This window comes from Coffea arabica, chromosome 3c (genome assembly GCF_036785885.1).
Source record: "Coffea arabica cultivar ET-39 chromosome 3c, Coffea Arabica ET-39 HiFi, whole genome shotgun sequence".
Lineage (NCBI taxonomy): Eukaryota > Viridiplantae > Streptophyta > Magnoliopsida > Gentianales > Rubiaceae > Coffea > Coffea arabica.
The window spans coordinates 15,461,152-15,533,240 of NC_092314.1; the positions used below are offsets into that span (position 1 = coordinate 15,461,152).

The following is a 72,089-nucleotide window of genomic DNA, read 5'->3' on the forward strand; positions in this document are numbered from 1 at the left end:
AATCTACTCAGTAAGTTAACTAGACAACTTAAAGCAAGTATTTTACTCAAAGAGGGGAGGAAAACTTGAGCATCAAAATTGTAAACAAGGCATTAACTGGACAACTATCTTGTAATTTAAACGAGAAATTCATTCACATTTGAGTGCAAAGTAGTCAGTCATATCAGCAGCTTATATTGATCATCCTAATTTTGTAGATGGCACAGTTAAAATTTGGACAGCCCACCAATAAATAACTAAAAAAAATACATACAGAGCAGGAAAAGAACTAAATGGCCTTAAAATAAGTAGATTAAGTTTGCAAATATATGTTCATGGACATATGCACGTTCTCAGAGTTTGCAAATAGATTTTGAACAAATGCAACTGGAAATGACTGTGATTCTTTTTAAGCAATTTACACAAAATTGACTAGAAAACAAACTGAAAAAAATGATTAAAAAAAGTCACTGAAAAAAAAACTATGCTAGCAGAATATATAAACTGATTAAGCAAAGCCGAGGGAAATAAGCAGCAACCGAGGGTTTATGATTTAGTTCCTGATTATTAAGTGTTGTAGTATGTTGTACTGTAACCTATTGAAAGAATAAAACATAATGCAGACTGGATTTTCAACAGAATCACGAAAGTATGGGTCCGAGAGAGAGAGAGAGAGAGAGAGAATTTAACACTTAATTAACTAAAAAGCAATAATTTGAGCTCAAAAATGTTATTTCAGCATCTATTCCAACTAAAATATCAGTTAAATTAACTAGAGGGAAGCAACAAACTTCAGACAAGAGAAAGGAAGACGGAGGGGAAGGAACGCCGAACAGCCCAACACCAACCTTAAATTGGAAATCAAATTGAGGGCTTTAAGACGCGCCGTGGAGGAAGACGGATGGTTAGCAGTCGTTAAGATGCGCCGTGGAGGAAGTCGTTGATGGGTCCGAATACAGCTGAGCCAACGACGAAGTTGAATTGCTTCGAGAGGAAGAAGGTTTCTCTCGAATGAAGTCGAATTGCAGTCGAATGAGGCCTGAAGGGTAGCAGTGGCGGTGGTGGCTGTGGTCAGCATGGTGCAGTCGTGGGTCATGGCGGTGATGGCTAGGGCTTGAGAAAGTGTGAAGGAAAGAGTGAAAGACCAAACAGAGATGCGGGAGAGGAGAAGTAATTACAAATGGAATTCAATTTGGGGAAAGTAATTTTTGCTCGCCTTGTCTGATACTCTGATTACTCGAATTCAATGTATTACAACTTAGTAATTAGCTATATAAATGGCGGTATTTTTATAATTTCACAAAGCTCGTCGAGCGGCTCGACGAGCTAACGAGTTTAATATAGGATGGCTCGACTTCGACTCGATTTATAAACGAGCCGCTCGAGCTCGACTCCAGCTCGAGTTTTACCGAATTCGAGTCGAGCTTTGACTCGAGCGGCTCGCGAGCGACTCGAATCATTTGCAGCCCTATTTACAAGCCTTTTTTTGAACTCATTTTAATACTCAATACAATCACACATTATCATCTAAGATAACCTCTTCTCCCAAACATGAACCCATGACCTTTAACTCATGAACCTAACAAATCTCTCATTTCATAAGTAACCCCTCACATTAAACCCAAATTTACAAATCCTTCTTCGAACTCACTTTAATACTCAATATAATCGCACCTTATCATCTAAGATCACCTCTTCTCCCAAACATGGACCTATGACCCTTTACTCATGAACCTAACAAATCTCTCCTTTCGTGAGTAACCCCTCACATTAAATCCAAATTTACAAACCCTTCTTCGAACTCACTTTAATAGTCAATACAATCGCATCTTATCATCTAAGGTTACCTCTTCTCACAAATATGGACCCACTCTTTTTCAATATCCAAACTGCATTCTGGATCCCTGCCAACTGGCAATCCTTGGCTCCTTGGTTAACACTAATTGACCCCTAGAAGAATTTTTACCATCAAGAAGGTCCTTGGTTTAACACTAATTGACCCCTAGAAGAATTTTCACCATCAAGAAGAGAATTTTCACCGGTCCAACTCTTAAAAGAATCTACTTGCCCATGAGTATCCCAGTCTCGCAATCTGAAGTTTTGATACCAATTTGATATGGAGAAACAGCTCGAGAGATTCCACCAAAGAGTCTAATATGTAAGTTAGGAATCTAACTCTGATCCAAAAGTTTAAGTCATTAGGTCTTAAACCCTTATTTACATATTAACCGCTCTTTCTCCATCTCTTGGACTAATGTGGGATGTAACCCTTTACTCATGAATCTAATAGAGGAAGAGGGAGTGTTCTGAAAAATAGGATTTTCTGGGTGGTTTGCATAAACACCAACAGTTTCTGAAAATAACAATAATAAAATTTTAGATAAACACCCAACAATAACATATCGAAATGGATCCAAATCTAAACACAACTGAAAACAGTGTATTTAACTTAAAAGGAAAAGGCAGGTGAACATGTTTAAAATGTTTGACAAACATATTTTGTTAAAACTTACCATCAAACACACACTCTAGAATACCATCGACTTGTAGCATAAAAAATGAACAAGAGTAAAGTATAACTGAGTGGAAATTTATACATGACTCAATCTAATTGGCCTTTTCCAATTCACGTCAAAAAGGACGAAGGAGAAAAGTTGGCATCGGCGAGATAGTTAGGAGTGCAATTCTGAATTCTAAAGGGGTCCTTCCCATCGCTATCTTCACAGCCAACTTTTGAAAGTGCAAAAAGGACAAAGTAACTGCGTTGTCTCGTCGTGAATCATATGCTTCTTTTGATTGGTTTATGTTGCTTGTCGTATTAGGAAACATGTCACTTAGTATTACTCCCTCTGTTCCATCAAATTTGTTGTTTTTGAGCCCACTTTTGAAAGTGTAAAAAGGACAGGATAACTAGGTGGTTTATTCGTGAATTATATGTTTCCTTTCATTGGTTTATGCTGCTTGTCGTATTAGGAAACATGGCATTTAGTATTACTCCCTTCATCCTATAAAATTTATCTTTTTTGAGGGAACGTGCAATTTATATATAGTGATGTTAGTAGTAAAGATAATTTTTACTTTCCTCTCATATCCTTAGTGGTTAGTCATCTTTTATTTATGTATCAATAATTATAGGAAATAAGTGGTGCGCTATAAAAAGGATAAAAATAATATTTCATTGAAAAGGTAAGTTGACTTTGTTGGAAAAATGGCTATATTCATTGTAGAGTGAATGAGAAAATTGTTCTCATAATGACACTCTTGAAAGAATCAAAGGATAATTACCTATTCATGTACATAGGATTCATGTATATTATTCATGATAGGATACATGTACTTGATACATGATTTTATCGTTATCTTATTGAGATACGTGTATGTACATGAATATGGTACTTTGATAAACGTAAAGATAATTATCTGGAATTTAACTCTTGTTGCCAATTTCGAACAGTCACCCTAGGCTAGCATCTATAAATATCTCCTTTTGTTTCAAAAGCAAGCGCGCTCTCTCTCTCTTTTTCCTTCTTGCATCTTCATATTTTATAGTGTTCCAGATTGCTCTAGTTCGAGTTCGCTCCGTTGTATCCTGGGAGACAGACGCCTACTCAACCTCGAGCACTCTACCTGGAGGGGGCGAATCTGTTTTAAGGAAATTGTGCTCACAAGTCTCGGATTGTTACTATTGTTATTTTTCTATCTTTACTTTCTTTCTAGGTTGTATTTATTCTTCTCTTAAATATCAGCCTACTTTATTATTTCACTAACAATCTTAAAACATAACCGTTCTCAATGGCTGACAATACAGGAAGAGAAACCAACACATCTACTGTTGATGCCTCTGCCTCTGGCACAATTGTGAAACAACCTGAAGGGAAGATTACTCCTATGGTTTCTACCAACCATAGTGAGAAACCTGAGAAGTTCCATGGCCTAAACTTCAAGACATGGCAACAAAAGATGTTGTTCTATTTGACAACATTGAATCTCTCGAGATTCTTAAGTGAGGATGCTCCAAAGCTGCCTGAAGGCTTAACTGATGCACAAGCTGTTAGTGCTATTGATGCTTGGAAGCACTCCGATTTTCTTTGTCGAAATTATGTTATGAACTGCTTGCATGACTCGCTGTATAACGTGTATCAAATACACAAGACGACGAAGGCATTGTGGGAATCCTTAGATCGGAAATATAAAACCGAAGATGCTGGAGCAAAGAAATTTGTCGTTGGAAAATTTCTAGACTATAAAATGGTGGATTCCAAAACTGTTATCAGTCAAGTGCAAGAAATTCAGATTATCTTGCATGAGATTCTAGCTGAAGGTATGACTTTGAGTGAAACCTTTCAAGTGGCTGCTGTTATTGAGAAGCTACCTCCTGGGTGGAAGGATTTCAAGAACTATCTCAAGCACAAGCGCAAAGAGATGAGTATGGAGGACCTTATCGTTAGACTTCGAATTGAAGAAGACAACAGGGGTTCTGATTGCAAGGCAACAACTTATGTTGATGCTAAAGCAAATTTTGTGGAGTATAAGCAAGGGCAAAACTCCAAAGGCAAAAAGCCAACTCGAAATCTTGGGGCAAAAGGGAAAATCTCTAAGCAGAAATTCCAAGGGAAGTGCTTCAACTGTGACAAAAAAGGTCACAAGTCCACTGAATGTAAGCTTCCAAAGAAGAAGAAGCATGAAGCAAATTTGCTTGATAGAATCGAGGGAGACATGGAAAACATGAACCTGACTGCTATGGTTTCTGAAGTAAATTTGATAGGGTCAAATCGAAAGAATGGTGGATTGACACTGGAGCTACAAGACATGTTTGCACAAACAAAGACTTGTTCACTACCTTCGAAAAGGTTGAAGGTGAAAAAATGTTCATGGGGAACTCTGCCTCATCTGCTATTGAAGGTCAAGGGAAGGTGTTACTAAAGATGACTTCTGGCAAAACATTGACTTTGAACGATGTTCTGTATGTGCCAGAAATCCGCAAGAACCTTGTTTCTGGATCGTTGCTGAACAAGCATGGCTTTCGCATGGTTTTTGAATCGGATAAAGTTATATTATCCAAATCTGGGATGTATGTAGGGAAAGGATATACAACCGATGGGTTGTTCAAATTGAATGTAATGACTATTGTGAATAATAAGAATAAGTCTTCTGCTTATTTGCTTGAGTCTTCCAATTTATGGCATGGTAGACTAGGTCATGTTAATTATGATACTTTGCGTAGACTAATTAACTTGGATCATATTCCTTCCTTTCACATCAATTCAAACCATAAATGCGAGATTTGCGTAGAAGCAAAATTAACAAGGTCATCTTTTCAATCAATTGAAAGAAACACCGAACCCCTGAATTGATTCACACAGATGTCTGTGATTTGAAATTTGTTCAAACAAGAGGTGGTAATAAATATTTTATCACTTTCATTGATGATTGCACAAAATACTGTTATGTGTATTTGCTCAAAAGTAAAGATGAAGCCTTGGAAAAATTCATTCTCTACAAGAATGAAGTTGAAAATCAACTTAACCGGAGAATTAAAAGGTTAAGAAGTGATAGAGGTGGTAAATATGAAACACCTATTGGTGGTTACTGTGCAAAATATGGAATTGTTCATGAAGTAACTGCACCTTACTCACCACAATCGAATGGTGTTGCTGAACGGAAAAATCGCACACTAAAGGAAATGATGAATGCGATGTTACTAAGTTCAGGATTGCCTCAAAATATGTGGGGCGAAACTATTTTGTCAAGCAATTACCTTTTAAATAGGGTACCCCGGAAAAAACAAGATAAAACTCCTTATGAGTTATGGAAAGGTAGGAGACCATCCTACAAATACTTGAAAGTGTGGGGGTGTCTTGCAAAAGTGGCTATTCCAGCACCAAAAAGAACAAAGATAGGTCCTAGAACTGTGGACTGTATCTTTATAGGCTATGCACATAATAGTGTTGCTTATCGGTTTCTTGTGTATAATTCAGAAATTTCGGATATACACAAAAATACGATAATGGAATCAAGGAATGCTTCATTCTTTGAAGATGTGTTTCCTTGTAAATCGAATGGTGCATCAAGTTCTTCAAAACGAACACATGAAGTTGTGAATCAAGAAAAACATAATCATGACTTGATTCAACAAGATGAACCGAGATGTAGCAAAAGGGCTAGAGTGGAAAAATCATTTGGAGATGATTTTACAACTTTTCTATTAGAAAAGGAACCACAAACCTATACAGAAGCTGTAAGTTCTTCTGAAGGATTTTTGTGGAAAGAAGCAATAAAAAGTGAGGTTGATTCTATTTTACAGAATCATACATGGGAGTTAGTGGATCTTCCTCCTGGTTGTAGACCTTTAGGGTCCAAATGGATCTTTAAAAGGAAAATGAAACCTGATGGCTCTGTCGATAAGTACAAAGCCAGACTTGTAATCAAAGGATACAAGCAACAAGAAGGTTTGGATTATTTTGATACTTATTCTCCTGTTACGAGAATAAATTCTATCAGAATGATTCTTGCTATCGCTGCATTGAGAAATCTGGAGATACATCAAATGGATGTAAAGACAGCTTTCTTAAATGGTGATTTAGATGAAGAAATCTACATGGAGCAACCTGAGGGCTTCATAACTCCGGGAAAAGGAAATAAAGTTTGTAAATTAATGAAATCATTGTATGGACTAAAACAAGCGCCAAAGAAATGGCATGAAAAGTTTGACAATGCAATGATAACTAATGGATACAGAATAAATGAGTGTGACAAATGTGTCTACACTAAAGAAACAGACAATGGCTATGTCATCTTATGTCTTTATGTAGATGACATACTTATTGTTGGTAGTAATGACAAAATGGTCAAATCTACCAAGGACATGTTGAATTCAAAATTTGACATGAAAGATATGGGGCTTGCTGATGTAATTTTAGGAGTTAAAATTACAAGAATATCAGACGGGTTGGTCTTGAGCCAAACTCATTATGTGGACAAGATTCTGGAAAAATTCAATAAGAATGATTCTGGAATTGCAAGAACTCCATTAGACAATAGTTTCCATCTATCTAAGAATAGAGGAGAGAGTATTTCTCAAGTAGAATACTCAAGAATCATTGGAAGTCTAATGTATTTAATGAGTTGTACTAGACCTGACATTGCATATGCCATGAGCAAATTGAGCAGGTTTACAAGCAACCCGAGTGCTGATCATTGGAAAGCAATTTTAAGGGTGCTTAAATACCTACGGTACACTCGGAACTATGGACTGCATTACACTAGATACCCTGCTGTTTTAGAAGGGTATGCTGATGCAAATTGGATATCTGATATAAAAGATTCAAAATCCACAAGTGGATATGTGTTCACACTTGCCAGTGGGGCAGTATCTTGGAAGTCTTCTAAACAAACTATTGTAGCTAGATCTACAATGGAATCTGAGTTCATTGCCTTGGACAAATGTGGAGAAGAAGCTGAATGGCTCCACCATTTCCTTGAAGACATTCCAAAATGGGAAAAACCTGTGCCACCAATATGTATTCACTGTGATAGTCAATCAGCAATTGGAAGAGCACAGAATAACATATATAATGGTAAGTCTAGACATATATGTCGTAGGCATAATACCATTAGACAACTACTCTCAACAGGAGTTATCTCTATTGATTATGTGAAATCAAAGGATAACATAGCGGAACCGCTAACCAAATGATTGAATCGAGAGTTGGTTGCAAAAATGGCAAAGGGAATGGGACTAAAGCCCATGGAAGGCTAAGTGTTATAAAGGAAACCCAACCTAGTTGACTGGAGATCCCAAGATCTAGGTTCAAAGGGACAACCTAATTATAAGGACTTAGCATAGTCATTGTGGGGGGATACCCCTAGACCCATTCCATAATGAAACAATGACGCAAAGGAGAATTAAGGATAGCACAATGGTGTGCTTTAATGATTCTTAAGTGAAGTAATTAATTACTGAAGACTTAAGTAAATCACCTATGTGAGAGTGAAGTGGGGCCGCTTCGAAAGAGAATTGTTTAGGGCTCAATTCTTAAAAAACTCTTGCTGAACCAGGTTGATGTTCATGGCCAAAACGAACATAACTATGAGAACTGAACAAATGGAGCATGATTCCTGTGTGAAATATATGGTTCATTTACACTAAAAAGCGGGACAGTTCAAAGACATCATGTCTACTGGATTGCTAGTAAAGTAAGTGTATTTCACAAGAGAAGGTTCAATGGGTAACACCAACCTATCTTATGCAGGTTTCAGTCGTGGAACACTACTGTCGAGTCAAATCAAAACAATTTTTCATTCATGTGGGGGATTGTTGGAAAAATGGCTATATTCATTGTAGAGTGAATGAGAAAATTGTTCTCATAATGACACTCTTGAAAGAATCAAAGGATAATTATCTATTCATGTACATAGGATTCATGTATATTATTCATGATAGGATACATGTACTTGATACATGATTTTATCGTTATCTTATTGAGATACGTGTATGTACATGAATATGGTACTTTGATAAACGTAAAGATAATTATCTGGAATTTAACTCTTGTTGCCAATTTCGAACAGTCACCCTAGGCTAGCATCTATAAATATCTCCTTTTGTTTCAAAAGCAAGCGCGCTCTCTCTCTCTCTTTTTCCTTCTTGCATCTTCATATTTTATAGTGTTCCAGATTGCTCTAGTTCGAGTTCGCTCCGTTGTATCCTGGGAGACAGACGCCTACTCAACCTCGAGCACTCTACCTGGAGGGGGCGAATCTGTTTTAAGGAAATTGTGCTCACAAGCCTCGGATTGTTACTATTGTTATTTTTCTATCTTTACTTTCTTTCTAGGTTGTATTTATTCTTCTCTTAAATATCAGCCTACTTTATTATTTCACTAACAGACTTTTCTAAGATAACAATTAATTTGGGACAGAAGAGTGACAAGTATGACAAATTTTACGGATGGAGGGAGCAATGATTTGTAGCATGGGATATAATACAAAGCACCCACCTCAATTAGATTGATTAATTATGTTCGTGAATGAACAAGACATGTGTGTGTGTACATATTAATTTTGTATATATTGATAATGTATATATTATCACTTTTAGATGTATGATAACTAATCTCAATTTGAATTTAAAATTTAAAATTTGTACGTATGTCATGCATTCAATTGTGATATTGTATACTCTATGAGTGTATATAAAATTAATTATATACATATATACATACGTATACATACATACATATATATATATATATATAAGCTTTTACTCTTTCAGAAGACTCCAAATGGTATGTTCTTGAATTGAAAAGATCAAAGTTTTATTATGTTCTTGAAGTCCCCACCCTCATTTCTACAATATGATGCGGATTCTTTTTTCCAATTACCATGGAGTCCAAGTTATAAAAAAAAATAAACAACATCTACCAAATATAGCCCATTCTTAAATATCCATCCAAATTTTCCCAAAAACCCCATTTAAAAAGAAAAAAAACACTGTTCCAGCTAGAACCAGGTAGTCTTACATCTTGAGGGTGCTCTTCTTTTTTCTACTGTAACTAGCTTTTCAATTTTTTTTTTTCAACTTTCAAACTCTCGAAATCTTCCGTGGCTGTTCCTTAGTCCGTCAAAGGTTTCAGTATAATTTTCACCCGAAGAGGATATATATTACCCGAAGTTGAGTATATGGACTAGAGTATCGTAAATGGGTGTGGTGTTACTAGTTCTTCAGATATTTCTCCTATTCTAGAATTTGAATTCTGGAATCCTATCATTTTTTTATTTTATCTCATTATGGTTTTGTCAATCTCACCATGTTACTTAGTTTTTGGAATTGTTTTCTTATATGCATATACATATATATATATATATATATATGTATATGTATATATGTATGTAAAATCACACATAATGTTTGGATCCTAGTTTGAAAATCAGAAGGCGGTCAAGTTTTTTTAGAAGCTTTCTTAGATAAACAATGATATGTCATTGGGCGACTAATGACAATAGCAGAGGTATTCCTTTTTTTTAACCGTCCTACTTCTCTTCACGCCCTTCTGATCCTTCAATGTCCCTGTACCTGAGAATGGGGAGCAGAGGTATTCTTTAGGAAGTATCTCCTACTCACAAACTAGTCGATCGTCAGCGATCTCTCTCTCCTCTGCCGCTAGTTGCCTGGTTCCATCTTCTTCTTCTCCGAAGCTCCACTCTCCCATTCTCCGATACTCAACTTCAGTGTAAGATCGATGAAACTGAGTGCGGATTAATTCTTCAATTACTTGCCAGATTGTACCAGATTTCTGGGGCACATCAATGTACCACTCGAAAGCTAATCAAGTCAGAATACGCGATGTGAACCTTTGCACTTGTTCTCTATGGTCGATTGATCATAATTCCTCAAGAATTTTGTGAAGTCGGGCACACAAAACACGTTAGGAAAAGGATGATCCTCATGGATATGTACAAGATATAGCCACTAATAGATGTATGCCCTAAAATCAATTACATGATGCTGCCTTTGGGATGTTATTTGATAAATGCATTTGGGCTATATCTATCATTAGCGTGTGCATGTGTGTATATACGTGTGTGTAATTATTTATATGGTAAGTCCATAGTATTAGAGTATATGTTCTCGAGAGCTAGGAATATGAGATCTATACTCTTGATACCTTATTCTAAAATGTTCCTAATAAGAGGATTATTAAAATTTTGTGTTTATTTTTGATTGGTGATTATTATTGTAAGACACCAAAAATTTAAAAAAAATGGAGCAACATGATACTCTAATAACAGGATGGAACGAGTAACGTTATGGCGAACTAGTGAAGCAATGGAATCACAAAATAATGGATGCCTTCTATCTTAGCTAGGCAGAATCGTTGAAGGATCTTCATCATAGTTTGAATGAGAGGCTGTATTTTGTCATTGTGGGTGCCACTTCTAGACTTAGAGCTTCATTTGGGGTGAACTTTAGAACTGCAGATAAGGCCTGGCTTATTTTAAAAACCAGATTTTTCTTGATTGAAAATTTGGCAGGAATACTTTATACCAAAGGACGCGGATACAGCATTTATTATTGGTCTGTGGTAGAAAACTTACCATCCGCTAGGACATGGCTAGTTGCAATCATTGGAGTAGAAAATCAACGGTCTACCAAGTAATTTTTTTTTTTTTTTTTTTTGGGTATGAAAGTGTTTCAATTCAGAGGTTCTCGTACATGGAGGGGAGAAGAGATGGCTGAGTTGGGTGGTAAAGTAAGAGGGATTATAAGTATGAGCTTTTGGGGTTCAAAAGCTTACACTTAAAAAACAAATTCAGAGGCAGGTCAGTAGCAGAACTAGAAAATTTAGTTTGAGGGAGTGAAATATATACACATCTAAAATTTGGAGTCAATGTAAAATTTTTTTGAAAAGTTCCAAGAAACAAATGCTTAATTATATAGGAAATTTTGAAAATCCTCAAACTTTTAAGAGGAAAGAACATGACTTTCTAGAACTTGGAGGGGACAAATGGCTAAATATATATAACAAAAAATTTAAAAAATTTCAAAATCTTTATAAAGGACAAAGTATGAATTTCTAGAATTTGGGGACAGTAGCCCCCCCCAACCCTTTGTCCCCTCTTTTTTCCGCCCTTGGTTTGGTGGTAACTTCAAAGGTTTAATCTATTGATTCTATTCATCTTTTATTATTATTATTTTTTGGGTGTGTGCATATATGGTGTCCTAAGAACACCAAATTATATACAAAAGAAAACCTCATTTTACATGGGAATTTCCATTTCTTTCCTCAAGTAAATGTGAATTTCAGTTTATGTTAATTTGGGCGTTGGTTATCCACCATCAGTCACGTTTGAAGTTTTGTTAATTTGGACTTTTGTTATCCCTCAGTTCTGTAAGCGGGTAACTGTGAGGGTACCTACTGTTGACTACTACAACAGTACTGTTGGGTTTGATTCCTGACTACTGCTACAAGAGTTGGTAACTGTAGGAATTGAAGATAAATCAATCCATTTTCGTGATCCGCATTTACAAAAAGCAGATTTTGTTTGGATGGTTCTATTTGGTCGTGTTTTTAAATGGTCTGATTAGCACCCCTTCTTTTGTAATGTTTTCGAAAGACAATTTTGGTAAAAATACCATCTAATTTTTTCTTCGTCCTCTCTAGAACTCGTTTAGTCAAAATCTCCTTCATTTCTTCCATAGAAGAGAGACTAGACGACTTTGGCCTTTTCTTATGAGAGGAAGCTCTCTTTACTTTGACTGGTTTATGTTTGTTTGTCGGGTTAGGAAGCATGTCACTTAGTATTAATGATTTGTGTGTGTGTGTGTGTATAGATATATATTAAAGAAACTTTTACTCTTTCAGAAGTCACTGATTGGTAGTCAGTGATTTCTTATGCTCGTGAATAAACAAGAATTGAAAAGATCAAAGTTTGAGTATGTTCTTGGAGTCCCCGCCATCATTTCAAGTCTTCCACTGTATGATGCGGATTCTTTTTCCGATTGCCATGAAGTCCAAGTTACAGTCAAAAAAGGAAAAATAACATCTACCAAATATAGCCCATCCTTTATAATATCCATGCAATTTTTTTTCCGAAAACCATAATTCGAAAAAGAGAAACACTAGTCCGGCTTAGGGATGGCAACGGGATGGAGTTGGGTCGGGGATCCCTCCCCAATCCCCCGCCCCGCTGCCTACAAACGGCCCCCATCCCCGCCCCATCCCCCGTCCCCCGCTCCCCCGCCTTGCCCCGCTTCCTCGCAGGTGTCCCCGCAGGACTAATAAAAATTTGTTATATAATTTTATTATGATTAAATTTTAGCAAATAATCAAGTACTAAAATATCAACACATCATCAAATTATTATTTATTGTAATTTTACAATTGAAACTTATAAAAACAATCAACTAAAAATTATTTGAATACAATCCAACATGACGAAATAAATATAACTAAAGTAGTCAAATTTTCACTTTTGGCACAATCACTAATTCAATTATTAGTCAGTTACGAAGGAAAAAAATGGCAAGTATACTTGGGGCAAAAATACAGTATGGTTTAGTGAATATTCAATAGATTAATTCTAAGTATAACTAGTCCATCTTTTGTGGACTTTTATGGTTATTAAACTTTAAAACCCAACCTAAGATAGTTTTGGGTATTAAAGATTTAGTTATTCAGACTTATGCATAATTAATTAAGTAGAAGTCTAAGACTTTTTAACCTAACATTATTAGGTTAATTTATAAAGAGTGAGATAAGTCTTAGATTTTTAAGTGAAGACTTAAAAAAATAATAATATAAATAAAGATGAAATAAATTAAGGATATAAATGAAAATAAAAAATATATATAAATACAAGTGAAATAAACTAAAATAATAATTATAATAATAAATATATATATATATATAAATAATAATGATACATACATATGTGCAAAAATGAAAATAAAACAAAAGTTTATAATAACTAATTAACAAATATATATATGAATGAAAATAAAATAAAATAGTGATGATAAAGATAATAACAATAATAATGAATATAGTAAACTAATAAAAAATATACATATATATATAGTAAAATAATACCCAAGATAATAAATATGATTATGAATAATTATTTCTAAACTAGGAAACTTTACATAAAAAAGGAACTTTCCAAATTAAGAAAATTTTCAAAAATAGAAACTTTTCATTTTAGGAAATTCTCTAAATCTAGAAACTTCCAATTTAGGAAAGTTTTCAAAATTTTAAGTAGAAGATCCAAACATGAATCCTGAAATTTCATGGAATGTCAACTGATCAGAATGTTCATGCACTTGATATAGGTACAGAACAAGTCTAAGTAGCCTAAGCCTATTTCATCGAGCAATCAGTCAAAGGTAGGTGGTACTTATCCTTCTGGAATTTCAAAAGTTCAAAGTAAAATTTTTATTGCTAATTCTATTTTGATGAGTCAATTTAAAATTTACTTGATTAAATTATTTACTTGAAAATTTATGCAAGTTCTATTTTTGTTATATAAAGATGGACCATATGAATTATTTGAAACATTTTGATATGTTATTATATACAAATTGAGTGGTATCTTTTGTGAAATCAAAAAACTATGCATGTGACGTGTGAAATGAATTTATATCAAGTAAAACTCAAAACAGTCATGGAATAGATGGTAGGTGCTACAGTCTTATCTAATGGTCATGGTAGCTCGATATAGACTTAGACCAATAGACAAGGTCATGGTAGTTCGATATAGAATCCGACCGATTGACGGTCATGGTAATTCGGTGCAGAGGCTGATATATTGACTGTCATGATAGTTCGGTGTAGAATCTGTGACGACCCCACTACATCCTACAGCAAACCAAAGGGTTAAGTGGACCGCTTGCCTGACTCTCGTCAGGACTCACTCACTTAATCATATTAACTTTAGAGATAATATTTCACTAACTAAAGCCATTAGCAGTTCATCATACTTAGATACATACCAAAACAAAAGAAAAGTTGTCTCATCCTAGAGCATTTAATATGTACAACCCTTAAAGATAACAAAGTTGGCAAAACCATAACATTATACACAAATGGATTTATCCAAGTATAATTCAAGTCTCGAGCTTAAATTTCTGACTAATCTCCATACCGGTCATTCACTTCTTTAACGAAAACAAACTAATGGGTTGAGTGAAATCCAGTGAGATTACACACAAGCAACAATCAATTAAACATTTAAACAAGTTACAAAATTAAACAAATAAGGAAACACTTCACTAAGTGATCACTGTTGAAAGGATACAATGCTCATATTAGGCCATTTCAATGCACTACACACTCCATTGAACTCCTCCTTATAACCTCCAAAACAGTAAACACTTCTCTCACTTAATTAGATGGCCATATCAATAATCTGCTACTCCGTGGTAATACTCGAACATACCAATACACTTACCCAAAGCTACCGTCCTATCCGACCAAACCCTTTTGTTAGCTCGAATAGTCTGTTGAACAAAGGGTTCCGGGGCCTAGTTCAGACGGTACGATAAAATATGTACACGGCTTATAGTCATGCACACTTACAATAATACTTGGTCAATTATCAACCTTCAACCTCAAATTAAGTCAAGTGCGACAAAGTACACTCTCGACTTAGAAGGCGAGGGACAATTGAAAACACTTTACAATAAAACACTAGCATAATCACATAAACATCACTTAGCTAACACATAGGCAATTCAAACACACAAATATGGAAACACTCACCTAAAATATTTTTGAGTTCACACTTCGGTTCTTGGATTCTCTGCCGAATCTCCCTGAATTCCTGAGACATTTATAAACTTATTAGTTTACTAATTATTTTCCCAAGTGGTGAGGTTAAGGTTTACATGGGTTTCAAGGTGATTTTAGTACATCAAAGGTTTAAAGCAATGTTTTAAAAACTGGACCGTTAATTGAACCGGTGAAGTGAAAGGGTCGAGGTTCAACCGGTCGGACCGGTTCAACCCCGGTTCAATAAATTTTTTAAAAAATAATTTATATAAATATATATATGCATAAAATAAGACATGTAATGGACTAATTTAATACTTTATATGATGAAAAGTTTACTATTTTTTAATAACTTGGATTTTTAAAAATAAAAATTTTAAATTATAAGTTAAAATAAATAAATTTCATTTCAATTTCAATTATATCTAAATCCAACCCAAAAATATCACAATATTTTGAAATTATGTAAAATTCACTTCTATGAGAATTTAGACATTGTGAACTTAAATTTTAATTTATGCTTTGGGATTTAGAGATTGCAATTTAAAAAAGAAAGTTTGGAGTTCGAAGGAAGTCAAGAGAATCGAAAATAGAAAGGTAAACTTAATAAGAAACAAAAAATGAGATAAAAGTGAGTGGTTGTGACATTAAATAATTTGGGTTAAAGAAAAATAATTCTTTTTTAACTTTTTTCAATTTAATGGATAAAAAAATTAAAAGATGGAAGAAAACATCAATAAATTAAAAATAAAGAGGTTTGATTAAAAAGGGAGTGACAAAAGAAAAGAGGATAGCGAGAGAGAGAGAGAGTTGAAAATTAAAAAGAAAGAGCCATGAGAGGATGAGATTTTGTAAGAAAAATGAAAAAAAGAAATATGAGTATTTGAAATATGATGAAAAAATTTTTTAAAAAAAAATCAAGATGTGAACTGGAGAAGCCGAGAGTGAGAAACGGAGGAAGTGAAATTGAAATGAAATATGCCATCTGCACTTTCTTAATGCTAGGGTTTTTTTTATTTAATCTGATTTTATTTTTTAGTTAAGTATAATTCTACACACCAATACCTCATCCTTGGGCTGTGGTGTAGTGGCAATGTACCTTATTGTTGGCTTAGAGACCCGAGTTCGAATCTGGTAGTCTCCATTCTTGCTATTATTTTGAATTTGAGGTTATATTGTTTGAAAATTTGAGAACCGCCGGTTCGCGGTTCATACGGGATTTAGCGGTTCGTCCGGTTCACGCGGTTCGTAGCGGGTTTCCATTACCATCCGGGTTTGATATTGGACCGGACCGGTAGCATGACCGGTTCGCGGTCGGACCGGTCGAACTGGCCCGACCGGTCCAGTTCTGAAAACATTGGTTTAAAGTCTAGGTAGCGCCAACTTTTTAAACCTTAAAGTTCCATGTTTTATCAAAATAACGTGAGGTAAGGTGGCTAAGTGGTAGTTTACATTTTAATAATGAAGGTTGGGGTTTTAGGTTCTAAGGATCATTTTACAAGTAAACCTTCTTGTAAGATAGCATAAAAGCGGTGTTTCATTAGGTTTGGTTAATTTTTTATCCTAGAGCTCAAAGTTAGAACCCAAAATCCAAGTATTAGTAGAATGACTCAAAACCGAGTATTCAGCATAGTGTGCTTATGTTTTCTGACGTGCGCAGGGTATACATATCAATTTAACCTCATTCTAATCAAGTTTTACATTTATAAATTCCTAAACACCCCACACGCGATTTATCGCAAGTATACGAATCGTGAGCGAGTATAGGGTATTAAGGGTCGATCCCACAAGGAAGATTGCAATTACCGGTACTACTAAAGCTTCTCTATTATTTAGACTATCAATGAATTATAACAAATTTTACCTACTCAAATTATACAAAATAACAAACAAAAGCTCCTTAGGTTGTGGTATCCCTAACTACTCATGCAAGTGCTATATTTGGATCATTGAATACTACATCTAGGCTAATTATGGTGTAATTTCCTTAAACATGTGAAACCTACTTTCGTAGTGAATCAACTATACTCATAACTAATCCATACCTATTTTCATGGTTATGAAATTAGCTACAAGTTCATTTCTTCAATGAAATTACATGAAACGAATCACTAAAAACCACATAAGTGCACCTCTACTTTCGTGAGTGTACTCCCTATGTTTAGCACTTCTTGAACTAGTGTTAAATCTCAATTTTCATTGCAGAAACAATACCTTAGATAATCACAATCAATGGTACCAGATTAATCATGATTTAAGAGTCAAAGTGCTAAATAACTTGCTCAAATCATAGCAATCAAATAACCAAATAATAAACACTAACAATCATAGAAAGTTCAACCAAACCCAAGGCATAAACTTTAGAGACACATAAATAACACAAAATCCAGAACTTGTATATTAACTAAACTTGGAATCAAATACAAAAGATAAAGAGTTTGGAAGGAATACAACCCTTGTCACATGAGCTTTCTTCCTTGCCTTCTTCATCCTCCATCTTCATCCTAATCTAGATAATAAACAAGAATGGAAAAGCTACACTACTCTATACTAAGCTAAACTAACACTAGGGAGATGAAAGAGCTACATTTCTGCAGTTTCAAGCTTTCTCCCGTAGCTCACTCTCTATTTTTCTGCTATGGACTCCCCTGCTTTTGCTCTATCTCCTCTCTCTCCTCTGCAATGAATTTGGCTATTTAATGATGAAAATGGTCAAGGAATGAAGCTTTACACTTTCTCCTTACAGCTGGTAATGTTTCTCACATGTCTAGCATCCCATGTGAGTTGGTGGAGGTGAAATTGAGTTTTCCGCGTAAAAAGCAGACTTCTCTTACCACAATCCGGCCAGGAATCCGGCCACAAATCCGGCCAAATTCCGGCCGGATTGCTACAGTAAATCTGGGCTGCTACAGTGATCCGAGCTGCTACAGTGCCTCGGATCCGTATGGATCCGAGCTCGGTTCCACTAACCCAGAAACAACCGAGGGTTCGGATGAATAGTGGATCCGAGTGTGGATCACTTGCTCTGTTTTTGGCCCAATTTCAACCGATCTTTTCTTGATGTTAGAGGCTGAACCAGCTCATGTCTAAAACATGAAAGTTGTAGCCTTTTGAGTTATCTTTCCAATGCATGAAGAATCACCTCATTTGGATCTGTGTAGGCTGAGATATGACTGAAATACCCTTGCCTGCTCCATGCTTTGTTTCAGTTTCGACCAATAGCAATTGACTCTGTACTTCGGCCTTTTGACCTAGAAAACCTTCAAACTGGATTCAGATGTCTTCACCAAAGTTGTAGATCTATCTCTTATCTTCAAATGGGTTCAAGAATCATCTCAATCCGATCATTGTAGCTCAAGTTATAGCCGAAATACGAAAATGTGTCAAAACTGTCAAAACACACAAAATCCCACTAAAAAGTGATAAAAACCTCATTTAATCACTTAAAAGCATTTTTCACCAATTATAGCCAAAATGATTCATATTCTTCCAATAATATAACTAAAGTGACTAAAAATAATATAAAATATTATACAATTATTACGTAAATTAGTCACTTATCATTTTCCATCTAAAGTTCATTACTTCTTCGCTTAAATCTACTTAAATTCAACATGTATTTTACCATCACACTTATAGGTTGTTCTAAGCTCAAAGTTTGGTCAAAATTTCCAGGAAAAGTTTATAAAATAGTTTGACATCCTCACCCATTCCAATTAGTCTAAACAGATTCAAGTACCTAACCAACTCTAGTTTCTTTCCCTAAAAATCACGGTTTCTTGCTCTAGACAGGGTAAGCATATAATACAGGGAAAAATGGAAGATTATAGGGTATTGTTGACCAATATTTGCACAAGTTCAATTCACAACACAGTAATCAATTGGAAAAGGGAAAAGAGTCCCAATGGCCCTCTAACTCTTACTCAGGTAAAGTTTTGGCCCTCCAACAATTAAAGAAACGGTTTTGGCCCTCGATCTAACAAAATGGCATATTCGTGACCCTTCTGTCAAATCCAGCAGTTAACTATGACGGGAAGCTTCATCTCGTGAGATGCGCGCACAAATATGAAGGGCACTATAGTCTCTTAAGGATGGTTGACCAAACAAAGAGAGAGTAAAAAGGTAGCTTCTTCTCTTACCTTAAGTTAGAGCAACAAAGTCTGCAGCAATTCAAAGTTGGAGCTGAAAATGCGAAGAATGAGCAGTTCCCCTCTACCGGTGTGCAGATGTGAGAAAGAGACTAGAGTGATTACTTCATGGACTTCAAAAAATCCTGGACGAAGGTTTGCTGTGTGCGTTGAAGGTTGCTGCGGATATTGGGCATGGATCGATGAGGAGATGTGCCGATGGGATACAGAAATTATACCTGGCCTTCTTCGAAAGATTAATGCAACTGAAAAGGACAGAGATGAATATGAAGAAATAGCAAGAAGAAATGAAAGAAAGGTAACAAAATTGAAGGAAAAAGTTAAAGAATTGTAGAAAGACATTCGCAGCAAAAAATGGGTTAATAAGTTGCTAGTGAAATTGCTTTTTTTAACATGGATATTGATTTTTTTAATTTTGATGAGTTGGGGCCAAAAAATGGGAAACCTTGTCAGTTTTCGACAAATACAAGGTGCTTGCAAACACCTGGCCCTTACCAAGTTGAAGTTTGCAGGGGAAGAAGATGATCCAAATTGTTCCTTTTAATGTAAATTTTTGATTTGTAGTTGTATGATGTATCCGGAAACCTTGTAATCAAATCTGTGTTTGTGCTGGTTCTAATGAAATATCTGCTCATCTCTTTTTATTAAATAAAAGTGCTGAAGTTCATTTGTTCGACTCAATGAATTGGTTTGGTATTGTGCTTAGAAAGAAGGCATAATAATGGTGTAAGAAGGAGTACATAAAGCCATGATGTATACATCATATTAATCACTTGTCAATGAGTATCAAAAGGAACTGCTATAATACAAAGCAGAATCAGCATGTTACCAACAAACAACTGCTAGACAAAAAAAACAGAGAAGAACTGCTAGACACAAAATGAATTGTCATAATCAGTTTACACAGGATAAGACAAAAAGAGTTTGTCAAACAGAAATAAGGCTATCATGGCTGAGTTCCTCTTCCAGTGACTGTTCCTCTCATTTCTCTTTCACCTTGTCTTCCTCTTCCTCTTCCTCTTGCTCTGCCTCTGCCTCTTCCACTCCATCTCCCCCTCCAGTTTCCAACTGTGAATGGGGGTTCTTTACCCAAATAAGCATAGTTCGCATTGATAGCTCCTTTTTCGGCATCAGTAAGTAGTTTTGTAGCTGAGTTTTTTCTTCGCTGCGAATGATGATGTTGTTGGCTCTGTTGTGGATGTTGCTGTCCAGTTTCATCGTTAGCCTGTTGCATTTGTTGTTGCACATTTTGAGAAGACTGACATGGTTCCTTATTCTTATCAAAATTGTAAATGACACAAATAAGTACATGACGGATGTAAAATAGTGAAAAATTAATAGCAATTGCATGCACTTACTGTCCTATCTTTTTCTACTGATTGCTGCCTCTGCTGATTATTCGGTTGAGCTTCGGATGACTGGTTAGAACCTTGTTGTGCTTCTTCATTGGAAGGCTTCTTGCACGTAGCTGCGTTATGACCAACCTCACCGCATTTTCTACAATGAATGACAACTCTCCTCCTCAACATTCTACCATGATCTCTCCCCTCAGTCACATCCCTTCTCCTAGCCTTTTTAGGCCTACCAGGTTGAGTAACTGGTATTGGTGGATCCAACACAGGCATGGTGGATGAGGGCCAATGATCCTCGCCACTAATTGGTTGCAAAACATTCTCATAAATCTGGAAGAAGAGGCCTCTGCTATAACAACGATCCATATAAGAGTAAGGATCCTCTTCTCGCATGAAGATAGCAGCAATTGCATGACAGCAGGGAATTCCACTAACCTCCCATAATCTGCAAGTACAATATTTTTTTTGCATATCTACTGCAAATTGGGCCCCTCTTGGACCTTTGACTTGATAGCCATGCAGTGCATTCCAAATGGGCATCCACTGACTTGAATGCTTGACTCTAGTCTGAACAATCTCATTAATTAAAGGTCCAGTAGAGCCCTTGCATTTCTCCATTGCAGCGCGTCTTCTTTGGATCCTCTCCATAAGATATTCCCTTATAATTTCCAACATTGTGATGATAGGTTGGTCCCTTGCATCTTTAATATGGGCATTGAAGGACTCGCATAGGTTATTCACTATCATATCACTTTTGACGTGAGTTGGAAAATATGCTTTGCACCAATGTCGAGGATAAGGAGCTTTCTTGACCCATTCATATGCATCCTTATCAAAAGTTTGAAGTTCTTCCATAGCTTTGCCGTACATTTCCACTGTTGTGCAACATGCTATGTTCCATATCCTGTCTTTAAGAGCCAAACCAGGATGTTTTTTCTTGAAATTGCGATACATATGTTGGACACAGTACCTGTTTTTACAAAGTTATTTAAGTCATTGTTAAACAATTGCAAAACTTCAGTGGAAAAAAAACTTGATAAAAATTTCTTAGTTTTAAAGGATAACAAAATACCTGTGCTCACATCCAGGCAGAACTTCACTAAGTGCCCTGTCTAGCCCCTAAAATGAAATCATGATATAGACTGTTAGTTTCTACCATCATTTGAATCAAATTTTGAATTTCAAAGTTTTATATCATACCTTTTGCTGATCTGATATAAAGGTATAGTGGCACTGATTTTCGATTTCCAAGTCCTCACTTAAATATTTGAGAAACCAAGTCCACTGCTCAGTTGCTTCTCTCTCCACAACAGCCCAGGCAATAGGCCACCATCCATTATTCGGGTCTGCAGCAATGGCAGTTAGTAACTGTCCTCTATAAACCCCCTTTAGATGGCAACCATCTAGGCCTATTATTGGCCTACAGCCATTCTTGAATCCCTTCTTCAATGGGGCTAAACAGCAGTATAACCTCATGAATTTAGGATTACCCCCTGATTCTCTAAATGGAGTAAACATTATCTCCATTGTACTCCCTTCATGTGTCTTCTTTATCTCAACACAATACTCCCAAAGTTTCTTATATTGTGCTTCGGCCGACCCCTGTATCATTTTCAGAGCCAATTTTCTCGCATTAGAAGCCATCCATTTAGAAATTTGGGTTTGGTACTCCTCATGCACTGTTTGCCTAATCTCCCGAGTTGGCATGCGAATATTAGATCTAATTCTCTCCATATATCTATTTGACAACCAATTGGCCTTCAAATTTTTTTTTTCTAGGCATGATTACAGTTTTCATGCTTGTCATACATTGTCTTCACCACCAAATCTGTTGTGCCAAGTGCCTTTTCAACTGATGCAAACACATACCATGGACATGGATCTTTACAACTGGCTCTCACCCTCTTTGGTTCATTCTTCTTTGTGTACACTGGTTTTCCCATCTTAATTCCATATTCTTGGATAGCAGCTTTGAATTGGGCTCTTGATTCGAATTTCAAACCCAACTCGAACCTTGTATCAATCCTAAATTTTTTCCAAGAAAAATCTTTATACCTACCAGCATACTGCTCAGGTTCTTCATCTTCCTCTGATGAACCAACATCACTTCTTAGATGATCTGGGATTGTATCTTCTGCCAATGCATCTGCTTCAGGTGTAGAATCTCTGGTCTGCTGCTGCTGTTTTGTTTTTCTTCTTCACCTTACTTGTTTTTTTTTTCTGTTGTGCTTGCTGTTGTTCTGAGGACTGTTGTGTTTCAGGTTGTTGAGTAGTAGCCTACTCAGTTGCTTCTTCTTCATGCTGTGAAGGTCCTCCACTTTGCACCTCTTCTAATGTGCTTCTACACTGAGTTGGCTGCAATGTCAAATCACCAAGAAGATCCTCATCTCTACAGTATTCTACATCACCACTGAATTTGTCACATTCATTTTCTGATCCAGAATCTTCATCATCTCCTCCATTTCCTTTATCTTCATTAGGCTGTTCACACCTCAATCCTTCTTGTGCTGCATCTCCTCCCTGCTGTGAAGGTCCTCCAATTGAAGAACCTACATGCTACAGCTCAGGTTGTTGCTCATGTTGCTGCTCAAGTTGCTGCTCACTTAAGGACCCTTCATGTTGCTCAGTTTGCTGCTCCTGTTGCTGCTCACTTGAGGACCCTTCATGTTCCTGTTGTGCATCACCACTTTGCTCACCAATGTGCTGGCTCTTTGCTGTTCTTCTACTTCGACTCTGTCCTCCAGTTGACCCTCTAATGAACAGCCTCCTCTTAGGAACTAGGTGAGAAAAAGATTCTTCTACTACACTACCCTCCTCATCCAACTCTTCTATCAAAACACCACTTTTCTTCTTCTCTGCTGGTTGGATCACTATGGGAGACTTGCAACTATTAATTTCTTCAGCTGTTAGATGGTTGCAATAGACTTCCATTACCTTGTACTTATAAGTCCAACCACAAAACTTGATAACGTCATCATCGGTACATAACTCTCTTAAACCATTTGTTAGATCCTTATTTGGTTCAAGGTAGTAGTACATTATAGCAGCGTTACGATGTCCCATTCTCCCCACCATTTTATTTAGTTCAATGATTAACATTCTTTCGGCATTACAAACATCTACATAGTCCACCTCTCCATTAGCATACCAGACATACTGTTCCCACATAATTCTACCCCCATGATGCATCCTAATAGTAAACCATTCAGAATCGGTCTCTACAATAGCAATTAGGATAAAATAGTCAACAAAAAACAAACAGAGGCTGACAAATGAAATACTGAATTGGTTAGTATTCGGCAAAAAAAAAAAAGATCCTAAACAAATAAAGTGTCCCTTTTCAGCCATTAAAATACATCACTTTCAAAATAACCTCCTTTGTCCGACATTATCAATTTACAACAAACAAAGTAGGACCACAAACTGGACCACTTAGCCTCCCAACATCACCATTACCCAAACATATACACAAATAAGTCCCATTACACATGCATATACTAAACAAATAAGTTCCAGTACACATTGCCCAAACATATAAACAAATATTAAACCCAAAAGGGTTAGTAAACAACAATTTCAATTACCGTAAACAAGGTACGGATCAAAGTAGTCATCCTTCCTCCTTATTCGCCACTCCATTTCTGCCTTTACAACCCCTCCCACGCCGGCAATTACCACTTTTGCTTCAGCGTCCGAATTGAACACTCTGATTTAAGTCGCACTAGGGTTTTACAGCAAAGGGGGTGAAATTGTTGGAGGGAAAATGGTTGGTGAAACTGTTTTTACTCTGTCTTGGCCAAGAGACTATAGTGCCCTTCATATTTGTGCGTGCATCTCACGAGATGAAGCTTCCCATCATAGTTAACTGCTGGATTTGACAGAAGGGCCACGAATATGCCATTTTGTTAGATCGAGGGCCAAAATCGTTTCTTTAATTGTTGGAGGGCCAAAACTTTACCTGAGTAAGAGTTAGAGGGCCATTGGGACTCTTTTCCCATTGGAAAATAAGCAGAGTCACCCTCACGGCTTTAAATCAGCAATTTCAGCATATTTTCTCTCAAAGTTTTCATTCAAACTTCCAAGTTATCAACCAAATCCAACATGCAATCATATGAACATTGGAGTGAGGGCATGCAGCTTTGAAACTAACAAAAATTTTTAAGAAATTTCACCAAGGCAAACTAGCATACAGCCATGAGTACAGCATACACAAAGTACATAACATAGTCTTCCAGCCAATTTCCACCAAAATACCCATTCAAAACCAAAGAATGCATCATCGGTTAAGCTGGAAATTTTCCAGCAGCTATGCAGTCTTCCAAATAAGAATTCCAGCCACAAAGGTTAAGGTTTTCACCGTAAAACTTCACATGCATCAGCCTATAAATGTTACACAGGCCTAAAACATGAATTCCGATCCAGTTACAATCTACCAAAGTTTTCAAAGAACAAGACCAAAGTTGCAGCGTTTCTTTCTCCAAATTTGCTGTCTTGGTATTCTAGTTTTGGTGTTACTTTAGAAGTTCATCTTTTCTTGCTTTTAACACTCCAAATCTCATGTGCATGATCAGATTAAGACGACGGATGTTGCTAAAAATAAATCTTAACTAGGTTCAAACAAAACCTCTTAACAAACCTATAACAAGAACTCCAGCCAACAGTTCATCATAATCTCATCTTAACAGGCCTTATTTGACAGTGTAAATTGCGTGCATGTCAAGATATGTGTCCAGAAAAAGTATATAAGACATGCACTAGAAGACACAACTGGAAAATTACTGATTAGCTCATCAAGTATCACATAACAGCTTCAAACGAACATTTCCAGCTTTGACAACCTTTGTTTTCCAGAAAGTTTTCTTTTTTTACTTGGTTCTAACTCAATCTAAAAGACTACTAGCTAAACGTAAAAGAAATGGAAGAGGAAGATAGTAGTTTACCTCTGGTTCTTATGGCTTTAAGTTAGGAAAATAAAATTCTGATTTCTCTCTCCAATTCTTAGCTCGATAGACTGCATTCCTTCTTGCTTTGTGGCTGGTTCTCACGGTTGAAGGAGGCCAAAAATGAGTTCCTGGTTGTTGTTTTTGTTTCTCTCTCTCTCTTTTTTTTAGGTCTTTCCCTCCTTTTTCCTCTTAATGTCTCTCGGGTGGCTGAACTAAGGAAAAGAGCTTGTACTTATTGCCTCTTGACCGATCAAAACTACACTTGCATGTTACTTGGCTAGCTAATGAGGACAAGTGCCTCCACATTGCACGTTGTCTTGTTTACTGTTGTTTGTTGTTTTTTTTTTTTTTACAACAACAAATTCTAACTAAAACTAATGTTTAATGGTATAAGTGATACAATTTCCTAAGGTATTACCGGTTTATTTGTTAATGAATAGAAGTAATTAAAAATGTAAATCAATAATAAAAGAAAATGAAATATGCATTAAATTTTAAATAGGACATGAAAATTTTGGGGCTCTCACAGAGTCCGGCCGATTGACCTATATATGTAATGAAACTAATCGATAGTCATAAAACTTATTGATCACCTACCTAGAAGGGATTTAACTTCTAGGTTGAGTACTCAAAAACCAGTCATTGCATGTACTTGTTATGAGCCAATATGAAATGATTTATGACTATACGACTTTCATGTATGGTTATATCTATAAGATGTTTACAAGTTGTTGTGTCACTCATTATTATTAACTGTCTTAAGAAAAATGTATTTTCAATAATTATATATGTGAATTGTGTGCAAATAATTTGATATATATATATATATGTATGTATGTATATGTAAGCTATAGTTGCATGGTCCAATAGAAGGGTAGACGCAACCTATTGAGCGATTTATTGTTTAACCCATTTTTTACCACTTTTGCAGATTTTGAAGAGTATGAGTTGGTTTACATTGAAAACCCTAAGGATGATTTTTATTAGCCCTAAGTCGACAGAAATTAGCAATCTAGCTTCTTTTGACTATTAGTCTTATTTAATGTTTTCCACGTTGTTTCGTCTAGAAAATAAATGTATGAATTTATTACATATACCTCCCATTTGAGATTTATACTGCACTATATTTAGTTATTCTATTCAGCACTTTCTAAGTTTTATTCTAATTCAATGTGATCTTGCATTCTTGAGCGGGACTTGAGGATATGGCGGATGTCGCGTAATTGGCACGTGCGGGCTAGGGATGTGACACCTTTCCTACTGAAGCAAAAAAATTTTAAAAAAATATGGCAGTTTGCTCTAAATTTATCTTCAAATCATACTTACAGTATTTTTTTTTTACGAGCAGTTCATGAATTTTACATTTATTCATGATATTTTGACATACTTGTTTTAGTCGTTTGAGGTGAAAATGTAAGGAAAGCTAAGTTTTGGTATGAAAATGGTGCATTTTTTATATGCACAGGACCAAATTCATTGTTTTAAAAACTAGGAGGCTGGTAAACCGTGCTACGCGTGGTTTTATGCTTATTATAGTGTCCTTGATTATGTGCGATTATGTTAATATTTTGTTATTAAATAGTAAGGAAATATTTTGAAGATTAATTAACATGAAGATCAATATTTTTTTTAATATATGAGATTGGGCACTATTTTTTGTATTTGTATATATTTGTGTTGATTCAGTGTATTGCATAGAACGCTATAGTAATTGTGACAGATTGGTTTTTCTACTGATAGGAGTTCCAATTGTGAGAATTATTAGCCGATACATTAGGCAAATTTATTTATAGAATATTGGTTAATTGCTGTTGTGAAAAGAAAGGGCTATACAAATTAGTCTTTTGTGGTTGATTATTTACTTTATCATACGAGGATATTTGCGTATTATAGATTGCTGAAAAAATTTCTTCTGTTGAATTTTCCTTAGTGGTACTATTTTCAAATTTTCTTCAATATGTGTTTAAAAGAAGCATGAAAGGAGCAAAGAATTCTGTGTTTAATAAAATTGTCTGGAAAAAAATGATTCCTGTATTGTCCATATAACTGTTTTGGCAGAAAAGCCATATGAAAATAATTTCAGCAAGTGACCCGTGGCGGACTGGAAAAGGAGGTGGATTTGGACGTCAACAAATGTGACATTTTTGTGAGTTTAAGTTGAAAGACCATCAGTAATGGCTGTATTGGCTAAATTCGGTCATAAAAAGAAAAAGGTAAGAAAAGGATTTGTTGTCGATCTTTCTTTAATTTCTGTGGGCAATTGGATTTAAATCTGAATAATAAAGAATTTAATTCAGAAAATATAGTTATAGTCTATAATGTATTTGCAAAAGGAGGCTTATAAAGAGAAGCTTTTTCCACAACGTGGAATTCTTTTGTTATAATATTTGTTTATTCATGTAACTTAATATTAGAGCTTTTTTCTTCATTTCCTCCATCACCTGATTGCGAGTGTTTATTTATTTATTGTGTGAGTGAGAGGGTACGAATCCAAAAGTTCTCGCTTATATTCCTTCTTCCAAAATCATCCGATCCATCACTGCCCCCATGGTGTTTATTCTGTTTAGTGTAGAGTTAGTAGGCAATTGCAGAATTTAAAATTTGATCAAGTTTATGGCCTTAGGCTAGAAGATTGAGACAACTCTAATAATCCGGCAAAGAAAATCCTTCCAAATAACAATGGAAAGGAGCCAAATTAAGCATCCTAATAGTCACTTAAATTCAATTACCATAAACAATTTCAGCATCACCTTTTTATACTTTCTATCATTTGACATTTCAGGAAACTACGTGAGACTTTAAATGGGGGTTGATATACTTGAATTTTCGGAATAATGGTGAGAAAATAGTGATAGATTCGAGAGATTAAACAAATAGTTTAATCATTTTAAAATACATTGAATAGTTGGGAAATGTCTATAATTCTCAAAATGACAATTTTTATAACTACCCTATTTTTCAATTAAAAACTAGGTTTTTTTTTTGCGTTAGGAATGATGTTAATAAATTCAAAGTCAAAAATATGGAACTCTAGCAGAGAATCATTTCTATAATCACACAATCATACAAAAACTATAAATCCATTGATCCATTGATACAAAGCTATAATCCAAGTCACAATCTCAGTTAACTTTCATCATCTTCATGGAATAATTTCTTGAGCAGGGCAGCACCAAAATTTACTGACCCATAAAATGGCAAGCTTGTAGCTTTTCCTCCTATTCCTTGACATGCTTACCTATGTTGAGGATACATAGAGCTTTAACTTTTTCATGGGGCAGCAACTGGAGTCATTTCTGTTGCTTGAGATGGATTCTTCTGATCACTTTTCTCTTCCTTCGATCTGTTTTTCTTAATGTCGCCATAGAAATACGAAATAAATCCCCAGAGAGAAAGGAAAAGAGCAACACCCTTTTCTGCTTGGAATTTTTCGTTGAAGAAAATGACAGCTAAGAGTTCTGTGACTGGAAGCGAAACGGCTATTATAATGCCAGATACCAATGATGAAGCACAAAAGATGACTCCAATGGCACCCAAGAAGAAGCATTGCGAAACAATGGCACCAGAAACAAGCACAACGTAGTATTTCATTTCTCCAAGTTCATATGCTTTTGCCTCCCTAGAAATGGCCTGGAAATTGCTACAGCATTCATATTAGCAAGGTCCGGTTTTAGAAAGAAATTGAATAGGGCTGAGTTCAAATTGACCAACAAAAAAAAAAAAACGCAAAAGCATAAGGGCCAAAACGGTAAGGCTTTGTAACACAAACCGTATCATTTTGGCAAATTTGCTTTTGTAAGCAAAACTGATATTGATGCATATGAAATTCACAAATTAAAAGTTTATCACAATTTGAAGTCAAATAAATACTATTTGTGGTGTAAATATTTTTTTGTATATTATTTGCAGGTTAGTTTCTAGTAGTAATGAACTGTAATTTTCACTGTTTGCGGTTTAATATGTTAATTTTATTCCTCCCATATTACTGGTAATCTTATAAGATAAAAAGAAACAAAAAAGGTACATAGCGAACAATAATTGAGAACAACAAAGAAGAGGAAACAAATATAATAAAAAAGGATAAGAGAATAAGAATACAGAGCAAGCCAAAATATAAATAAACAATAAGCTATAAATTAATATCTTCATAAGACTTTTATGTTTCTGCTTTGTTCAATTGAAGGGTTGTTTTTCCTTTATATACATGCGCCTTTTGATACTAAATTCATTTGCGTTTTTGCATACAAGAAAACTTGGTGAAGATTTCTAACCGATGAATGCAATAATTCCTAATATTTGGAGTACTGACATGTTAAAGATGTACAAATAGACTAAGTGGCAGATCGAGAACACACATAACAACATACACATTTCAAGGACAACACTATTACCCTCTCCAACATTTCTTTACTAACCTTTCTAATGATCAATGGTGTGTACATGTATTCCCCATAAAATGGTTAGTTTGCAAAAACCCGAAAGTGGGCTATAAGAATTAACACTCTTAAATTGCCTTTTTATCACTATGTTTGAAGTGGTTTTCCTTTTGGTTTCCTTTGCATTTCTTTTGGTGTGAAGTGGTTCAAATCGTTTTTTTTTTAAGTGGTTTTTTTTTTTTTTGGTGTCAATTGAGTACAAAATGAGTATAACTGGAGTCTCTATCTCTTGGACTTGAAGAAATCACCTGTTTTATTTTATAGGGGCCAAAAGTAGGAAGGTATTTGATAAAATTAGGGGAAAAGCTTAAACTGAAAGTTTCTCTAATTAATATGTGGAGGCTATCCTTTTTCGATATGCCTATCAATTCAATCATATTCAAGTGTACTTTGACAATGGACTCAAAAAACTAAAAATTATTAGAAAATTGGTTTAATTTCTTTTAGGTGGGTTCCTTGTTTTGTATGGAAGTAATTAGTTTCTTAATTATTTTAGTTACTTAAAATAGTAGTCAAGAAATTTCCTATTTATATAAGTACAGAAATTAGGAGTTATTTCCTATTCTATATAAGTTTAGGAATTAGCAATTATTCCTTATTATTACTCAGGTGTTGGCGAAATAATCTAACTTATAAGTAGGTGTGGATTGGCATTCTACAAAGTGATATACAAAGGGCGATATGTAACCTTATATATGAGTGAGAGAGTGTTCTTGAGAGATGAGAGAAATTATACTAGGATTGAGTTTGAATTCAAGTTATATTCTTGTATGAATTTTATTCTCTCATAATAAAGAACAAGTCTTCTTCTGTGGACGTAGGATTAATGATGAAATCGAATCACGTTAAATTTTGTATGTCGTTTATCTTTTATACTTGTAATTTATTTGTTATTAAATTATTATATACTTGATATTTTAATAGTTACTTATTCTGCGCTTAGATTCAACAAAAATCAGTGCAATCTTGTATTCTATATCAATTTAGAAATGTATACCCTAGGCATTGTTTAGGTGGAGGTTTGTGCTAGTGAAAGTGAGGCCTAGATTTTTTTTTTTCAATTTCTTTTCCTTTGAAGATTCAATAGCCGTTATTGTTGAAATATGTTAGGTACTGATAAACGTAACATCAGATTGTGAAAGTTAAACTTATAGTCAAGCTATTGAGCCCTCTCATGTCTTGATTTAGAATAATTTCTCATAAACATTTAGTTCTCATAATTTTTGTTCCTTCTTTGTGCTTCTTCCATCCCTCTCGTATTGTAATAATAACAATAATAACAACAACAACCCAAAAAGAATAGCATTTAGTACACCTATTAATAAGAGGTGAAATTGATTTAAAATTTGTGGACGGAGTTATTCCAGACGATGCTTACTAAAATATAACACACTATCGCATTTAACAGTACATTATGTGTAAATTATCAGTGAAACACTGTTAATGACACTCTATATCTTCATTTAAAAAAAAAAAAAAAAGAAAGCACATAAAGAAAATAGAGTGACATTAACAAAAAAAAAATGGACTATCAATAATATTTCACTTCTAAGTAAATCTGTACGTGGTGTGAAAAATTGTGTCAGCCAAGTAAATTGTATCCACATTTAAAAACGCCAACTAATGACATATTTAAATTTTAATCTGTAAATTAAATAAAAACAAAAAATAATTTCGAGAGATTGTCACTGATAAATGTCCCATTCCCAGGTCCCAGAATAAGAGTTGTATGGATTCTCGACATCTCAGACGCAGTTTTCCACATTAATTTCACGACACGAGATTTCATAGCGATTGGGTCATACAGATGATATTAAAGACTAAAGAGAGAGAGGCCACTTATTTTTGTGGTGATTAATCTTAATCTTAAACCTAACTCCATTTGCCGTTTCGCTTTTCTGATGTCAAACGGTCTCTGTCTTCAAAGTTGACAATGCAATGATTTAGTACTAAGTACATAACTCACCCTTAATGTTATGCTTATCTCAGAATCTTAAGTTGAAAAGCTAAGGCTGCCTTTGAGTTGCAATTTTGAACAATAATTTGGGGAAAAATTATTTTAAAAATATTCTACATGATAAAACAATAGTTAGAGTGCATCAAAGAATCTTTTAAAAATACTTTTGCAAAATTAACGAGATGGCGAAATATCGGATGAAAAGCAGGTACAGTTGTGTTACGTGTGATTTTATACGATCGCTATATTTGTTACATATGTCGGTGTACATTTATATTATGTGATTATACATGTAAACTCACTTTTTCTCTTTGTCAAGTTCATTTGTGTACAACAAATTTTACAAATTATACAATAGTTTGTGAAAGTTTAGTGTACATCACGTCAAGAAATACAACAACCGGATTCAATTGTACCAAATCACAACTTTACCTGTCCCATGTCTTCTATTTTGATTATGAATATTTATCTGTTTTTCTTTTGTGCTGTGGTATGGTTTTCTAATAAAAGAAATGGCATCCCATTGAAACTTTTTAATTTTCTTTTCCAACATGTTTGGAAAATGGAAATGAACCTAGGAAGGTAAAAATATTTTGTGCTCCAACCGTGCCAAAACTATTTTGACTAAATCAACCCTAATCAAGATACCAATGCCGGCCAAAACGAAGTCAAAGCTGATGCGTTATTTAGCGTGAGGCATGTTTCCTTGTATATATTATTTTGGTACTTCCATCTCTTCTCGTTATTCAAATCTAATATAGCTTTTGTCAATTTACATTTATTTTTCTTGTACTTGCCTAGTGGACAGTTATTAAATATCAAATTTAAACCCAATTTTGTATATAACTTAAGTTTCATAATAATTTAATAATTGAAAGCTCTCTTAACGGATTCCGATTAAATATCATTAGCTAAACCCAATTTGCATAGGGCTTATCAAATTTTCATAATATGTAGCATCAAATTATAGAAATTTAATTTTCTTCTATTTTCATTTTGGAACTTTTAGAAATTTGAATTTTTTTTCTTTTTTTCATTTCTGCCCTATTTTTAACATTGTAATGACTTTTAAAGTGTGAATCTTATTTTGAAAAGTATAAATTACTTTTTTATCACCCTGTGGTTTGGGTGTTTTATAACATGATCCTCCTAAAATTTAAAAACCTATATTCAACTCTCTAATGATTTGGGTTAAAGTATCATTGTTAGTTTTCTCATTAAAATTACTGGTTAATTGTAAAAAGTCCAAGTTAAACTAATAATTGACAAAATTTACCCTTTCATTACTTCTTTTTTTCCCTCCAAACTTAAAAAAGAAGAAATTAAAATAAACAATAGAGATCTGTAGTCAAAAAAGGATTTGATATTTTCTGTTTCTTATTTATTTGGTTTATATTTTCCTTCCATCCTTTTTGTTTCTTATTTATTTATTTATTTATTATTTCCCTTCCATCTTTTTGTATTTGGAGAAAATTAAGATAATATAGCCCAAAGTATAGGTTTTCAAAATCATCTCTTCTCTTCTACAATAAAAAGAGAGAGAGAGAGAGAGAGAGAGAGAGAGAGAGAAAGAAAAGAAAAAAAGAAAAGAGTAGTGAAAGGGTGAATTTGTTAATTTATTAGATTAACTTTAACTGTTTAATATTGATTATTAATTTTAACGAAAAACTAATTGGAATACTTTAATCCAAATCATGAGAGTTATGTTGTAAAGAAACAAAGCAGAAGGTGGTAAAAGGTAATTTATCCTTTGAAAAATAAAAAACATGATAGAACCAACCAATAATAATTGCAAGCAAAAGTGTCCAATTATACTTTTATAATATCTTCACAGTCCAAGAACAGACAAACCTGAAAGTCCTTGTTTATGAGCATCCCAACGGTGCAGAAAACAGTGGCGAAGAAACACATAATCAGCTGAATTTCCAGCACCAAAGAATACGTAATCGCCTGCCTCGCCTTCATATACATCAGCTCCACCATTGGCAAGATCAACCCGTACAAAGCTGCAGCCGCCAGCGTCATGATGAATCCTAAAACATACAGCTTATTCGACTCTCCCTTCGGCCGATCACTGCTCGTATGCAAGCCCAAAACGCCCGATCCCACTGTCAACAAGATGACGGCATTGACAGAATAAGCTGTAAACTTCTGTTTAACAAGAAGGAAGGCAAAGAAAGCAACGAAAACAAGCTGTGCAGCAATGATGATTGCGGCGGTTGACACCGGAAGCCTTGCAATCCCGTAGGCATACAAGTAGTTGTCTAAGCCGGTGAGGAGGCCGATGACGGCAGTAGCGATGAAAACAGGGTATTTCATTATAATTAGCTTGGAGTCTTCGGGCCGTGGATCAGTTTTCTGGCGGTGAAAATAAGAGATTAGGAGGGGAATGAAAATAATAGGCCATGCAGCTGTCTGTATGCAGCTGGGTAGCCATATTCTTTGCCCTCCTTTGACGAAGTATAGACGGGTAAGAAGAGGGGAACCGCAGTTACCTATGGCTAGAATGATACAGTTGATAACAAGCAGGATTTTTCTCATGGTGTTGTTGTTGGCTTGAGCTTGCAGGGTCTTTATCTAAAGTTCTTGAGGTTTTTGTTTCTATCGTTTTGGATTTGAAAATGGCAAAAGCTGACAGCAATTAAAATTTTATGTCATTTTTGGCTGGTGACTATTATTTTAAGACACAAAAGTATAAAAGAAACATGATACTAATAACAGGATGGAAGGAGTAATTTATAGGTTGATTAGTGATGCAATGGAATCATAAAATAATGAGTGCTTTCTATCTTAGACAAAATCGTTGAAGGATCTTCATCATGGTTTGACTGACCGGCCGTATTTTGTCATTGTGGGTGCCACTTCAGGATTTTTTTTTGAGAGCAATCATAATTTCATTATGATAGAACTTTTTTTTCCTTTTTCTTTTTATAAATAAAAGAGTTTGAATTCAGAATCTTCTACTTATAATCCCTTACACCATACCATCCAGTGCGATAGATCACCACGTTTACAAAGCCTTTTGTACACAAAGTGTAGCAGCATTTGCCATGTCATGAGTGGCTGCTATCTCTTGCCTTCTAACTTTGACAAATCCTACATGCCTAAACCAAGATGATAATTGAAGAATGTCCTGGAGGATTGCTCTGATATGGATAGAGGTCTTCTCTAAATCCTGCAACTGATAATAAAGACTTCACAGTCTGTCTTGATCTCAACAGAAGGGGTATTATGTCTTTGCACCCATCAGATTTAGAGCTTCGTATGGCGTGAACTTTAGAACAGCAGATAAGGCCCGGCTTATTTTAAAAATCAAGATTTTTCTTAAATGAAATCGGCAGGAAATTTTTTTTATATACCAAAGTAGGCGGAGATGACATTTTTTATTGGTCTCCGGTAGAAACAAGTACCATCTGGTAGGCCGTGGAAAGTTGCAATCATAGGATTAGAATATCAACGGTCTGATAAAGCCCAAGAAATGTTTTGTTTGTAGGGTTTTTTTTTTTTTTTTTTTTTTTGTTGCGTGTCTTAAGGGTTCCAAATAAGATGTGGATCTTGTGTTATTTTCTCTTCAAAAGTATGATTTTTTTAATCTTTTTGTCGAAGTGTTCTTATTCTGGAGTGGGTAGTAATTTTAAAGGTTTGATAATTGGTCCACCGTTTGTTTTAATATGCTTATATGGTTTCCTAAGGGCACCAAATTAAAAAAGGACCTTGTTTAGTATGGCAATTTCCATCTCTTCCGCAAAGTAAAATGTGAATTTGAAGTGTTGTTAATTTGGACTTTGATTATCCATCAATGATATGGACATGCAATTATGAGCCCACTACAACAGTAGGTAAAAGTAGGAAAATAAATCAATCCATATATAGTGATTCTCATTTAAAAAACAAGATTCTGTTAGAATCATTCTGTTTGGCAGTGTTTTTAAAATAGTTTGGGGTTTGTTTGGCACCCCTATTTTAGGGGTGTTTTATAAAAATAATTTTGGTAAAACGCCATTTATGTGAAACTCTAAAAACACTCGCATATTTTGAAAAACACCAAGAAAATGCATTAAATAGGATATGAGCTGCAGAGGTTGCCATTGTGGGTGGGCGTGTGTTGGGGTCCCTGCCCCCGGGCGGGGGAGGGAGTGTTCTGCAAAATAGGATGTTCTGGGTGGTTTGCATAGACACCAACATTTTCTAAAAAATAACAATAATAACATTTTAGATAAACATCCAAAAAAAAAAAAAAAGGCCACACACACACACAGGGGGTTTTTGGTATTTAACCCAATAAAGTATAACTGAGTGGAAATTTATGCATGACTCAATCTAATAGGCTTTTTCCAATTCACATCAAAAGGAACGAAGGAGAAAAGTAAGCATCCGCGAGATAGTTAGTAGGACAATTTTGAATTCTAAAGGTCCTTCCCATAACTCCATTGTGTCGTCGTGAATCATTTGCTTCTTTTGATTGGTTTATGTTGCTTGTCGTTATAGGAAATATGTCACTTAGTATTACTTCCTCTGTTCCATCAAATTTGTCATGTTTGGGCCACTTTTGAAAGTGTATAAAGGACCGGATAACTTCGTTGTCTGTTGGTGAATTATATGTTTCCTTTGATTGGTTTATGCTGCTTGTCGTATTAGGAAACATGGCATTTAGTATAATTCCCTTCATCCCATAAAATTTATCGTTTTTGAGAGAACGCGTAATTTATGTATAATGATGTTAGTAGTAAGATAACTTTTACTTTCCCCTTTATATCCTTAGTGGTTGGTTATCTTTTATTTATGTATCGATAATTGTGAGAAATAAGTGGTGGGCTATATAAAGGATAAAGATAAAATTTCATTAAAAAGGTAAGTTGACTTTTTTAAGATAACAATTAATTTAGAACAAGAAAAAGTAACAAACATGACAAATTTTACGGATGGAGGGAGGAATGATTTGTAGCATGGGTATATAATACAAAGCACCCACCTCAATTAGATTGATTAATTATGTTTTTGAATGAACAAGATATGTGTATCTGTATATATTAATTCTGTATATATTGACAATGTATATATTATCACTATTAGATGTATGATAACTAATTTCAATTGGAATTTGAAATTTAAAATTTGCACGCATGTCATACATTCAATTGTGATATTGTATACTCTATATGAGTGTATATAAAATTAATTATATAGATACATACATACATATACATATATAAACACACACACACACACAAGCTTTTACTCTTTCAGAAGACTCCAACATGGTATGTTCTTGAATTGAAAAGATCAAAGTTTTAATATGTTCTTGAAGTCCCACCCTCATTTCTACAATATGATGCGTTTTGTCCAATTACCATGAAGTCCAAGTTATAAAAAAAATAATAAACAACATCTACCAAATATAGCCCATTCTTAAACATCCATCCAAAATTTCCCAAAAACCCTAATTCAAAAAGAAAAAAAAAAACACTGTTCCAGCTAGAACCAGGTAGTCTTACATCTTGAGGATGCTCTTCTTTTATCTACTGTAACTAGCTTTTCAATTTTTTTTCAACTTTCAAACTCTCGAAATCTTCCGTGGCTGTTCCTTAGTCCGTCAAAGGTTTCAGTAGAATTTTCACCTGAAGAGGATATATATTACCCGAAGTTGAGTATATGGACTAGAGTATCGTAAATGGGTGTGGTGTTACTAGTTCTTCAGATATTTCTCCTATTCTAGAATTTGAATTCTGGAATCCCATCATTTTTTTTTAATTTTATCTCATTATGTTTTTGTCAATCTCACCATGTTACTTAGTTTTTGGAGTTGTTTTCTTATATATATATGTATGTAAAATCACACATAATGTTTGGATCCTAGTTTGAAAATCAGAAGGCGGTCTACTTGTCTGCTCCCTTACGTCTCTAATAACAGGATGGAACGAGTAACGTTATGGTGAACTAGTGAAGCAATGGAATCACAAAATAATGGATGCTTACTATCTTAGCTAGGCAGAATCGTTGAAGGATCTTCATCATAGTTTGAATGAGAGGCTGTATTTTGTCATTGTGGGTGCCACTTCTAGACTTAGAGCTTCATTTGGGGTGAACTTTAGAACTGCAGATAAGGCCTGGCTTATTTTAAAAACCAGATTTTTCTTGATTGGAAATTTGGCAGGAATACTTTATACCAAAGGACGCGGATACAGCATTTATTATTGGTCTGTGGTAGAAAACTTACCATCCGCTAGGACATGGCTAGTTGCAATCATTGGAGTAGAAAATCAACGGTCTACAAAGTTTGAAATGTTTTGTTGAATGGGTTTGTCTGCTGTTATTTCCTCTTTGAACGTGTAATTTTTTTTTTTTTTTTTTTGGTATGAAAGTGTTTCAATTCAGAGGTTCTCGTACATGGAGGGGAGAAGAGATGGCTGAGTTGGATGGTAAAGTAAGAGGGATTATAAGTATGAGCTTTTGGGGTTCAGAAGCTCACACTTAAAAAACAAATTCAGAGGTAGGTCAGTAGCAGAACTAGAAAATTTAGTTTGAGGGAGTGAAATATATATACATATAAAATTTGGAGTCGACGTAAAATTTTTTTGAAAAGTTCCAAGAAACAAATGCTTAATTATATAGGAAATTTTGAAAATCCTCAAACTTTTAAAAGGAAAGAACATGACTTTCTTGAACTTGGAGGGGACAAATGGCCAAATATATATAACAAAAAATTTCAAAATCTTTATAAAGGACAAAGTATGAATTCCTAGAATTTGGGGACAGTAGCCCCCCCCCCCTTTGCCCCCTCTTTTTGCCGCCCTTGGTTTGGTGGTAACTTCAAAGGTTTAATCTATTGATTCTATTCATCTTTTATTATTATTATTTTTTGGGTGTGTGCATATATGGTGTCCTAAGAACACCAAATTATATACAAAAGAAAACCTCATTTTACATGGAAATTTCCATTTCTTTCCTAAAGTAAATGTGAATTTGAGTTTATGTTAATTTGGACGTTGGTTATCCACCCTCAGTCACATTTGAAGTTTTGTTAATTTGGACTTTTGTTATCCATCAGTTCCGTAAGCGGGTAACTGTGAGGGTACCTACTGTTGACTACTACAACAGTACTGTTGGGTTTGATTCCTGACTACTGCTACAAGAGTTGGTAACTGTCGGAATTGAAGATAAATCAATCCATTTTCGTGATCCGCATTTACAAAAAGCAGATTTTGTTTGGATGGTTCTATTTGGTCGTGTTTTTAAATGGTCTGATTAGCACCCCTTCTTTTGTAATGTTTTCGAAAGACAATTTTGGTAAAAATACCATCTAATTTTTTCTTCGTCCTCTCTAGAACTCGTTTAGTCAAAATCTCCTTCATTTCTTCCATAGAAGAGAGACTAGACGACTTTGGCCTTTTCTTATGAGAGGAAGCTCTCTTTACTTTGACTGGTTTATGTTTGTTTGTCGGATTAGGAAGCATGTCACTTAGTATTAATGATTTGTGTGTGTGTGTGTGTATAAAACTATAAATATATATTAAAGAAACTTTTACTCTTTCAGAAGTCACTGATTGGTAGTCACTGATTTCTTATGCTCGTGAATAAACAAGAATTGAAAAGATCAAAGTTTGAGTATGTTCTTGGAGTCCCCGCCATCATTTCAAGTCTTCCACTGTATGATGCGGATTCTTTTTCCGATTGCCATGAAGTCCAAGTTACAGTCAAAAAAGGAAAAATAACATCCGATTATAAATCATGTAAATGCCCCTCGCGTGAATGGTCCAGCGGCAGCGTCTCTCACCAGTGAACCTTGAGATCACAAGTTCGACTCTCTGCTCCGCTGGATTCCTCCGCGCATTTAACGTGTTCGAGCCGAATTGGAGAGTCGGGTCGATCCGGACCGCAGGAGATTAGTCGGGCCCCGTAAGAATTGATCCGGACATCCATGTGTCGACAAAAAATATATATATAAATCATGTAAATAAAAAGAGATTTGGAATTGCGACGAGGCACGCCATCATTATTTATTGACTATTGAATTGCTACTATTTTTCGTGAAAGATTTACTGTGGGTAGAATTGACCAGTGTGACTTATCAATGCAATGGTAAAAGTTTTTCAAGTGGTAGTACCAGAAATTAGCTTGGGGGTCTTTATCTCTTTGCAGCGGGCACCCCGTGAGATTTTTTTATCCCACATCGAATAGGGGGGTTGGGGTTTTGGGTAGATAAGTCTCCTGACACCTTCAAAAGTTGTCGGCTTTTGAAGGTTGTTCGGGAATTTAAGATTTATTTACACAAAAGTCTGAGTTTCTCAGATTTGGAAAAGGACAGTAACGTCAGTCGAAGCATTTTTTAACAGATCCCCGATTGTAAAATGAGCAATTAACAAAACATACTCTCTCTAACTAGTAGCGGTAATATTTTGATATTATGTTGTTGTTCTATATCGGCAGGCGAATGTTTCAGTCGATGACACGTGTATATATATATAGTACCGGGTGCTTTACGCTAACGATGATTTTTTTTTTTTTTCAACGCTAACGATGAATTAATTGTAATACTAAAAAACTGAAAAACCAGAAATGGACGTGACTGGTCCTTGCAGTTGCGGAGTCGATTCCGGTGGTTTTAACTTTGAACCGCATGCTAAGTTACTAACATGCAATTAGGGATGGCAATTCGGTCCAAATCAGATTGGCGGGTCGGATCTGATCCGATTCGTCAGAAAATTTATTGACCCGAACCCGACCCGTCAATCCGTGGCGGGTCAGGTATATTGATCCGAACTCGAAAATTTCAGATTGACGGGTTGGCGGGTCGATCCGAAATGACCCGAAATTTAATTTTAATTTATTAATTTATCACTGTAATTTCTAATAAAATTAATTTCTCACAAAACTAATTACATAATCAAGTAATAAAAATTTAAATAAATAATTTCAAATCAAATCTAAAATAAATTAAACACCGTAAAAGTGTTTTATCCCAAACAAAATATAAAATAAATTAAAACAGTATAAAAGTAAAAAATAATATAATATATTATTTGTTCAAATATAATAATTTCAACTTCACACAAATTAAATAAATTCATTTAGGATTAAGTAATTAATGCCTTTGAAAAAAAGAATAACTTAGTTTAGTTAGATAAAATTATTTTTATGTTTATTAAATTATTTTTAATTCGTAAACGGGTCATATCGGGTCATATCAGGTCACCACGGGTTGATCCGAAATCGACATGTTTTCTTTTCGGGTTCAACCCGATTCTGACCCTAATTCTCGAAACCTCAATCCAAACCCATTAATTTCGTGTTAGATTCGTGTAGTGTTTTCAGGTCGTGTCGAAAATTGCCACCCCTACATACAATGCAAGAGTGATTTCTAGGTGAAATAGTCATGCAATGGAATCATAAAATAATGGATGCTTTCTTTCTTAAGACAGAATCGTTGATTCCTTCAAAAAAAAAAAAAAGAACAGAATCGTTGAAGGATCGTCATCATGGTTCGACTGGAAGGCTGCATTTTGTCATTGTGGGTGCCACTTCTAGACTTAGAGCTTCATCTGGGGTGAACTTTAGAACTGCAGATAAGGCCTGGCTTATTTTCAAAACTAGACTTTTCTTGATTGAAATTTGGCAGGAATATTTTATACCAAAGGAGGCGGAAACAGCATTTATTGTTGGACTCTGGTAGAAACAAGTAGCATCTGGTAGGCCATGGATAGTTGCAATCATGGGACGAGAAAATCAACTGTCCACCTTAAAGATACAGTCCGAGGAATCTTTTATGTGTTGGGTTTATCTGGTTTCATTTTTTCTCTGAACGTGTAGTTTTTTTTTTCTTTTTTTTTGGGTGAAAGTGTTTCAGTTCAGAGGTAGGTGGTAACTTCAAAGGTTTAATCCATTGATTCTATTGATCTTTTTTTTTTTTTTGTGCTTGTATAGAGTTTTAAAAGCACAAAATTATAAAAATCTTGTTTAATGTGGAAATTTCCATTTCTTTCCTAAAGTAAATGTGAATATGGATTTATGTTAAATCTGGAAGTTGGTTATCCATCAATCATATAAGCCTGTAACTATGAGCATATCTACTACGTCACATTTGAAGTTATGTTAATTTGGACTTTCGTTATCCATCACTTATGGAAGCATGCGGAACTGTGGGGGTACCCACGGTTGACTGCTAGAACAGTACTGTTGAGTTTGATTCTTGATTACTACAAGAGTAATTGTAGGAAGACAAATCGATCCATTGTCGTCATCTGCGTTTGAAAATATCATAGCTCCGTTTGGATTTGTAGTTTTGTTGCAAACTATTTTTATTTGTGAAATTTATAATAATAAATTTTAAAAATAATTTCAAATACACTAAAAATGATAATAAATAAAGTGAACCCTAAATTTCTTTCTTCTTCCACACAACACAATCATCCACCACTGTCGACATCACCAATTGCCACCTTTCCCTTCCTTCTCTTTTTTTTACCCCCGTCGTTCGACTAGTGGTCGCCAAGGAAAGGGGAGGGGTTTGGGCGGGGTAAGGGAAAGGGGGAAGGGGGAAAGGTAAGAAGGATGTGGGAGAGAGTGGATGAGGAGAGAGAGGGAAAGATAGAGAGAAGGAAAAAAAAATACGAGAGAGTGGTTGCTAGTGGTGGTGGCTTTGTAGGTAGTGGTGGTGAATGGTAGGAAAATTTTAACAAATTTATAAAAAAAATTACGCAAAAATTTTAAAATCTAAAAAATCCCAAAATGCAACTTTAAAAACACTGAATTCAAATGGACCGATACAGTAAAAATTTTTCACATACATTGCTTCAATAAAGTTTTTTAAACACCTAATCCATACGAAACTTTGTTTGGATTGTTCTACTTGGTTGCGTTGTTAAATGTACCGTACAACACCCCATTTTTAGGAGTGTTTTCGAAAGACAATTTTCATAATACACCATCTAAAATAAGAACGTAGATTCTTTTGAGTTTTTTTTTCAGTTTTATTGTTTAGATAAATTCTCTCTTAACATTTGCTAGTAAGAGATTCTTCTCTTTTAAGTTCTCCTAATAAGAGTTTCTTCTCTTTTAAACGATTTTAATGAGAGATTTAGTTTCTTCTAAGGTTTACTCTTGTGAGAGATTTTCAAATTTTTGTTATTTTTCAGTGAAATCTAATATTTTATAGATCTAGTGTCTCGTATTTGCAATTTCTTTGTTTATTATCAAATATAAATTTCTCTTTGGATTTGAATCAATTTTTAATCATATCCGACTGTTAGACAACATACATAACTTTACCGGCTATAATGATTTATCTAGATGTACGTTACATTAGAGCATAATGTTATCTTTATTTGCATTGATTTTTCAAATTCGTTGTATTATCGATTTTTATATCTGTGTATCTTGTGTCGTATTTGATTTATATATTTTCTATCTATATTGAATGAAATTATCTTTTTTATAAAACAAAAATACCATCTAGAATAAAACTCTAAAACACCCATAAGTTTTTTTTTAAAAAAAACACTAAAAGAATACATTAAATATAGTATAGGTGGCGGAAATGGGTAGCGGTAGAGAGTGGCTCTTCTGGAAAAATCAAATTTTTGGGTATTTTTTACAAATACCAACCTTTTTTAAAAAACAACTCAAGCAAATTACACTAAAATTTTAGAATACATTAAATATAGTATGGGTGGCGGAAATGGGTAGTGGTGGTGAGTGGCTCTTCTAGAAAAATCGAATTTTTTGGGTATTTTTTAAAAAAACAATTAAAGTAAATTACGCTAAAATTTTAGACAAATACCCATAAAAATAGACTATTTGAATAGAATTTAAATATTTTATTGAAAATCTTTGGTAGTCATAATTTTGATAAAACATAACATCAAATAGGCTGTCTAGAATATCAGCTAATTTTAATATCAATAATGAACAAGAGAAAAATGTAAGTGAGTGGAAACTTATAAATAGTTAAATACTCAATGCAATAAGCTTTTTGCAATTCACACCAAAGGACGAAAGAGAAAAGTAACCATCCGCGAGATAGTTAGGAGAACGTTTCTCAATTCCACACGGTCCTTACCATGGCTATCTCCTCAGCCAACTTTTGATAGTGCAAAGAACCGGATAACTACGTAGACTATTCGTGCACCACATGTTTCCTTTGATTGGTTTACGTTTGCTTGTCGTATTAGGAAAAGTATAACTGAACTTGGTAAGTTAGTATTGATCATTTTCAGCTATTGGCATATACTACAGAGCATCCATCTCAATTCGAATGATTACTTATGTTCTTGAATGAACACGAGTTGAAAATAAAGAAGAAGCATTTACACTTTTAGAAAACTCCAAATGGTAGGCACAGACTGCTTATGTTCTTGAATGAACAAGAGTTGAAAATATTGAAGAAACTTTGACACTTTTAGAAGACTCCAACTAGTAGATACAGAATTTATCTTTGGGATAATTTCAAAAACCTCCCCTGAGGTTTCTAACAATTTCATTGAGTTCCTCTGAGGTTTGAAAATTATATCTACTTTCCTTGAAATGATAATTTTAGTAACAAAATCTTAAAATAATATTGACTTGGTCAAAATTTTAAATGAATACCTAAAAATGTCTTTGTGTAATGAGTTTTAATTTGTTTCTCTATACAATTATAAGATTATGTACTATAGTTGTAAGGAAAATGTGCCAAAATTTTCATGCCCATATCTACTATTTGAGAAACGACTATAATAATAATTTTATTACTATGATAAAATACTTTTAATGGTATTTTATTATGGATTTAGATTTATAAGATAGAAAAAAAATATTGAAATAATTCATTTAGAGTTATAAATTTTTTGAGTGGTGTGGGATTAACATAATTTTGTAGTAGTTTTGGACCATTTCTTTTTAATTCATTGTTAATTTTAATACCAAAAAATAGAAAACAAAGATAAGCAAAATATTGGATTACATATAAGTTAACTTATAAAAAAAAAATCATTAGTTCGACATTTAATTACAATAAAAACTAGAGATAATATTGGTAGTTCTACAGTTTTATTGGCAAAAACTAGAAAAAAGGAATAAGAATGAAAAAATAATTTTAAAAGTCATCTAAGTATAAACATACCAAACAAGAGAATTTCATTAAAATATTTAAGCATAGTATTGTCATTTTAAATGACAAAGGAGGTATGTGTAATTTTTTAAATCTTAAGGGAGCTCAATAAAATTGTTTAAAACCTCAAGGGAGGTTTCTGAAATTATCCCTTTATCTTTTGAGCAACACTTTTCATATATTTGATCTTTTAAAACTTTATGTGTCTTGTGATGCTTTATATATATATATATATATATATATATATATATATATATATATATATATATATATATATATATATATATATATTTGATTTTTGATTTGGAGTCATCTGATTCCATGGAAGCTTATGCTGCCAAATTTGGAGTCCCCGTTCTCCAACATTTGCATCTTCAGCGCGTCATCATTGAAGGGGAGGCGCAGCAGATGATTTCGTCCATTCACAAACAGGCTGCAGATTACTCTGAAATTCTATTAATATTAATTAAAGACAAAATTGCTGGCCTCAAGAGTTTTGAAAGCTGGGAGGCTTCTTGGTTTTTTGGAATTGGTTATGAATTTGCCCATGCATTTAATAAAGAAAATGCAAGTTTAATCCATTCACAGTGTATTATTTTTTAAAAAACATTTTTCAGGTTTGTAATATTCAATATTTGTTCTTCGCATTTGTTTATTATATCTATGTATGATTGGTATAATTTTTGTCATTAGTGTCGATTTAATTTAATAAAATGACGATGTCTTTTGTCCAAAAAAAGTAAAGAACAAAAGGTTGACTTGTACTATATATTCGCTGTTCATGCGGATTCTTTTCTCAATTACTGTGATGCCCTAAGAAAAATAAGATTACCATCTGCTGAATAGAATCCATTCTTATTCCGTATGGTATCCAATGTTTCTTAAACACATAATTGGGCAAGTAGCAATTGGACATGTAATTTTCTTTGTCTTTGCATAGTTACATATACCTAAGTAATAAAGGGTATGAGAGTTAACATCCGAAATTGGAGTCATGACTGGATTTGTTTGGATAGTGTGTTAGTTGCATATATATATATATATATATAATATATATATATAATCATTTTCAGGTTACATACTTCTATCGTAGCTACTTCTAGGAATGCGTTCTTCCAACTTTCAAATACGTTATTTTAATTTTCATAAATTTGTTTAAATATGAAAAATTGGTTAAATAAAGCATAACATACCAGTTCTTTATGGGAAACTGGCAGTTTTTGTAGTATGTTTTATACCAACTTTTTATGGAAAACATACCAACTTTTTATGGAAAAAATTGGTTAAATAGTGCCCAAAGGAAAACTAGTATGTTTTGTATTTAACATAAATTAAATATGTGAAAGTTAAAAAAAAATTGCCCATAACATACCAACTCTTTATGGGAAACTGGCAGGTTTTATATTTAATGCGCTATTTAACCAATTTCATTGGCCTGTGGAGCTAATTAACCAATTAGCGCATTAACTAATTAGTTAATTAGATAAACAGAAAATAGTTAATTATTTAATTAGATAATTAGTTAGTTAATTAATTAATTAGATAATTAGTTAGTTAATTAGTTAAGCAATTAATTAGTTGATTAGTTTAACATGCAAATAGTTTGTTAGTTTTGGACAGACAACAGCTTTAGTTAATTAGTTAATTAGTTAATTAGATAAATAGTTAATAGTTAATTAGATAATTAGATAATAGTTAATTAGTTTAACTATGCAGAAATAGTTTGATTAGTTAATTAGTTAATTAGTTTATTAGTTTAACATGCAAATAGTTTGTTAGTTTCGGACAGACAACAGCTTTAGTTAATTAGTTAATTAGACAAACAAAAATTAGTTAATTAGATAATTAGTTATTAGTTAATTAGCTAATTAGTTTAACTATGCAGAAATAGTTTGATTAGTTAATTAGATAAATAGAAATTAGTTAATTAGTTAATTAGATAATTAGTTAATAGTTAATTAGTTAATTAATTTAACTATGCAGAAATAGTTAATTCATGAGTTTAATTTATTTAACAAATTAAACGTTGGTTTTGATGAAAGTACTCAAACCTTTCATCTGGTAAAGTCAAATATAATTGGGGGTACTCTAGTATATTCACACACTTTTACCTTTTAAATTGGCTTCAAATTTTTCTAGGGGAGGTTAATGCTTTTTCAAAATCGATAGGGGAGGTCAGTGCAAAAGTCAGAAATTTCAGGGGAGAGATTTCTACAATTTTCCCTTATTAAAATGACGTTGTCTTTTGTCCCAAAAAAGTAAAGAACAAATGGACGACTTGTACTATATATTCGCTGTTCATGCCGATTCTTTTCTCAATTACTGTGATGCCCTACCAAAAATAGGATAACCATCTGCTGAACAGAATCCATTCTTATTCCGTATGGTATATATTCATCCAATGTTTCTTAAACACCATAATTGGGCAAGTATCAATTGGACATGTAATTTTCTTTGTCTTTGCGTAGTTACATATATATACCTAGGTTTTAGCAAGGGTATGTGAGTTAACATCCAAAATTGGAGTCATGACTGGGTTTGTTTGAAAAGTGTGTTAGTTGCAAATATATATATATATAAAGCCTTGACAATCATTTTCAGGGCTACTGAAATATTTTAAGAAGCATTGCAATAGATATTGAATGAAATTCAAGTATAGTATATAGCAAAATATATAACTGTTTGTCACCGAAGAAAAACAGCTTGAGCGAACAAAAGAAAATGTAAGACAAATTCTATGCTGCACCGCCTAACTTATCATTATTTCCAGTTTTCACTTTAAACTTAAATTTTAGACACTTTAAACTCTAAGTTCCTATCTTTACCTTTTCGTTAATAGCTGTACTAATCTGCACGTCAATTTCAATTTTGCAGCCCTAGCTTATTATTAATTTCCACTTTCCCACCTTAAGTTATAATTTCCATAAACTCCTTAGTTAATTTGGTTTTAATCTACCATTCCAACTTAATTACATGTGCAATATACCTTGATTGGGAACATTGTTTCACTGTCAATTTTATAAAATTATTTGTAACATTTTATGGTTATATAATTACTAAAAGGTTGGGAGAGGATTGAGCTAAGTGATAAGATGGGAGGGATTATAAGTAGAAGATCCTGAATTCAAATTTTCCACTTAAAAAAATTAATAATTACTAAAAGATCAATTAAACCATAATAAGCTAAAGTGCAAATGTCTAAGTTGACAATGTGGCATAGTCCAAATCAATTGCGTTTAGCATTGTAAGTCTTGGTTACGCACAATGAATACATGCAACTCATTCGATGCATTCAACATGAAAGGGACATTTTTATGAACTAAGTACTTAGAGATTAAGGAAAACTCTGATTTCAAATAGCACTTTAATCTCAAAACGGACTTCATTGCAAGCCTTAACAGCATTTCAGTGCGGAATTGATAGGAAAATTATTAGGAGTATGGGGCTTGGCAGCAGTTGGAATTTTTGTGCAATTGTGCTGTATGTATTTGCTTACGTAATTTTGTAGACTCATATAACTTTATTGTATGCCTAAATTTGAGCAGTGTGCACCAACTCTTGTACAACAAATAGTGAAAGAAAATATATTAATTGCACGGAATGCCTTCCATACCTGCTCAAATTTCATAGATATGACATAGCGTAAAAAAAAAAATAGTACCAAGGAAAGAAAAGGAACGACATGGTATGTTGCTAACATAACTTAATCATCTATACTATATATAAAGGAAGAGGGGTTTTTTGGGTGTAAACAAAAATATGTCATTTTATATATTTCTTAAATTACCTTTGATAACTATCTATTATGGCACTAGCAATATGGCATTTTACGAAGTAATATGTCCTAATTTATTCTATCTTTCAACTTATTTAAGAAATCTTATTTTTTATTTACATCTACCAATTATGGTTATGAATTACAACCAAACGACTATTTTTTATACATTTTTTATTTTGATGGATTTTCACATATTTATTGTCAAAATATAAAACCAATTTTCTTGAAAATGATTTCAATAAATATGCTAAAAAAATTTTACAAATGCATTTCCTATTAGTTGCACGCACATTAGTGGGTGCCTTGAACACTAGCTTAAGATTAAGTACTTGATTGGCAATGCCACCACGTGACTTCTCAATGGAATTTTATTGTTCAAAATTCTTTAGCTAATATTTTGGAGGAATCAAAGGTATACTACTGAAGCTGTATCATGGTCATTATCAGATCTCCTGTTCAACAAGAGATAGATGAGCTTAGGATGTTCCGGTCATATTCTGTTCAAGCTCCTCACTGTTTTCGTGAAGCTAATCGGATTTGCATTCAATAAAGTTATCCAATATAGTTGGGAGTGATTAAAGCCCCACAGAGAGATTTACCAAGCATTTGCAAATTTACCACGTTTGGTCAGGGCTGACTTCAAATGTAATAGATTAGAGTTTGCCTCTTTTAAATTTTGTAACTCGATTTTGGCGTTGGAGAATTCTGGGTATTCATGGTGTATTGATTTTTTCTTTTAAAGCAGTAATTGGTTCTCAAATTTATGAAAATTTTGAAGATAATGGCCGGTTTGATCAACCTCAATTGAAATTTCACTGAAATTGGTGGAGATGATGGAAAAAAACTCGATTTGAAGTTCAATGATAACAGTTAATTGGTGATGTTTCCAGCACTTCTTCGTAGTTGGTAGGAACTTTCCGATGATTTAATCAAGAAGAAAGAAAAACTGAAAGAATTGATTACAAATTCTCAGAAAATTTGTGGTTGTATCTATCTCATTCTTATATTCACTTTATGTCACTGTAAATTCATCCTAGTAGGACTTTCGAATGGTTCGCCAATGGCCACTGGGTAACCATATTATAGATGGTAAAAAGACAAATGTGCTGTTTACTAATTAAGCCTAGAATATATGCTGGTAGTATGGCCGGTTGTTATGGAAGCCTAGAATATATATATATGCTAGTGGTATGGCTGGAACAGCTCAAGACTTCCTTTCGTTGATTTAAGTATTTGAACCATTGAGAATGTGGCTATATTTGTGTGAAAGTTGTCTCTCCAAGGGGCAAAAGCATTCAAGATGAACTATATTTGCACACTCAAAAAAGGTTCTTCTAAGCCTTTTGAAATTCTTTAGGCCAAATGACAATTATGCACGGTAGGTAGAACACAAAAATACGATCGAGATTGCAAAAAGCCTTTTGGAATTTGTAAATTTTCTTCCCTTAGTTTATTTTCTGTTTGATATGAATTAAGGGTTCATGCGCTCTTCTATTTTGCCCTCCGCCGCTTGGTCTGGTGGTTGAGGTTGCTGAAGATGGAGTTTTAGGTTCTTAATTCGAACCCTGTCGCCAGTAAATTGTGGAGGGTGAGAAATAGTCTGCGGGGTCTACTCCCTGCGAGACATCCCTAAAAAAAAAGGGGTTTACCAGAATGATAGTCATGTGCATTCACTAGGACCTTACTAGCGTGTCTATTAGCCTTTCTGCAAACTCGTATTCCGTTTTGGCTATTGTGGATATTTGTCATGATTTTGACTTGTGCAATCTCGTTAGGTTTGGTAGTAACATTTTCAACGGGATTGAAGAGAAACTTTATGGGTTTTCCATCACTAATTATAATCTATACTTTTTTCTTTGCTTGTCATTTATTTTAATTCCTGCATTCCAATCTCACCATCTCAAATTTAAGATGCATATACGAGTGGAGTTTTAAAATAGTTAAAATTCTCTCACCCATTTACTAGTTTATGTATCTCAAATTTGATGGATTTTTTCAAACTTTTCAAGATGTATACACAAGTGGAGTTTTAAATTAGATAAAACCCTTTTAGACCAAGCTGCATGCAATTACTCTAATTCATATCTATTTACCAATGTAATTTTTTTTTTTAAAAAAAAAAAGCATGTTGAGTTATTGTAGGATCCACGAAAAGGAAAAAATTTTGTCTATTCGAGAAGCAACTTTTAAATGTATCGTGCACACATAATTTTGTACCAGTCTGACCCTAAAACACTTCCTTCCAAGTCTCTTGCAGAGAAATTAATGTGAGACAAACAATGTATAACATTAAGGACTCCCTCAATCACAGTTCCAAGTGTGTTCCAGTTAGACAAACTCTTAAATCAAACTCAATCCGTAATTTTGTGTTTTGTCATCTCTAAATGGTTCTGATTGTAAATTATCGGATGATGATTTTTCCAAAATCTAATAACTTAATTTTAGGTCACTAACTCACTACATTGTTGTTGGTCGATAGTTGGTTAACTCACATCACCTATTTATACTTATTTAAAAATAATTACACGTTTGAACTCAATTTTTGGTAGGTGTCAAGTGGATAAATATGAATTTTCTACAAATCTAATAATAATAAAATGTCATTATTTATTATCATACCATATGAGAAAAAAAAAAGAGTAGAATTTCGAGCGGATCATAAATGGGTAATTGAGTTGCCTTAAACTTATTTATTAAATGAGTATAAATAAATTGACTTAATTAGACCCAGTATCTAATTATGATCCACTTGAGTCACTTATTTTAACGCCTCCAATTATATCTACCACATATAAATAGGTTACAATTATATCCATTGCCTAGTTATTATAACCCATTCGAGTCACCTATTTTGACATTTCTAATTATATCTACCACATATAAATAGGCTACAAAGCTGAGAATAAAAGAGACAACAGAGTGCAAAAGATTGTTTGACTGTCTTCACTCTAAAAGCGGTGGATAAATGATCATAACGTATAGATGATATAATTGAGTTAGTAAGGGTACGAAAACTCCAATTACCATATGTTTCGAAATCAAAAAGTGAATATTCGAAAGACGTTGAAATGACACTAGAGTGTAGTGGCAACAGCCAATGCTACGGATCCCATAGTTAGTGGGAGGATGATTTAAAAATATTTACGTCTATATAAACTAGGTGTTGTCGGGGATATTTTAAGAAACTTTACCAGGATGTTCTATGTTAACAATTTTTATTGCAGCATTATATTTGAAAATTTCTTTAAAAAAATTAAATTTTATTAGGGTTTCTCAAATTTTTAGAACAACGAACATCTGATAACATTATAATCTTTTCATTTTAGTTTTTGTGATAAATATATCTGTCTTTGTTTGTTTGTGACCACTTCTTTAATGCATAAATTCAATTACGACACTCGTATGAAAGCTTTATTTTTTATTCAAATGAACTATTAAAAGGGCCAAACACATAATAAGGAAAATATGCATGCAAGCGGAGAAAAAGAAAATGACCAACTTTAGATACAGTACAATTGAGTGTGTAATAAACAGTTTTTTATAAATGGAGCATGTTGTAGTAGGATCACTTAAATAAAATAAGTGGATTGTAGCCTGCGCACAATGAAACTGCATGAACGTTGACACTGATTATGCTGCGACAGTTTTATGCTAAATGTTAAATTATAAAACAAAGGAGCCCCCAATTAAGAAGCGGTAAATTACTACTTTACGTGTGTATACCTTCTTTCTTCTGCCAAAATTTCTATGTTCAATTTTTTTTTTTTTTTTGTTTGTGTTTATGATGGTTGTCAACTCTCAAATTTCTTTAAAGTTGACGATTAGAAATGGTTGCAAACGCAAGTGTTTTTTCTATCTAGTTAAAGAATTACTTACGAGCAACAATTTGTTGGTACTCGACCAAAATAAATCATATAAGTAATAATAATTTCTCTAATAAAATTTAACAAAGAAATTAACAAAAATTTCATACCTTAATATTGCATTAAAAAATGCAAATAAGTTAATTTGGCGTGGGTTGAGAGGAGAGTACACAAACCACTTCTGATCTTCAAATTCATCACCTTGAATTTGACAGCTACTAAGAAGTCTGGTAGGGTTGAGGTGCGTAGAACGCTTTCTTTAATACAATACGCACCCTTATGGTATTTTTTTAACAGATACAGAAGGTTTAGCGTACTGCCTCCAGGATACAACAACTCAACTCTATAGTTGTTGCATTCCTTTGATATGCACAACCAAGAGAAGTAGAACCTCCCCAATATCTTATTTTGCCCAAAGAAAAACAGAATGAGGGAGAAAGAAATGAGTGTAGGGAAATAGTATTTAGACTAATCTTTTGTTGAGAGAAGTATATTAGAAATTCTCCAATTCTCCAAAGAATTTCACTATTTATAGGCTACAAAAACCTTTAGAACAAAAGTTGAAAGTCCAAGTTCAATGTATACTGATTTTTTTCATATTAAATTGTAGTTAATTGGTAGAATTTGTAACCTAAAAAATGATTCATATTTGAATGGCTTATAATGACTCAATAATTTTTTATTTGACAAGTAATTCATTTGTAACTCCTATTCAAATAATTGTATAATAACTCCATTCAAAATGTAGTGTAACTCCCAACATTATAATTCCCATAACTCCCAAATAAATATTATAACTCCTTGTAAAGATTTGGTCAAGGAAAAATTAAGATTTTATTAAAATACACCAACATTCCCCTACTTATTTTAATAAAATTGGAAAGAGATAAAAAAAAATTGGACAAAATGAGAACATCATGCATAATGAAAGTGGCATTGCCTTGAAACCTTCATTTAGTGTTTCCATAATCCTCATATTAGAGTCAAAGTGGACTAAAGTTTTGAAACTAAAACTACTTTAAAATATGTAAGATTGTGTACACACATGATATTCAAGATATTAATTAACAAGTTTCTTAAGCTAGCACATTACAACCTTGTGCTTTCTCTCAGATTCATGAGTGCTTTAGAGAATTAGCCAAATTCTCATAGGAAGCGGCCTTTACTTCCACACTTATATAGGTGAGTCTATCAAAAATACCCCTATGACTATGGTATCTCCCCTATAAAGGGCTATCAAACTCGTTAAAAGATTTATATCAAATCTTAACCTTTTCTTCATCATAGAATCACGATCATGCTTTAAACCATGGGAAGGGATTTATAATATATACATGCTTTTCACCCAAACCATTCTATGATACGTTTGACTCTGACCTAGTTTTTGGGATCTCCAGTCCCTAGGTAGTTGTATCATCATGTATGGTTCCAATTTAAAAATTCTTAGGCTCAAGTCCCATTACCCTTGATGTTTGAAAAATTTGTTCTCTAGCTAGAGCTTTTGTTAATAGATCAGTGAGATTTTCTTTTGATCTCATATGGTCTATATTTATAGCACCATCACATAAATATGATCTCATTGACACTTAGTCAAATTATTTCATCAAGTAGCACAATAATGTAATGATAATATCAATATTTTGTGAGAATATTTCTGATAAGAGTATATTTTATGTGTTTTTAGTGTGTTTTATTAGTTAGTTTTGGTGTGTTTTATCTACTTTTATAGCTGATTAAGTAGGATTCTAGTGAAAATATGCATTTTGTGGTTTAAGTATAAAAATTGCATTTCTATGGACTTTAATGGTGAAAACTTCATGTTTTTGTAGGTTTAATGATTCAATCATCAAAGGGAGTGAATTGAGAACATATTTGGATGAATATTGATGATTTCAAGTAGTTTAAAGAAGACATAAAGTGCAAGAGAGGAAATGCAATCAAGAACAAAAGAGGAAAAGTTGTGCAGCTTTGACACATTGTGGTTTTTCAGCAATATCTTGAGCTACAATGATCGGATTAAGGTGATTCTTAAACCATTTTGAAGTTAAGGATAGATCTACATTTGGTATACAGATATCGAATCCAATTCAGTCATTTTCATAGTCAAAAAGTCAAAATACAAAAGTGCAACTTTGCTGTCGCAAGCTAAAATAGAGTTCTGACCAGTTGAGAGTATTTTGGTCCTTCTCAGTCCACAAAGCTCTAAATTAGATGATTCGTAAAAGCATTGGAAAGCTAACTCAAAGGGTTACAACTTTCATGTTTTGCACAAGAGTTAGTTCGGTCTCTATCATTGAGAAAATAGTAGTTGAAATGGTGTCAAATTCACAGAAGTGAAAACGCGACTTCATGAATACGTGGCTTGAAGTCGCGTATTCTCTTCTTTTTTCTGCAACTTGCTCATCAACTTGCCATACTTTCAATTCCAGCTATCAATTCTAGCTATATCTTATCAAGAAAAGGTTGGAATGTTGGAAAGACAACTCATGAGAGTTTCAAGAGTCAAAAATAACAACTAGAAACAACTCATTTGGCTTTTGAATCCTCTATAAATAGAGGCCTTTGGAGAACATTTTAACAACTTTTGGAAGGCCAGAGAAACTCAAAAAAATGTAGTTTTCACTAGAATTTCCTTAGTTCATTAGTTAGAGTAGTATAGTATAGTTAGTGTAGTTTTTCCTTCTTGTATTTGTAGTTAGATCTGGATGAAGATTTGAAGAGCAAAGATGGAGAGTTAGAACTCATGTGACAAGGGTGACTTCTCTCCTATTGCTTTCTCTTTTGCATTTGATTTTATGTTTAACTATAATACAAGTTTGGATCTTGTTTTCATATTTTGTTAAAGTTTATGTCTAGAGTTATGGATGAACTTTCTATACCTTGTTTGTGATATTTAATTTGGTATTTGATGATATTATTTTGAACAAGTTATTTATTATTTTTGTATTTCTAATCATGATTAACCGGCCATTAATTGTGATTATTTAAATGTGTTAAGTTTGCAATGAGAATTGGAATTTAATACTAGTTCAAGGAAGTGATAAACCTAGGGAGTTCACTCACGAGAGTAGAGGAGCACCTATGTGGCTTTAATGACTTGTTTCATTTTATTTCATAGAAGAAATGAGCTTGTAGTTAATTTCATAACCACGAGAATAGGTATGGCTTAATTACAAGTATAGTTGATTCACTATAAGAGTATGTTTCATATACATTAGAAAATTACGCCATGACTAGTCAAGATAATAGCATTCACTTAACCGATAATATCATTTGCAAGAGTAGTAAGGAATTCCAGATCTCTAGGAGTTTTCTAGTGTTATTTTTATTACTTTTACTTCATATTTATAGTGTAAATTTAATTTCTTATACTTGTGATAGTCTAAATAATAAAGGAGTTCGAAAATCACCAGTAATTGAAAACCTTCCCTGTGGGTTCAACCCTAATATCCTATAGTCGCTCACGACCTGCATACTTGCAGAAAAATCGCGTGTGGGGTATTTAGGACTTTATAAATGTAAATTTTGACTATGAATGAGCTAATTGTTATATGTATATCCCGCGCTCGTCAATTTCTCACATAATTTAGCAATTATATTCACTTCAACTGAAGGCCCAATATTTTCATTTTTTTTTTCATTTTAGTAGCCAATAGTCTCTCTAGAAATCATCAACATAGATGACCACCAGTTTACTACTAGGAACTACTTTATTTCTCAATAATACTCAATTTCATCTAGTAGGCCAATGCTCTATAAACCTACTAGGAACCATTTTTGCTATCTCTACGAAATTTCATAGAGCTTCTTTTTCCAAGAATATGAAATACTTATGTCAAGTATCTTCACATTATATTCACACTTTTGATTGTATATCCATCTACACAAACTCAAAGAAAAGAATTAAGAAATCCAAAAACATGATACTCAATATCATTTAATATTGCACTTAATTGCAACTTTAAAATTCATACCCATTAATTGCAATCATAACATGGTATCACGTAAGATTCGTATAAATATTTTTTCAAAATATAGATCCATGTTCACTTGAGTATCCTCAAGTAAGTAATCTAATTCTTTGCATTAATATTTAGCAAAGAAAATAGCCCCACTATTTCTATTTTTTTTATCAATCTCATAAGAATCACCAAACATAGATTGAGGTTTATGAGTCGTAACATGACTTTCACAAATTACAAAGTATATCAAATAAAATACCCCATGATATCAGATATACACTAAGCTGATAGATTTTGAAAAAACACAAATGTTTGTCATTGTGGCTAACAAATTCTGCAAGCACGGTCATTCATAGTATGCATCATGACCTGCATCTTTTGAAGCTTTCACAATTCCAGAAAAAATTTATTCCACTCAAACTAATTCAATATAGATGGGATGACCATAGCTTCCTGACTCCCTATAATTCTTTGACAATCAATCACATATATATCCACAAAACAATATAATCTTCATTTTTTAAAAACCACACTTATTCATTAGCTTATCAAACACCACAAGTAATAGCAAAATTCTTTTAACACATGTTAAAGAATTTATGGTGCTACTTTGAAATTCAACTTCACACAAGATATTACACATTACCTAGGTTAGGCGTTTAATCCCACCCATTACCTAGGTTTCAAACATATTTTCATTTGGGAATTTCGCCAATTTGGTCCCTAAACATTTTCACTTAAACCAATTTTGTCCTTAATGAAATATTTTAACTAATTTAGTCCTTGAACTAGTTTTTTACTTCCAATGTAGGACTTTTGACAACATTTTACTCACTTCGCGTGGACCAACAGGGGTATAATTGTCACACTTGCTTAATCTGCTGCAATTATTCGAAAGACATTCCCCGCCAATGCGATTAACCTTGGAAAACAGAACAAAATTGGGGAAATTGGGATTAGAACTAGGGCTGAGGTGAACGGACGATGGAGGCCAGAATCGAACACGGAATGCGACCATCAGAGGCAATGGACAATGGCGATTCTGACAAGGATGGCAACGATCAAGTGGAGTCATCAACAAGATCAAGTAAGTCTGCACTTCAAACCTAAACCTCATCAACCGTATGCATGAGGGGCTTGAGTTGACTGCCATTGTGTGTTGGAATGGTGCTAAAAGCATTGATAATGGAAGGGGTTGAGGGAGGGAGGGTTTAATTTGGCAGCATTGTATAGCAGTGATGGGGCATGAATAGGTTAGGGGACGTTGAAATTTTTGTTAAAGTACTTATAGATTCCACATGGAAAAGATCGCCACCCTTCTGACCCCTCCGACGCCGCCACCCTCCGCCGTGCTTCAATCATTTGGTTCCGCAACGACCTTTGGGTACACGACAATGAGTGCCTCAACTCTGCCAACAACGAGTCCATGTCAGTCTTGCCCGTCTACTGTTTCGACCCGAGGGACTACGGGAAATCCTCTTCTGGGTTCGATAAGACTGGCCCGTTTAGGGCCACTTTCTTGCTTGAATCCGTCGCCAACTTGAGAAAAACTCTGCAGGCTAAGAGGGGTCTGATCTTGTGGTGAGAATTGGGAAGCCAGAGACTGTACTGGTGGAGCTGGCGCAGGCCGTTGGGGCGGAAGCTGTGTATGCCCACAGGGAGGTATCGCATGACGAGGTGAAGGCAGAGGATAATATCGAGGCGGTGTTGAAAGAGGAAGGAGTGGAGGTCAAGTACTTTTGGGGAAGCACATTGTATCATATTGACGATTTGCCCTTTAAATTGACAGAAATGCCGACTAACTACGGTGGGTTTAAGGAGAAAGTGCAGGGACTGGAGGTTAGGAAGACAATAGAGGCCCTGGATCAGGTGAAAGGATTGCCTGCTAAGGGAGACGTGGAGCCTGGGGAGATTCCGTCCTTGGTTGATTTGGGTCTCAAGAGTTTAGACAGTCTATGCTTCTTTCTAATGGCTATTTGAACGGGGGCTTATTCTTGACTGTGCTTGGATTTTGGGAATAGAGTGGGGTTGCGGAGCAAATTTATTTACTTGGATCCATGGTGTAAATCAAACCTCAATAATGATGAACTCCGAACTTGTCTAAAACTGGCTATTGAGCATTTAGTAATACGGAACTGTTTCTGTATAAAAAAAAAAAAAAAAAAATTTGTACGGGTTGGGGATACTGGGGGCAGATGGAATGCATGTTGTTTTACTCATTTTTTTATTGCAAACTTACCTCCTGGCAGAATGGAAAGCCAGCAGCAAGTGCCTCTCTTGTCGGAGGGGAGAAAGAAGCGTTGCAGAGGCTTGGAAGATATGCAGCTGAATCGCATTGGCGGGAATGTCTTTTGAATAATTGCATCAGATTAAGCAAGTGTGACAATTATACCCCTGTTGGTCCACGCGAAGTGAGTAAAATGTTGTCAAAAGTCCTACATTGGAAGTAAAAAATTTGTTCAAGGACTAAATTGGTTAAAATATTTCATTAAGGACGAAATTGGTTTAAGTGAAAATGTTTAGGGATCAAATTGGCGAAATTCCCTTTTCATTTTCTTGTTAGGCGTTTGGGTAGTTCCATTGAACAGTCTAAATATTGACAGATCACGTTTAATTTACTATTGGTGAATCTCAGCATTCATCGCGCACCCTTCTACCCTTCTTCTTGACAATCGAATTTAATTTTTCTGCGGGCGAGTCTCAGCGTTTGTTGCACACCTTTCTGTCTCCCTTCTTGGAGCGTAACCACGTCCCTCCGCGCATCTTTTTCTAATTATGACAACCTACTTTTCTTAATTATTTTGATTAACAATTGTGTTTTCTCATTCATTTTGTGTTTCATGTTTAGAAGTTCTGAGAACTCAGACTTCTTCGACTTTGCAATGTCACAGAGGGTCAATGCACTTGTTTCATTGTGGTTCACTTGTATTCGAACTACATTTGATCTGATTCCCATGATGAGATTGTAGGTAACTTTACATGAGTTTGGTCATGTGTTTTGCAACGTTATTGCATCATTTTTGCCCAATAATTTAAGCCAAATGTTGGCTTGTTATTTTATATCAGGTACAGTTGACAGAAACAGATAAACGATTTGATGTCTATGTCTTTGTCTTGAGTTTCTTCGAAACTCTAGACAAAGAGGGGCAAGCTGTAGACACCAAATTTTTGCCAAATTTTTGTCAAATTTTTATGTTTTCTTGAATATTTTCTATTTGATGAGTCATTTATTTTCTTGCATTTTAATGTATATTTTTTCTCATTTTTGTAGGTTTATTTTAAGAAAAGAAAATTATGAAAAAAAATTAAAAGCAAAAATTAAAATCAAATCATGACTAATTAAACTTACACATTTTAATTATTTTCCCTACCAAAACCACTATTAACCCATTTTTACACTCCATTTCCAGGCACCGTTCTTTTCACTTGGTAAAAAAAAACCATCATTTGACAGAGGACTCAAAAAAAAAAAAAAAAAAAAAAAACTCCCAGCCCTCGGCCTTGCTTCTTTTTCTCCCAAGACAGACACAAGAAGAAAAAACCACCCCAGGCTCTCTCTCTCGGCTCTTTCTTTTTCCCTCAAGAAGGGAAGACACAAAAACACAACAGAGAAGGACTCCAACTCCCAACTCCCCTCTCAAACTTCTCCCGTCTCCCTTTCAAAGCCACACACAAAAAAAAAAAGAGACTCCACTTACTCCCTCAATCGGGCCATCTCTTTTCTCCCAACACACTCATACACAACATCAAAAAAAGGAGTAGCAACCGGTTGGATTGAAGCTTGGAATTTCATCAAAACTTTAGCCAAGGGACAACAACCTTCATTGAGTTATTTCTTTTTTTTTTTCTTTTTTTTTCCAGCTTTTCCTTTTCTTAATTAATTAGATTAAATGCATGTTTTACTGCTTATTTGTCTCTTGTTTTTGTTCTTTTGTTGTTGCTACTGATGTTGTTGAAGTTTTAGGGGCTGTTTTGCTTTAATTTAGCCCTTTGATGTTGTTTTCTTGTCAAATTAAAATCATGGTTGTATTGTAGAAGTTGTAAGGAGTGTTGTAGTACAAATTTTATGGTTTTTGGTGAAGGTCTGAGAGTTTTAAAAAAATAAAAAGCTAGACTGATTTCTTGGCATTTTCACCACTTTCGGTTCTTTTTTTTTTTTTTTTTTGTAAAAACTAAGCCCAAAAATGAATTTTACTCGAAAATCGAGCGGAGAGGTGTATTTTGATAATTTTTTGCGATTGGAGAGATCACTGTTGGTTCGGTAGCACTGAGAAGGAGAAGAAGAAGGGGGAAGAAAAAAAAAAAGAAGGATAAAGAAGAAAAAAAGTGTTGGGCTAATTTTTATTTTTTTGGAGGGCTTGTTTCTTGATTTTCAGTTGGGCCAAGAGTTATTTTTGTGTTGGGTTTCGATTGGACTGGTGACTGCGTTTGGGGTTTAGCTTCGTAAATTTAGTGGGCTGGTCCACTCCATTACGATTTGTTATACTTTGGGCTGAAGGGATTTTTGGCCCAGAGAAAACAAAAGGTAGTCCAATGGCCTTGTATTCCTAAGACATCAGAAACGGATTTTGCAAATTAGCCATTGATCTTTGGAGTAGTTTTACTGTAGCCTTAAAAACTTTTAATTTATTTCAATTAGATGCTTAATTTAATTATAATTTGGTCCCTAAACTTATCTTTTATTTAATTTTGACCCCTAAACTTTTTGACCCCTAAACTTTTGAAAAAATATTTTTGGCCTCAAAGTTTTCTAATTTTTGCTATTTAGTCCCTTATGACTTTTTGACTCTCTGTATTATAATTGTTTCTTTTTTTTTTTAATAGCTAGTTATGTTACTTTTGAATGTATTCGATTTGTAAATTTTTAGTTGCCCTTAAGTTTCTTTATGTTTGACATATTAATGTGAATTTGTTATTATTATTATTATTATTTCTAATTAAATTGGTGCCATGATTCTTTTGTTCATTTTGAGTATAAATAGGGCAGTTTGACTCCATTTAATCACCACTTCAAAAGGGAGGTACCCCTATTATTATTATTATTTCAATGTCAATTATGTACTCTTATGTGCTCTTACGTGCTCCTATGTATTTATATATTTTTATATGCTTTGTTATTTATTTGATTCAAATGTTCATTCAAAATTTCTTATATTTGTTTAGTTAATTTTATAATTATTTGGGAGGTATTTAAATACCTCGAAATGTAATAGATTGGATAAGTAGGTTTGTTTTATCATGTTTTCCCACTTTAGATTGCAATTGGATCTTCTATTGTAATAGATAGGATAGATAGGTTTATTTTATTATATTTTCCCATTTTAGATTATAGTTAGATTCTCCGCTGTAATAGATAGGTTTTGTGTGTTTATGTGGTTTATGTGCCATATGTTTTATCCGCTTTCCTTAGGATTTTTGCATCTAGATATTATGTTTATGTGTTACGTGCTACATGCTCTTATGTGCTTATTTGTTTTAATTTACGCCTTATTTGTTTTATTATGTATTATTAATACATGACGTCACTACACTAGTCTAATGTTAGTTGTGGTTTCTCTCTTCGCTTACTTGCTAGTCCAACGTTAGTAAGGTTTTTTAGAAATGGGCTAGTCCAACACTACACCCTTAGATCGTTCATGCATTAGATTCATTTTTTTTGTATGAGATTCATTACATTTTCATGCATTTTTTTTTATCTTTTTTCATTTGCATGATATTTCCTATTATATTTTCCTCTACTCCCTACCTCTATAGGTGTTAATCATATCATTTAGAATTGCATGTCATTTAAGAAATTGCAAAATAAGTTAGTTCATTTGCTTGTCTAGATTAGGAAAATTATTCTTGGAACATGGAAATGAATGATTATAACTTTTTAGTTTAAATACCCATCAATCCCTGTATAAGAAAATTATGCCACAAGTTTTTGCCTCCCGTACCCATTATGCTACATTTCTTTTCCTCTGATCACTTACACCTATGTATATAATTTAATTTAATTTTCTTTTCTTTTAATTTCATCGTTGGCATACTCGTGATACATTCAAGAAATTATTTTGGCCTTCGCAATTAATGCGATTGGTATCAATTAAACCCTTGAATGGATATTTTTTCCCTTTCAATATTTTCTAAATTTAGATTTGCATTCATGTAGAAAACTTTCAAACGTGATAAATTTAAGGGTTAGATTAGAGAAATTTTAACTAAACCACGCAACTAACTTAGACTAGGTTGAAAGGGTGCCATAGGTTTGAGTCAATTGAACTTTTGTCTTTCCTTTTTTCAACTGTAACTCCCGATCTCATTTTCTCTTGTTTTCAAAGACCTGGAGTTGTCAAAAAGGGTTTTATTAACATTTTTGTTAAACATATTTTTTGGGTGACTTGGTACACCCAAACTCAATACCAAGTGGTGATTCCTATTTTTTATAAAACCCTTTTTGACTAATTTTTGGGCCCAAAATGTTGCATTTTTTAAAGTCTCATTTTAGGTCCTTTTTCACATATTCTTTTAAATAAAATCACATCCTAGTAAATACCATTTTCATCGCGAAAAATGGGGCGCGACAGGAACCTTATATATGAGTGAAAGAGTGTTCTTGAGAGATGAGAGAAATTACACTAGGGTTAAGTTTGGATTCAAATTGTATTCTTGGATGAATTTTATTCTCTCATAATAAAGAACAAGTCTTCTTTCTATGAACGTAGGATCAATGATGGAATCGAATCACGTTAAATTTTGTATGTCATTTATCTTTATACTTGAGATTTATTTGTCATTAAATTATTGTATACTTGATATTTTAATGGTTATTTATTATTCTGTGCTTGGATTCAACAAAAATCAGTGCAATCCTGTATTCTATATCAATTTAGATATGTTTACCCTAGGCATTGTTTAGGTGGAGGTTTGCGCTAGTGAAAGTGAGGCCTAGATTTTTTTTTTTTCAATTTTTTTTCCTTTAAAGATTCGATAGCCGTTAGTATTGAAATATGTTAGGTACTGATGAACGTAACATCAGATTGTGAAAATTAAACTTATAGTCAAGCTATTGAGCCCTCTCATGTCTTGACTTAGAATAATTTTTCATAAACATTTAGTTCTCATAATTTTTGTTCTTTCTTTGTGCTTCTTCCATCCCTCTCGTATTGTAATAATAACAATAATAACAACAACAACAACAACAACCCAAAAAGAATAGCATTTAGTACATCAACTAACAAGAGGTGAAAGTGATTTAAAATTTGTGGACGGAGTTATTCCAGACGATGCTTACTAAAATATAACATGTACACTATCGCATTTAACAGTACATTATGTGTAAATTATAAGTGAAACATTGTTAATGACACTCTATATCTTCATTTTTTTTAAAAAAGAAAGCACATAAAGAAAATAGAGTGACATTAACAAAAAAAAATGGACTATCAATAATATTTCACTTCTAAGTAAATCTATACGTGGTGTGAAAAATTGTGTCAGCTATTTTGATTATGAATATTTATCTGTTTTTCTTTTGTGCTGTGGTATGGTTTTCTAATAAAAGAAATGATATCCCATTGAAACTTTTTAATTTTCTTTTCCAAGAAGTCCTTCCAACATGTTTGGAAATTGGAAATGAACCTAGGAAGGTAAAAATATTTTGTGCTCCAACTGTGCCAAAACTATTTTGACTAAATCTACCCTTATCAAGCTACCAATGCCGGCCAAAACGAAATCAAAGCTGATGCGTTATTTAGTGTGAGCCATGTGCGCATGTTTCCTTTTATATATTATTTTGGTACTTTCATTGTCTCTTCTCCAATATAGTTTTGGTCAATTTACATTTATTTTTCTAGTACTTGCCTTGTGGACAGTTATTAAATATCTAATTTAAACCCAATTTTGTATCTCACTTAAGTTTCATAATAACTTAATAATTGAAAGCTCTGTTAACAGATTCCGATTAAATATCATTAGCTAAACCCAATTTGCATATATAATTATTGAGTTCAAAGTACTGGCCAATTTATGTATACAAATATAATAAATAACAAGGTCATACACTTCAAGTTTACCGAATACCCACCAAAGGTTATTATGTTGTTCAATTCAAGCATATTAGAGGAATTGCATCCATATGGTCCACAAATAAGTTCAGTGGCAGAGCCAGGATTTTTTCTTTGGGGGGGCCAAAATTTTTTCGAACAAAATTACCTTAATATGTTATGTTCAAAATAATTTTTATTTTATTTAAATATATGATATCTTAAAATATCAAATATTAACTTTAATTATAAAGGTATGTCTATTTTATAAATATGTAACATAGTCATAACTAAAATTAAGACAAAAAATAACCTTTGATTAAATATCTTATAACATCACAAACCATCTAAGTTGCACATTATGAGAAGATGCTCCAATATGTCACTTGTGCAAAAATAAAAATATAATTATCAATATAAATATAACTATTTTCAATTAAAAAAAGATAAAAGTTATGTTAGCCTACATTGAAATTTCATCCTTTTTTATTAAAAGTAAATTGAGATTTACGTTCTTTTATAGAATCGAGGACACTAAAGACTCATCATGCTTTTTATATAGTAATAGATTTATCCCATGTAAGTTCAAATAGCAAGTGTCGTCATTAAAGTAGAAAATAGGAAATTAACATGCTAACCACAAATTGAACAATTGGTTCAAGATACAACTGCATCACCTTTATAGTAAAATTATTTGGGCCAGCCCTTGAGCCCTCGATTATATTATGTCCAGAACCCGGGAACCTCGTGATTACTGCAAAACTCAAATACTGCACATGTTGTACCCTGTGATTACTCCACAAGACGTTAAACAGCTAAACCAAAAAAAAAGTTCACGAAATATATATAGAACCAAACTTGCACTCATGTGCTCTTCCAAGCTAAAGCTGAACAAAAGTCCACGAAATATCAAACCAAACTTGCTCGTCATATGCCCTTCCAAGTTGACAAAGGTGGAGTTTCAGAACTTTGCCAAGTGCTGATTTCAGGCCCGTATCTCTCACCCTTGACTCCAGCCGAAGTAATAGATTCGAGTTCTGCCATTTCCTCTGCGGACAGTTTTACAGACAAAGCTCCTATATTCTGATCGAGGTTCTCAATCTTGGTAGTGCCAGGTATGGGGCAAACATCATTGCCTTGGTGATGGACCCAGGCTATATATAGGGGGTTTTCCGGCGGCTTGGGGGGGGCTTAAGCCCCCACCAGCCCCCCCTTAAATCCGTGGCTGAATAAGTTGATTGCTAGTTCATTTTCATGCAACTTAAACCTTTCCAATGATTGCCTTATCAGTGTTGGCATCCATCGTTGCAACACAACTTGGAATCTCACACCTCATATGTAGCAAGTAATTAAAATTTCCAGGTAATTCATGAAATGCTTTCTCACAAACATCATTCAACAATTCTATATAAGAATATTTATCAAGATCGACATTAGGAATACTGATTCTCTTTTCATTGTGGTGAACTACAATGTCATGTGCAACCATAAGTGACATCCTGTTTTATACAATTAATCATTAGTATCATAGTTGTTACTTACTAAAATCAGAACTTGAACAATAAACTCAAAACCTTCGTTATTATGTAATAACATCTAAGAGCACCTTTCAGAATACCAAAAACTCCTTAATCCATTATAATTTTTTTTCATTTACCCACATTAGATAGCTTTATTATCCCGAAACAATCTTAACTAATCTTTCATTCTTCCATTATCATCCTTTATTGCTCAACAAGTTTTACGAGTGGTGCAACTAGTAAATTACATATAAAAATATTATACTTGGAAGACTTATTTTTCCCCATGTTTCTAGCACTCTAGGGACCGATTTTGTAAGGGTATTTGAGTCACTTTATTGTTGTTGAAGATGACATCTGGTCACATCAAAATGAAAGGGAAGGGCAGTGTAATTTTTGATATTGGAAGGTATTTATGTGTAATTATCAGAAACCTCCCCTAAAATATCCCTAACTTGAATCTAATCTTGCATTATAACTTGTTTGGAAAGCCTACGCTTGGTTTAAATTATTAATGGTTAAATTTGTGAACACTCAGCGTACCTTGATATTAGGACTATATTACAATGATTACATAAGATCGAAGAACTAGGGCTTATTCTCGTTTATTGCAGATTTTGTAAAATCTCATTGTGAAAAATAATTAAGGACAATAATCAAAATCAACTAAAAGTTACTATGTGCTAGAATATGGATTTTAAATTTTCTTCTATTAAAAATTTTATAATCCAGATACAAAAATGAATGAGAGCATAAAAAATACTAATGATTATCTAAAATCAAAATCTATAATCAAGCGAAATAATTGTAAAAGAACAAGCCCTAAAAGATAGATTTTTTGTGTACTAAATATCATTCAGTAGAATGAAAATTTCTTCCTACTTTTTCACTGTATCAGCATTTCTTCAAGAAACTTCAAATTTCGGTGATTGACATTTTAAAGTATCCCGCGCTTTATATGAATTGGGGCTAATTTCTGCTTTGACTTCAACGCAATCATATACTACTTGGCCCAATGTTGGCTTTAGAGACCATTTGAATTGCTATTTTTTGGAGTTTTTGTAGAAAAATATATTGTAATGACTTGATGCGTGTAAAGTAAAAAAATAATTGAAAAATGTGTTCACAAAAAATGTACAATTTTTTTTAAAGAAAAATAGCTTTTTAAACAAGGCCAAAGCATAGGCAGGTTGGAACTACGCCGAACATCAAGGGCTAAAGTGGGTAAACTTGATGCTACAACACAAACTTATTTCGTTCTGGTCATCCTCAAAGGAATTCCAATTTGTCCTTCAAAATATCGTATGAGCGAACTAGGCTGTACAATGGCACAGTTTAGGCCAACCCAACATTTTAGTTTCATTAGGACAAACAAGGAATTTTAGTTTCAATAACCTCTTGTTTTCTATGGAAAATATTGGATTATAAGAAAAAAATTTAAAAGGTACACCTTTTATATGGTATTGTTAGTATATACACTTACTGTTCTAGCTAAATGTATGCCACACATACAAAGTTTGATATTTAAATTTAAATTAAGATGATGTGATAAGTTCTAAATTTATTAGTGTATATATTGATAGTGTAAAAAAAATTAATTCTTGTTTTAATATGCAAACATGCTGGAGAGTGAAAGTTTAAGTTAAATACAAACTTTAGAAAAGCAGCACATATGATTAGAAACACTGACAATGTAAGAACAACTAATTCTTAATATGCAAACACGCCGGAGAGTGAAAGTTTAAGTTGTAAACAAACTTCAGAAAACCAGCATGTATGATTAGAATATCTATCTTCTACATGGTAAAGTTCCTGCCCTTTTTCTAATTTTTTTGGTTAAATAGTGGTAAGTTTACTTCTATGGTTTAGATAAAAGTGTAAACTGATACAGGTCAATTTTATGTCGATCTTGGAGCTACAAGTGTTTGCGACTATGCTTTTTTTTTTTTTTTTTTTTTTTTTTACGGCAATGATAACATTTTTATAAACTAATTTATGCTAATCTATAGGGTGGGGAGTCTAAAGATACTGTGTATTAGGAGCTAATAGGTATAAGAATTTGACTAGACCAAAGAGGTACTATGCCACCTTTTTTGAAGTTTTTTTTATTGTAGGTGAATTTCAAACCTCCTAATTTACAGTCCAAAGAGAGATTTAGTCCCTGTTTGGTGGTCACTGTGTCAAAGTTCAGTGGTTTTGCCACTGCGGTTTTTCAATAGTGAGTTTTATGTTGAATTCTCTGTGACACCATGATGCATTGATAGCAGGGAGTGACATAGAAAAACTCCTAGGGCGTGATGCGTCTGTTACCAGAAAATGAATTACAATGGATTACGAACAAATATGGCGCAAGAGGCACATTGCCAAAAGAGAGGTGGAAATATGAGAATCGGCTAACGAGTAACCAGTGGATATTTGTTATGACAGCCTCAGTTTTAATTTTTGGTAAAAAAAAAAAATTAGAAAAGTGTTTAAATGTAATGATATCAATAATGTAAATGCATGTATTTATGTGATAAATTATACACAATTTAAGTGTATTAATATATATTCGCTGAAGACCTACTAAAAAATCCAAAAAAAGTAAAGTGGTCGATAGTAAGGGAGCTGCAATAACTCGTCTCTTTTTTCAAATATTTGGTAGATAACATATTATAACAATGTCTAGTTTGAAAATGTTTTTGGTACCCTAAAGTAAAGGTTTTCCTAAGTTATAGATTATGTGTTGCCTTAATAATTATAACACCAATAATGATTTAACTAATCATTCTTTTATTTTTTTTTAAAAAAATTTGAACATGAAATAATGTTAAAAATTGTTTTGATCTTATACTACATAAATTCTAATTGCTATCGTTTCTTTATAAACAACATACAAAATGTGAAAAAAGTTAATTAACACAAGAAATAACCATTTTACCATAATAAATTGATAATAACAATTCATCATTTTTCTACAACAAAATGACACATTATTCAATTTATACTATATATATAATTTTCTTCAATAATAAGTGGGGGGGAGACCTACCCCAGCCCCAAATCCTCCATTCTCCCTCCATGAGACTATCCTCCTTTTTTACTATTCTCCATTAGTGGGAGGAAATCTAGAATGAGCACTCTTGCTTGTTCCTCTAACTAGCCCTGGATGTTGTGCAAAATACTTATATACCACATCCTGTCCATTTGAAACACCAACATTTGAAAGTACGTCTGCAGGTCGGCTTGCTTCTGAAAAAAAATGAGAAATAAATAGAAGCTGCTAATTATAACTTTCTAATTCATGGACTTCTTGTAGAAATGTGCCATGGGTACGTAGCCTTATCTTAAAGTATCTTTATAAATACTAAAGAGTCAGCCTCAACATGAATCAACATAACCCCATAGTTGCACACAAGCGAACACCAAAGAAAGTTTGACTGGTCTAAGAGTGGCAATGTGTATGGTTTTAAAGTTTATGATGACAAAATCTTGGTAGCCCCAAATTCTAGGGATTAAGTGCAAATGAAGTTCACTAATAAATACTTTTACTGCTTCATATTTTCTTTTTATTGGCTATGATTAACAAAAATCCATTGCTACATCTCAATCCATGTCAAAAAATAGCTCAACACAATTTATTAATGTGCACATAATATTTCTATAATCATTGTATCCAAACAGAAGAATGATCCAAGGGAAAATGAATCTATGAAGATATTGTATAAAGAAAATTACTCCAAATAGAAGCTAGAAAATTAAGAGACTTCTGAGCAGAATTCTATAGATTCTAAGCAGATTTGGTTGCAAAGAGGGAAGAAAAGGTGTGGGAGGACAGAGGAGAAGAAGGAGTAGAGAAGAAGGAGAAATGAGGAAGCAGAAAGAGAAAGACGAAGAGAGAGGAGAGAGGAGGAAAGGGGGGAGAGGGCGGTGGTGGAAAAGGAGGATGTGGAGGGGAAGGGTGTTGGTGGTAGACGGTGGTGTATGGTGGTGTATAGTGGGTGATAGTGGTAGATAGAAGAAGAAAGAGGTTGTAGGATTTTTTTTAAAAATTTTTTTCATATTTTTGTTAGGTGTATTTGAGATGTATGTGAAATGTTTTTGGAGTATATTTGGAATGTGCTATTGTAGCTTTTTATTTGACCAAGTATTGGATTTTCAAAAAACTTGGAATCCAAACAGCGCCGTAAATATTTGATTTTCAAACACTTTTTTTTAAGATGAAAGAGAAGTTCTTTTCTTTTTATGGACTATTTAAGTAGTAGAGCAAATGACCCAAAAGTTATTAGACAATTTAGAATATCTTATTTGAATCAAATTTTTATACACCGATATTGTAGTAATTCTTTTACACTAACAATTATGGATATTATATAGAAGTAACAATCTGGCCAGGTCTTTAAAGGTGTTATACTTGTCTTTAGATTTTAAGTTATACTTGCCAGTGAATCGACTAGGAATATACTTATCTTTAGATTTTAAGTTATACTTGCTTGCAATTGTGTATTTGTTTTGGAAAGGTACTGCCATGTTCGATTTTAGTAGGAAATTTAAGATTTTCAAAGTGTAAATTTAAGGATTTTAGTTTTGGAACCAAGGTAAAGAGTTTGGCAAATGGCCAATTTGATTCTTATTTACAAGGTTCGGGTTGTGGTCGTTACATGTAGAGAAGAATGTAAAATTAGAGAAGTAAATGAATTATTGAAGATAAGAAATTATGCCTCGTCTAAATAGGAGACATGATTGAATTATTGGTAAAAATAAAGAAATAGAAATTCCAAGAAAAAAAGATGGGGACTTGGGACTTGGGGCTCTCTAAGAAGTTTAAATTGAAAAGTACTTTTAATATACATACATATATGCATACATATGTACATATACATATATACTCTATATGTATGTATTTGTATATGTATGTATGTATGTATGTACACACATACATATATAAATGTATATTTATGTACGTATGTATTTATATACATATATGTACATGTATACAAACATATACGCGCACACACACACACAAATATTATAAATATGTACATGTGTGTGTGTATATATATATATATATATATATATATATATGGAATCCTCAAAGAAAAAGTAAACCATATGGTATGATAAGTAATGCTGACGCATTAAAATATTTATGCCTAGGAGGTTTATAGCAGGGAGAAGATCACGGCCCCTATAACAAATCAAGGAAACGATTGGAGAGAGATTAGAAAGGAAAGAAATGAAAATTAAGAAACTAGGTGTGAATCACGAACTCAGAAGGTTCAACAAACAAATTTAGGCTCAAGGCACGAACATACGAAGCTTCAAATTAATAAGACCAAATCTGTTAAATCCAAAATAACTTCAACCCCCCAAGATATAAACTTCGGTAATCAAGCTAATCAAAACATAATCTTAACAAATACTTTTTCACAGTTTCCTGGAAATTTGATCGATACAGTAGGAAAATGTAATTTACTTTCTTTCTTTCCATAAACTTGCGTGCATTCAATGACCAGAATATATTATTACCCTATGTGAGCCTATGTCCACATCAACAAATTCTCACTTTCTATTTTCAACACTCGATCTTCAAATTCCTTGGCTTCTAAGTAATTACCTTTTTCATATGTAACTTCAACTTATGCTACTTCTGTTCATAAAAGATTGATCATAATAGACAAGAAAAGCTATGGAGAAAGCCTTGAGCCATAACCAAACGAAATCAATGTCTTTCCTGCGAGCCTTAAGCCATAACCAAACGAAATCAATGCCTTTCCTGCAAAATCACAGCC

General features: G+C 33.7%; 3 protein-coding genes and 1 pseudogene across 3 annotated transcripts in view; 2 read left to right on the forward strand and 2 right to left on the reverse strand.

Moving 5' to 3' along the window:
• Positions 1-20,342: 20,342 nt before the first annotated feature.
• On the reverse strand, positions 20,343-22,482 carry LOC113735672 (uncharacterized). The gene is made up of 4 exons (XM_027262667.2): positions 21,949-22,482; positions 21,821-21,867; positions 20,755-21,718; positions 20,343-20,621 (listed from the first exon to the last, which is right to left on the reverse strand). The coding sequence occupies exons 1-4, from the start codon at positions 22,480-22,482 to the stop codon at positions 20,343-20,345; spliced, it is 1,824 nt and encodes a 607-aa protein (XP_027118468.1).
• A 6,230-nt stretch (positions 22,483-28,712) lies between these two features.
• On the reverse strand, positions 28,713-34,807 carry LOC113735126 (purine permease 1). Its single transcript, XM_027262085.2, has 2 exons — positions 33,936-34,807; positions 28,713-29,321 (listed from the first exon to the last, which is right to left on the reverse strand). The coding sequence occupies exons 1-2, from the start codon at positions 34,623-34,625 to the stop codon at positions 28,962-28,964; spliced, it is 1,050 nt and encodes a 349-aa protein (XP_027117886.2). The 5' UTR covers positions 34,626-34,807; the 3' UTR covers positions 28,713-28,961.
• Positions 34,808-57,755: 22,948 nt separating this feature from the next.
• LOC113735673 (blue-light photoreceptor PHR2-like) lies at positions 57,756-58,766 on the forward strand (annotated as a pseudogene).
• Positions 58,767-72,064: 13,298 nt separating this feature from the next.
• The window catches only part of LOC113735674 (F-box/kelch-repeat protein At3g23880-like), a 1,302-nt gene continuing 1,277 nt past the window's right edge, over positions 72,065-72,089 (forward strand). The window contains exon 1 of the mRNA XM_027262668.1: positions 72,065-72,089. This exon is cut by the window's right edge and continues 1,277 nt beyond it. Coding sequence (XP_027118469.1) covers positions 72,065-72,089 — 25 coding nt within the window.

Bases quoted from the DNA above. Each gene is read 5' to 3' on its own strand.
- LOC113735672 (XM_027262667.2), bottom strand. From the start codon at position 22,482: ATGGAGAGAATTAGATCTAATATTCGCATGCCAACTCGGGAGATTAGG. The intron at 21,868-21,948 runs GTATGATATAAA...ATTTCATTTTAG, and splicing joins TTATATCAGATCAGCAAAAG to GGGCTAGACAGGGCACTTAG. The intron at 21,719-21,820 runs GTATTTTGTTAT...TTGTAAAAACAG, and splicing joins CTGCCTGGATGTGAGCACAG to GTACTGTGTCCAACATATGT.
- LOC113735126 (XM_027262085.2), bottom strand. From the start codon at position 34,625: ATGAGAAAAATCCTGCTTGTTATCAACTGTATCATTCTAGCCATAGGT. The intron at 29,322-33,935 runs GTTTGTCTGTTC...AGCAATTTCCAG, and splicing joins TCATAAACAAGGACTTTCAG to GCCATTTCTAGGGAGGCAAA.